Source organism: Lathyrus oleraceus, chromosome 6, assembly GCF_024323335.1.
Source record: "Lathyrus oleraceus cultivar Zhongwan6 chromosome 6, CAAS_Psat_ZW6_1.0, whole genome shotgun sequence".
Classification (NCBI taxonomy): domain Eukaryota; kingdom Viridiplantae; phylum Streptophyta; class Magnoliopsida; order Fabales; family Fabaceae; genus Lathyrus; species Lathyrus oleraceus.
In genome coordinates this window covers 455037664-455109752 of record NC_066584.1, presented here as the reverse complement: position 1 = coordinate 455109752, position 72089 = coordinate 455037664, and the positions used below count along the sequence as shown (strand labels likewise).

The 72089-nt window shown below is 37.1% G+C and overlaps 3 protein-coding genes and 2 long non-coding RNA genes across 6 annotated transcripts; 3 read left to right on the top strand and 2 right to left on the bottom strand.

The window, feature by feature from the left end:
* Positions 1 to 26949: 26949 nt before the first annotated feature.
* LOC127097121 (uncharacterized) lies at positions 26950 to 31122 on the top strand. 2 transcript variants are annotated; one of them, XM_051035631.1, is made up of 9 exons: positions 26950 to 27141; positions 28295 to 28417; positions 28600 to 28716; positions 28801 to 28994; positions 29070 to 29175; positions 29275 to 29422; positions 29518 to 29654; positions 30399 to 30565; positions 30655 to 31122. In XM_051035631.1, the coding sequence occupies exons 2-9, from the start codon at positions 28381 to 28383 to the stop codon at positions 30946 to 30948; spliced, it is 1200 nt and encodes a 399-aa protein (XP_050891588.1). In that variant the 5' UTR covers positions 26950 to 27141; positions 28295 to 28380; the 3' UTR covers positions 30949 to 31122. The 2 variants fall into 2 exon arrangements, with proteins under 2 accessions (XP_050891588.1, XP_050891589.1); XM_051035632.1 differs by having other exon boundaries at positions 26958 to 27141; positions 28364 to 28417.
* A 6356-nt stretch (positions 31123 to 37478) lies between these two features.
* Positions 37479 to 40343, top strand: LOC127097117 (cysteine-rich receptor-like protein kinase 25). Its single transcript, XM_051035630.1, has 7 exons — positions 37479 to 38437; positions 38539 to 38685; positions 38776 to 38891; positions 39010 to 39220; positions 39324 to 39561; positions 39658 to 39808; positions 39902 to 40343. The coding sequence occupies exons 1-7, from the start codon at positions 37624 to 37626 to the stop codon at positions 40241 to 40243; spliced, it is 2019 nt and encodes a 672-aa protein (XP_050891587.1). The 5' UTR covers positions 37479 to 37623; the 3' UTR covers positions 40244 to 40343.
* Positions 40344 to 41461: 1118 nt separating this feature from the next.
* Positions 41462 to 52505, bottom strand: LOC127097116 (ARM REPEAT PROTEIN INTERACTING WITH ABF2). Its single transcript, XM_051035629.1, has 19 exons — positions 52041 to 52505; positions 51750 to 51907; positions 49247 to 49419; positions 49039 to 49159; positions 48890 to 48964; positions 48696 to 48790; positions 48488 to 48563; positions 47636 to 47743; positions 47042 to 47170; positions 46340 to 46408; positions 46141 to 46200; positions 45887 to 46010; positions 45636 to 45775; positions 43600 to 43663; positions 43398 to 43477; positions 42963 to 43027; positions 42748 to 42865; positions 42501 to 42625; positions 41462 to 41956 (listed from the first exon to the last, which is right to left on the bottom strand). Exons 1-19 carry the CDS (start codon positions 52285 to 52287, stop codon positions 41869 to 41871), a joined length of 2115 nt encoding a protein of 704 aa, XP_050891586.1. The 5' UTR covers positions 52288 to 52505; the 3' UTR covers positions 41462 to 41868.
* Positions 52506 to 56227: 3722 nt separating this feature from the next.
* On the bottom strand, positions 56228 to 57846 carry LOC127097120 (uncharacterized). Its single transcript, XR_007792924.1, has 3 exons — positions 57718 to 57846; positions 57503 to 57563; positions 56228 to 56822 (listed from the first exon to the last, which is right to left on the bottom strand). It is a non-coding gene; the product is annotated as an uncharacterized LOC127097120 (long non-coding RNA).
* LOC127097118 (uncharacterized) lies at positions 57041 to 59751 on the top strand. The gene is made up of 2 exons (XR_007792923.1): positions 57041 to 57807; positions 59459 to 59751. It is a non-coding gene; the product is annotated as an uncharacterized LOC127097118 (long non-coding RNA).
* Positions 59752 to 72089: the final 12338 nt, after the last annotated feature.

The window sequence follows — 72089 nt, the reverse complement described above, 5'->3', positions numbered from 1 at the left end:
CAGTACCACATACCCTCCGATTTTCCTTGGGGCATGCCTCCTAATTATATGCCAGAAGGGTATCGTCCATAGACTACCGAAGCTCCAGTTGTTACCGTTGTGATGATTGTGCCACATCCTGTGGTACACACTACTCCTTACAATGAAGAACATATCTTCCACACCGCTCCAAGTGAAGGTGTTAGAATGGATTAGAGAATGGACGAGTTTCAAGATCAATTCTTGGAAATGTGAAAGGAAATCAAAGCCCTCAGAGGAAAAGACTTATTTGGCAAGAATGCTTTTGATCTTTGCTTAGTTCCCAATGTTAAGATTCCACGCAAGTTCAAGGTGTCGGACTTTGAGAAGTACAAAGGAAACTCTTGCCCTCAAAGCCATCTGGTAATGTATGCTCGCAAGATGTCGACCCATACATATAATAATCAACTATTAATCCATTACTTTCAGGATAGCTTAACTGTTGTCGCCCTCAAATGGTACATGAGTTTAAACAGTGCACAAATTCGTACTTTCAATGACGTCGGAGAAGCTTTTATCAGATAATATAAATATAATATAAACATGGCACCAAACAGGGACAAACTCCGAGCCTTGTCTCAGAAGGACAAGGAGAGTTTTAAGGAGTATGCTCAGAGATGACGTGAGGTAGCCACCCAGATTTGTCCTCCGCTTGAGGAAAAAGAGATGATAAAGATTTTCCTAAAGACTTTGAGTTTGTTTTACTATGACCGTATGATCGCAAGCGCACCAAATGACTTCACTGAAATGGTGAACATGGGGATGTGGCTTGAAGAGGCAGTCCGTGAGGGACGTTTAACTAAAGAAGTGGGTTTTTTTTAGTAATTTTAAGAAGTTTGGAAGTGGGTTCATTAAGAAAAAGGAATAGGACGTTAGTGTCGTTTTGCATGGTAGACAAAGAAGAAGGTATCAACCATAACATGTCGCAGCTGTTTCTCCAATCATCAATCCACCAGTGGTAGCTCCAGCCTATCAACCATAATTTCGTCAATAACCTACTCAACAGCCTCAACAACAAGCTCTCCCACAGTTCAACAACAACAATTGTGTCCAAAGAACACCCCATTTTAATCTTATTCCAATGTCATATGCAGAGTTGTTCCCAACTTTGTTAGCCAAAAACCACATTCAGACTCGATCTCCACCCGCTGTCCCAAAAGAAATCCCCTATTGCTACAAAGCTGATCAATTTTGTGCGTACCTCAAGGAGTGTCTGGTCACAGTATAGAGAATTGTTATGGCTTAAAGTTTGATGTTAAAAGGCTAATTAGAGGTGGCATTTTGTCCTTCAAAGATGTTAATCTGAATGTGCAGGCTAAGCCCTTACCTCAACATGGGAGAGTTTCAGTAAACATGGTGCATGGTTGTCCAGGAAAATTTGCAGTCTTCGAGGTTAGGTTTATCAGAGAATCCTTAGTTAGAATGCATGCTAGTTTGATAAGGATTGCCTTCGTTGATCATAAACACAATTAAACTGCTTGTAGAATTTGCTCCGTAAATCTACGTGCATGTCCTCTTGTACGCCAAAATATTTAGAAGTTGTTGGATCAAAGGACTATCACGATCACCTATGATAGGAACTATGATGATGATAAAGTTAATATTATAGTACCTCAGTTCAATGCTCCCAAGCCTGTGGAGATCATTTACGACAGGCGAAAGACTTATGCTTCTCCTTTGGTTATCAATTTGCCCGGTCTAGTTCCTTATAAATTTGACAAGGTTATACCATACAAGTATAATTCCATCATGATTGTAGATGGAGTGGAGGTTCCTTTGCATTTAGTTGTTAATATTGTTCATATGAGCAGAGTCACAAGAAGTGGGTATGTGTTTGCCTCTACACCTCCCAGAAGAACAAAAGATGTCATTGTAGGGAAAAAGCAGGTTGAGATTCCAGTTGAGCAGGTTGGTCAGTCTAGTGGTACGAATCAGAAGGTGGATAATGATGAAGTGCTAAAATTGATAAAGAAAAACGAGTATAACATGGTGAAGCAACTGTTGCACACACCATCAAAGATATTCATGTTTTCCTTGTTAATGAGCTCTGAGGCTCATCGAGAAGCTTCACAAAAGGTTTTAGAACAAGCGTATGTAGATCATGATGTGACTGTGGGTCACTTTGACGGTATTGTAGCTAACATAATTACCTGCAACAATCTGAGTTTTTGTAATGAAGAGCTCCATAAAGAGGGTAGAAATCACAATATGGCTACATATTTCAATTAACTATGTGAGTGACGCTCTTTCCAGTGGGCTAGTAGATACTAGATTGTCACTGAATGTGATGCCTAAATCAACACTTTTCATATTATCTTTTCAAGGTGCTCCAATGAGGGGGTAGTGGGATTATTGTGAAGGCTTTTGATGGTTCCCACAAAATTGTTATTGGAGAGGTAGACTTACTTATGACTATTGGTCCTCACTTTTCTCAGATCACGTTCCAGGTTATGGACATTGAAGTAACATACAATTGTTTATTAGGTCGCCCGTGGATCCATGAGGTAGGGGCAATCACCTCTACTCTTCACCAGAAGCTCAAATTTGTAAAGAATGGAAAATTGGTGACGGTATGTGGAGAATAGGCTTTGATTATGAGCTACCTTTCATTATTCTCTTATGTTAAACTTGAAGATGTTATTGGAACCCAGTTTCAAGCCTTGTCTATTTCTGATTAAGATATTAAGAGAAGTGGACCATCCATTTGTTCTATCAAAGATGCGTAGAAGGTGGTCAAGAGTGGTGCAACTGATGGTTAGAGAGAGGTTGTGATTTTTTCAGAGAACAAGTCCCGAGAAGGTCTTGGTTTTTCTTTCTCGTCAGTAAACGTTGTCAAAAAGGACGCAGTCATATGCCTTATTCAAGAAGTTTTCTGCAACAGAGGTTTCATTCATCCCACTCCGCCTGAAGTTAATGCTATTATAGAAGACGATCCTGAAAAGGATTCACCAGACCTCGTTGTGCATGGAGTGGTTTGTCAAAACTGGACTGTTGTTGATGTCCCGCCCATTATTCACATTTCTAAGTAATGTTTTGTTGTCTTTGTTAGAACAAGATTTGGTTCTGCATCTATACCTTGAGTTTTGATGATAACAATAGTGTATTTGTGTAGGTGTTTAATTGGCTGCATTATATGGTAAAACACTAATGTCTTGACTGATGTCATGACATGTAGGTGTGACTACATTGTAGTTACGGCAGGACTAGCTAACACAGGTTTATTGAATGTCAAACTGGATGCTGTGACATTCATACCTGTCAACAGATACTAAGGAATAGAACAACAGGTGTTCTGTTAGAACTTAGTATTTATTTCCAGTCTGGTTATCAAGGAAAGACCAGACCTGGCATAAGGCCTACTGACTGAATGTCAAACTGGATGTTATGACATTCATCATTGACAGCAGCTACTGAACATTAGACAGAGTGGTGTTCTGCTATACTTCAGCATGTAACTTAGTTTGTTCTTCAAGAGAATAACAGAACTAACTTAAGGCCAATTGTGTAAATGTTAAGTTGGACACTTTGACATTTATTAATGTAAGCTTTCACTGTAGTATGGTCATTTTGATCATGTACAGGTCAGCAAAATTGTACAGTCTGTTTTCTGGAAAAACAGACTCAGCATATGGACCTTGATGTCAAGCTGAATGTCGTGACATTCATGCCTGACAGCATATGCTATATTGTAGGTTGTTCAGTTTTCTGTTTCAGCTTTTTCTCAGGCTATTCTTCAGGAAGTCAACAGCTTAGAGAAAAACCAGGAAATCAACAACCAATCTACATTCATTGAACCTAACAAATAGCCTATTTGTTAGTAACCTAAATGTTGAATTTATGGGAACTTGTGTGACCTTAAATTCAGGAGAATACAGGTGCAAAAGCCCAGGATACTGCAATATAAAAGGAAGGCGTTCCTTCATTCAGTTTCAGGGATTTTGAGGCGTGAAGATTAAGTGTGTCCATCATACTTCACTGCTGTATTTTTGTGAGTCTTGTATTAGACGTATCTTGTAAGCCAAGCCATTATCAAGTAGATGATAGCTTTGGCATAGGGTGTTCATTGAGTTGTAAGTGTTGTGTCACTCAAAGCTTTTAAGCGTGAGTGCTGTGTATCTTGATTAAAGCTGTGAAGCACAATCAAGAGTTGTTTGAAGTGTGACTTCAACTTGTCTTTAATATTGTTTAAAGATAGTAATCACTGAGGTGATTGAGGGGGAGTGAGTAGGAACTCTGATCTTAGATTAAGATTGAAATTGCATTGGGTAGGGATTAAGTGATAAGTTGTAAACGGGTGAGTTTAACTTTGAATTGATACTACTAATAGTGGATTTCCTCCCTGGCTTGGTAGCCCCCAAATGTAGGTCATGTTGGACTGAACTGGGTGAACAATTACTTGTGTTATTTACTGCACTTACTGTTAAGTTCTGCATAATCCCTATCTGTGCAGAATTGGATGTCATAACAACCAGTGTGACATCCAAAGTCTGATAACTAGAATTTCAATTGGCATCAGAGCAGGCACCCTGCCTGTGAATTTCTGGGTGAGATCTAGGGAAGTTACTTTCTAGTACCATGGACAAGGATTTAGGACACTCAAACAGACCACCTATGTTGGATGGCTCTAATTATGATGACTGGAAGCCTCGTATGATAGCCTTCTTAAGGTCTCTAGACAGCAAAGTCTGGAGAGCTGTCAACAAAGGATGGGAACATCCAATGAGGACAGGTGAAGATGGAGTCAGTGTGCAGATTCCTGAAGAGGAGTGGGACAAGGAGCAAGAGGAATTAGCTCTTGGAAATTCCAAGGCCTTGAATGCATTGTTCAATGGAATCAGCAAGAACATCTTCAGGCTGGTACACCACTGTGAACTAGCTAAGGAAGTTTGGGATACCCTCAAGGTAACTCATGAAGGTACTTCCAAGGTGAAAATGTCCAAACTTCAGATGCTGACCACCAAGTTTGAAAATCTGAGGATGAAAGAGGATGAGACTATTCATGACTTTCACATGAATATTCTTGAAATTGCAAACACCTCTGGTGGACTAGGTGAGAAAATGGCTGAAGAGAAACTTGTAAGAAAGATTCTCAGGTCCTTGCCTAAGAGATTTGCTATGAAGGTCACAGCCATAGAGGAGGCGCAGGACATCTGCAACATGAAGGTGGATGAACTCATTGGTTCCCTCCAAACCTTTGAAATGGGCTTGGGTGAGTATGCTGAGAAGAAGAACAAAAGCATAGCTTTTGTATCTAATGCTGAAGAGGAGTCAGAAGCAGGATGTACTGGAGGTGATGAAAGTATATCAGAAGCCTTAGCCATGCTTGGGAGACAGTTCAACAAGCTCATAAAGAAATTTGATCAACAGGGTAGACCTAATGTCAAGAACATCCCGTCTGACATAAATAAAAGATCAACTTCTGAAGAAAAGGTCACCCAAGGCAAGGGAATCCAATGCCATGAATGTGAAGGATATGGTCATATTAAGGCTGACTGCCCTACCTTTCCCATGAGGCAAAGGAAAGGGCTATCTGTCACCTGGTCAAAAGAAGACACTGAGAGTGAATCTGAAGGAGAATCGGCTAAACATGTCACTGCACTGACCAGTGTTTGTGCCTCTGAGGATAACTCTAGTGGAGATGAGCTCACCTTGGATGAGCTTGCTGTCTCATATAAAGAATTATGTGTTAAAAGTGCAGAAGTTTGCATCCAAGGAGAAAAGCATAAGAAACTCATCAAAGAGCTAGAAGCTGAGAAACTAGAGCAGCTGAAAGTCATAGAGGGTCTGAAGGGTGAGATTTCTTCGCTGATCTCTAAGCTAGACCAAATGACCAAATCCATCAAAATGTTGAATAAGGGATCTGACACCTTGGAAGAGATCCTGAAGACAGGACAGAAGTCTGGAACCACATCTGGTTTAGGCTTTGGGAAAAGATCCTCAACTGAACGCAAACGCCCAAAGGCTAAAGTTCAGAAACCCAAAGGGAAGTCACATCCAAAGTCACAACATCGAGGAACCAGAATGAACAATCATCAGAAGAAGAAATTCAAGAGATGGAAATGTCATTACTGTGGTAGATTCGGTCACATAAAACCATTCTGCTATAGGCTGCATGGGTACCCAAACCAGACCCCTCAAGGTAGGCCTAAGAAAAAGGTGTGTATGCATAATGTCCCCATCAAGAAACAAACATGGGCGGCTAAGCAGACACCTCAGGTCAATCCTAAGCAGCTGGCATCTAAGATTCACTTCTCGCCTGAGAATCAACAGTGTGTTGCTAACCTTGCTCACACTTCTTCAAGGGGACATATCAGACAAGATTGGTACCTTGATAGTGGTTGCTCAAGGCATATGACTGGGATGAACAACCTAGTGGTGAATCTACATCCTGCTAACACCAAGTTTGTGACATTGGGTGATGGAACTAAAAGAGAAGTCATGGGTGTTGGGAAGCTGGACTGTCCAGAAACTCCAAAATTGAGTGATGTATTGTTAGTAAAAGGACTAACTGTGAACCTCATAAGCATCAGCCAGCTGTGTGACCAAGGATACAAGGTGGAATTTACCAAGGGAGGATGTGTGGTGTTGAATGGGTGCAATCAAGAAGTGATGAGAGGAGATAGATCCAAAGATAATTGCTATTTATGGAAATCTAAAGACTCTCTCAACCTTCCCAAATGTCCTTTGGCCAAGGGAGATCAGGAAGGGAAGTTGGGACATGGAAGACTTGATCCCCTTCAGGTAAAAGGAGTGAAGAAGAGCAGTTCCAAGGGAGCTATGAGAAGAGTCTCATATCTGTCTTTAGGTAAAAGGACAGACTGTGGAAAGTGTCTGATCAAAAGTAATGAGCCCTTGGTTCCCATTGGTCATCATGCTACTGATATGACAGCAAGGGACAGACAGAGGTGTGTATTATTGACGTCTACAGAAACTCAGTACCTAGCTTGTGGTAGCAAGTGGTCATCTCTAGTATGGAGGAACCTGATGCAGACGGAGTACAATGTCACCCGGAATGTCATGACATTGTACATTACTAAGTGTGAAACTAGTAAGGGCAAAAAGGGAATGCGTGCGTCTGAAAAGTTATAGCAACTAATGAAGTTAGTTAGCTACTGTTTAATAAGTCAAATTATTAAACAACAAATAGTGAGCTCTGAGTGGTCAAAATATAATAGACCTTACTCTTGCATAAAGCGCTTCATATTCAGTCGCTTCATTCTCCACTCGTGCAAACCCTCGTCCAAAGAAACGGTTCATCTTCCCTCCAAGATTTTCAGCATGACTCGTCAATCCGATACCTCCTCCTACACCACCATGTCTGATTCTCTCAGCACCGAGTCTTACCACCCTACCCGGGAGGATCCAGTTGTTGACGCAGCAACTTCGTCCCATGCAAGAAGACCTAAGGAAACGGTCACCGGGTTTTCATCAGAAATCGCTCTTGATGAACACACAAGGGAAGGGTCAAGGTATGTACATAACTCCATTGCAACTATCGTCACTCAGATACTATCTGGTAATCGAAATGTTCCTGGGGTTTCTGTTCCCTTGAACACAATCATTCCTGATAGTGCTGCATGTCAAGATAAAGCTGTAGTGTTGAGGAAAAATGTCACTGACAATGTTGAGCAACCAGATGCTCATGAGGGGTCAAAGATTGACAAACCCTCAGGCAAAGTGAGAGGTGAGAAGGCCAATGTTACTCAAAGTGTTGAGGACAACCCTAGAGCTGAAACGATTAACGTGGAAGAGCTCTCGGACAATGAACCTCTGGCTTCAGTTGTCCCTAGGATAGCCAAGAGAGTTAGGTCTAGAAGGGAAAATAAGACTGTGGAGCAGAAGTCCCCCTCCAAGGAAGTTGGTGAAACAAATCCTCACAAGCAACCAGAGTCAGAGAGTGCACACAAGAGGAAAGGTTATGGACCTACAAAAGCTTGGAGCAAAGAGGTGCCTAAGAAGTTGAAGACCAAGGCTGTGGTGGTTGAGTCTGAATCTGATGTCCCATGCGATGTCACAACATCCATGTCCAGGAAGAAGCCTTCTTCCAGCAGGCTGGCAACCAGTGTCCCAGAAGTTCCCATTGACAATGTGTCGTTCCACTTTGCCTCTAGTGTTAACAGGTGGAAGTATGTATACCACAAGAGGCTGGCATTGGAGAGAGAACTGGCCCATAATGCATTGGAGTGTAAGGAAATTGTGGATCTCATCAAAGAAGCAGGACTGATGAGAACTGTGAGTAAACTCCCTAAATGCTATGAGACCTTAGTGAAGGAGTTCATTGTTAATCTGTCTGAGGAGTGTGCTGATGGGAAATCCAGAGAATTTAGAAAGGTCTATGTGCGTGGCAAGTGCGTGACTTTCTCCCCTTCAGGGATAAATCTGTATTTGGGAAGACCAGATGAAGTGCAGCCAGAACTTGAAGTGACTGACAACACTATCTGTCAAGTCATCACAGCAAAGCAAGTACAGAAATGGCCTCTCAAAGGGAAGCTGGTAGCCAGCCAACTAAGTGTTAAGTATGTAATACTTCACAAAGTTGGAGCAGCCAACTGGGTACCCACTAATCACAAGTCAACTGTGTCTGTGGCCTTAGGGAAGTTCATCTATGCAGTGGGAACCAAGACAAAGATAATGACTTTGTGAGGAGAAGAGAGAGTCCATTGGCTTTCAGCTACAAACTGTTCCTGGGCAAGCATGTCCCTGACATTGTCTTGACATCAGGAGAAACATCCAAAGCTGGCAACCAACCAGACAAAGCTGATGTTATTGCAGTTCTCAAAGAGACTTGCAAAGAACTGGAGGCTAGAAAGCATGCTCTGGAAAAGCTCATCTTGCAATTGGAGACTTCTGCTGAGGACACGGATGGAGCTGATAAGCAAAGCTCTGAGGAGGAGGAGGAGGCCAGCTCTGAAGAGGAGGCTGATGATGAGGCTGAGGATTAAATACCTGTCTTTCTGTGTTTTCTGTCATTACTATTTGTGGATCTGTAACTTAATGTGTTGCTTTGGCAACATTTTTGACAAAAAGGGGGAGTGACAAGTGATACCCCAAGACAACAAAAGTTTACAAAAGTTTACTTTGTTAAATTTGTTAAAACAGGTTCTCATTCTGACAGATTGAAGTTTTCCTCTACTGCAGCTTATGTGTGATGAAGTGTGCATTTAGCTTCTGTTTGTATGCTGCTATGTGTGTGTGAAGTTTTTATTTAACTTCTCTCCCCTGCAGTTATTGTGTGTGAAGTTTTTATTTAACTTCTGTATGTGTGTGCTGCTGTGTGAAGTTTTTATTTAACTTCTGTATGTGTGTGAGTGTGCTGCCACTCTGAGTGTATTAGCTAGTATTATTTCCTGCTAGGTGTGTGATTTCGCTGCCATGAACTCTGTTATGGGGATCAAAGTGTTTTAGCCAAAAATTTGCCAAAGGGGGAGTTTGTAGGTGTTTAATTGGCTGCATTATATGGTAAAACACTAATGTCTTGACTGATGTCATGACATGTAGGTGTGATTATATTGTAGTTACGGCAGGACTAGCTAACACAGGTTTATTGAATGTCAAACTGGATGCTGTGACATTCATACCTGTCAACAGATACTAAGGAATAGAACAGCAGGTGTTCTGTTAGAACTTAGTATTTATTTCCAGTCTGGTTATCAAGGAAAGACCAGACCTGGCATAAGGCCTACTGACTGAATGTCAAACTGGATGTTATGACATTCATCATTGACATCAGCTACTGAACATTAGACAGAGTGGTGTTCTGCTATACTTCAGCATGTAACTTAGTTTGTTCTTCAAGAGAACAACAGAACTAACTTAAGGCCAATTGTGTAAATGTTAAGTTGGACACTTTGACATTTATTAATGTAAGCTTTCACTGTAGTATGGTCATTTTGATCATGTACAGGTCAGCAAAATTGTACAGTCTGTTTTCTGGAAAAACAGACTCAGCATATGGACCTTGATGTCAAGCTGAATGTCGTGACATTCATGCCTGACAGCATATGCTATATTGTAGGTTGTTCAGTTTTCTGTTTCAGCTTTTTCTCAGGCTATTCTTCAGGAAGTCAACAGCTTAGAGAAAAACCAGGAAATCAACAACCAATCTACATTCATTGAACCTAACAAATAGCCTATTTGTTAGTAACCTAAATGTTGAATTTATGGGAACTTGTGTGACCTTAAATTCAGGAGAATACAGGTGCAAAAGCCCAGGATACTGCAATATAAAAGGAAGGCGTTCCTTCATTCAGTTTCAGGGATTTTGAGGCGTGAAGATTAAGTGTGTCCACCATACTTCACTGCTGTATTTTTGTGAGTCTTGTATTAGACGTATCTTGTAAGCCAAGCCATTATCAAGTAGATGATATCTTTGGCATAGGGTGTTCATTGAGTTGTAAGTGTTGTGTCACTCAAAGCTTTTAAGCGTGAGTGCTGTGTATCTTGATTAAAGCTGTGAAGCACAATCAAGAGTTGTTTGAAGTGTGACTTCAACTTGTCTTTAATATTGTTTAAAGATAGTAATCACTGAGGTGATTGAGGGGGAGTGAGTAGGAACTCTGATCTTAGATTAAGATTGAAATTGCATTGGGTAGGGATTAAGTGATAAGTTGTAAACGGGTGAGTTTAGCTTTGAATTGATACTACTAATAGTGGATTTCCTCCCTGGCTTGGTAGCCCCCAAATGTAGGTCATGTTGGACTGAACTGGGTGAACAATTACTTGTGTTATTTACTGCACTTACTGTTAAGTTCTGCATAATCCCTGTCTGTGCAGAATTGGATGTCATAACAACCAGTGTGACATCCAAAGTCTGATAACTAGAATTTCAATTGGCATCAGAGCAGGCACCCTGCCTGTGAATTTCTGGGTGAGATCTAGGGAAGTTACTTTCTAGTACCATGGACAAGGATTTAGGACACTCAAACAGACCACCTATGTTGGATGGCTCTAATTATGATGACTGGAAGCCTCGTATGATAGCCTTCTTAAGGTCTCTAGACAGCAAAGTCTGGAGAGCTGTCAACAAAGGATGGGAACATCCAATGAGGACAGGTGAAGATGGAGTCAGTGTGCAGATTCCTGAAGAGGAGTGGGACAAGGATCAAGAGGAATTAGCTCTTGGAAATTCCAAGGCCTTGAATGCATTGTTCAATGGAATCAGCAAGAACATCTTCAGGCTGGTACACCACTATGAACTAGCTAAGGAAGTTTGGGATACCCTCAAGGTAACTCATGAAGGTACTTCCAAGGTGAAAATGTCCAAACTTCAGATGCTGACCACCAAGTTTGAAAATCTGAGGATGAAAGAGGATGAGACTATTCATGACTTTCACATGAATATTCTTGAAATTGCAAACACCTCTGGTGGACTAGGTGAGAAAATGGCTGAAGAGAAACTTGTAAGAAAGATTCTCAGGTCCTTGCCTAAGAGATTTGCTATGAAGGTCACAGCCATAGAGGAGGCGCAGGACATCTGCAACATGAAGGTGGATGAACTCATTGGTTCCCTCCAAACCTTTGAAATGGGCTTGGGTGAGTATGCTGAGAAGAAGAACAAAAGCATAGCTTTTGTATCTAATGCTGAAGAGGAGTCAGAAGCAGGATGTACTGGAGGTGATGAAAGTATATCAGAAGCCTTAGCCATGCTTGGGAGACAGTTCAACAAGCTCATAAAGAAATTTGATCAACAGGGTAGACCTAATGTCAAGAACATCCCGTCTGACATAAATAAAAGATCAACTTCTGAAGAAAAGGTCACCCAAGGCAAGGGAATCCAATGCCATGAATGTGAAGGATATGGTCATATTAAGGCTGACTGCCCTACCTTTCCCATGAGGCAAAGGAAAGGGCTATCTGTCACCTGGTCAAAAGAAGACACTGAGAGTGAATCTGAAGGAGAATCGGCTAAACATGTCACTGCACTGACCAGTGTTTGTGCCTCTGAGGATAACTCTAGTGGAGATGAGCTCACCTTGGATGAGCTTGCTGTCTCATATAAAGAATTATGTGTTAAAAGTGCAGAAGTTTGCATCCAAGGAGAAAAGCATAAGAAACTCATCAAAGAGCTAGAAGCTGAGAAACTAGAGCAGCTGAAAGTCATAGAGGGTCTGAAGGGTGAGATTTCTTCGCTGATCTCTAAGCTAGACCAAATGACCAAATCCATCAAAATGTTGAATAAGGGATCTGACACCTTGGAAGAGCTCCTGAAGACAGGACAGAAGTCTGGAACCACATCTGGTTTAGGCTTTGGGAAAAGATCCTCAACTGAACGCAAACGCCCAAAGGCTAAAGTTCAGAAACCCAAAGGGAAGTCACATCCAAAGTCACAACATCGAGGAACCAGAATGAACAATCATCAGAAGAAGAAATTCAAGAGATGGAAATGTCATTACTGTGGTAGATTCGGTCACATAAAACCATTCTGCTATAGGCTGCATGGGTACCCAAACCAGACCCCTCAAGGTAGGCCTAAGAAAAAGGTGTGTATGCATAATGTCCCCATCAAGAAACAAACATGGGCGGCTAAGCAGACACCTCAGGTCAATCCTAAGCAGCTGGCATCTAAGATTCACTTCTCGCCTGAGAATCAACAGTGTGTTGCTAACCTTGCTCACACTTCTTCAAGGGGACATATCAGACAAGATTGGTACCTTGATAGTGGCTGCTCAAGGCATATGACTGGGATGAACAACCTAGTGGTGAATCTACATCCTGCTAACACCAAGTTTGTGACATTGGGTGATGGAACTAAAAGAGAAGTCATGGGTGTTGGGAAGCTGGACTGTCCAGAAACTCCAAAATTGAGTGATGTATTGTTAGTAAAAGGACTAACTGTGAACCTCATAAGCATCAGCCAGCTGTGTGACCAAGGATACAAGGTGGAATTTACCAAGGGAGGATGTGTGGTGTTGAATGGGTGCAATCAAGAAGTGATGAGAGGAGATAGATCCAAAGATAATTGCTATTTATGGAAATCTAAAGACTCTCTCAACCTTCCCAAATGTCCTTTGGCCAAGGGAGATCAGGAAGGGAAGCTGGGACATGGAATACTTGATCCCCTTCAGGTAAAAGGAGTGAAGAAGAGCAGTTCCAAGGGAGCTATGAGAAGAGTCTCATATCTGTCTTTAGGTAAAAGGACAGACTGTGGAAAGTGTCTGATCAAAAGTAATGAGCCCTTGGTTCCCATTGGTCATCATGCTACTGATATGACAGCAAGGGACAGACAGAGGTGTGTATTATTGACGTCTGCAGAAACTCAGTACCTAGCTTGTGGTAGCAAGTGGTCATCTCTAGTATGGAGGAACCTGATGCAGACGGAGTACAATGTCACCCGGAATGTCATGACATTGTACATTACTAAGTGTGAAACTAGTAAGGGCAAAAAGGGAATGCGTGCGTCTGAAAAGTTATAGCAACTAATGAAGTTAGTTAGCTACTGTTTAATAAGTCAAATTATTAAACAACAAATAGTGAGCTCTGAGTGGTCAAAATATATAGACCTTACTCTTGCATAAAGCGCTTCATATTCAGTCGCTTCATTCTCCACTCGTGCAAACCCTCGTCCAAAGAAACGGTTCATCTTCCCTCCAAGATTTTCAGAATGGCTCGTCAATCCGATACCTCCTCCTACACCACCATGTCTGATTCTCTCAGCACCGAGTCTTACCACCCTACCCGGGAGGATCCAGTTGTTGACGCAGCAACTTCGTCCCATGCAAGAAGACCTAAGGAAACGGTCACCGGGTTTTCATCAGAAATCGCTCTTGATGAACACACAAGGGAAGGGTCAAGGTATGTACATAACTCCATTGCAACTATCGTCACTCAGATACTATCTGGTAATCGAAATGTTCCTGGGGTTTCTGTTCCCTTGAACACAATCATTCCTGATAGTGCTGCATGTCAAGATAAAGCTGTAGTGTTGAGGAAAAATGTCACTGACAATGTTGAGCAACCAGATGCTCATGAGGGGTCAAAGATTGACAAACCCTCAGGCAAAGTGAGAGGTGAGAAGGCCAATGTTACTCAAAGTGTTGAGGACAACCCTAGAGCTGAAACGATTAACGTGGAAGAGCTCTCGGACAATGAACCTCTGGCTTCAGTTGTCCCTAGGATAGCCAAGAGAGTTAGGTCTAGAAGGGAAAATAAGACTGTGGAGCAGAAGTCCCCCTCCAAGGAAGTTGGTGAAACAAATCCTCACAAGCAACCAGAGTCAGAGAGTGCACACAAGAGGAAAGGTTATGGACCTACAAAAGCTTGGAGCAAAGAGGTGCCTAAGAAGTTGAAGACCAAGGCTGTGGTGGTTGAGTCTGAATCTGATGTCCCATGCGATGTCACAACATCCATGTCCAGGAAGAAGCCTTCTTCCAGCAGGCTGGCAACCAGTGTCCCAGAAGTTCCCATTGACAATGTGTCGTTCCACTTTGCCTCCAGTGTTAACAGGTGGAAGTATGTATACCACAAGAGGCTGGCATTGGAGAGAGAACTGGCCCATAATGCATTGGAGTGTAAGGAAATTGTGGATCTCATCAAAGAAGCAGGACTGATGAGAACTGTGAGTAAACTCCCTAAATGCTATGAGACCTTAGTGAAGGAGTTCATTGTTAATCTGTCTGAGGAGTGTGCTGATGGGAAATCCAGAGAATTTAGAAAGGTCTATGTGCGTGGCAAGTGCGTGACTTTCTCCCCTTCAGGGATAAATCTGTATTTGGGAAGACCAGATGAAGTGCAGCCAGAACTTGAAGTGACTGACAACACTATCTTTCAAGTCATCATAGCAAAGCAAGTACAGAAATGGCCTCTCAAAGGGAAGCTGGTAGCCAGCCAACTAAGTGTTAAGTATGCAATACTTCACAAAGTTGGAGCAGCCAACTGGGTACCCACTAATCACAAGTCAACTGTGTTTGTGGCATTAGGGAAGTTCATCTATGCAATGGGAACCAAGACAAAGATAATGACTTTGTGAGGAGAAGAGAGAGTCCATTGGCTTTCAGCTACAAACTGTTCCTGGGCAAGCATGTCCCTGACATTGTCTTGACATCAGGAGAAACATCCAAAGCTGGCAACCAACCAGACAAAGCTGATGTTATTGCAGTTCTCAAAGAGACTTGCAAAGAACTGGAGGCTAGAAAGCATGCTCTGGAAAAGCTCATCTTGCAATTGGAGACTTCTGCTGAGGACACGGATGGAGGTGATAAGCAAAGCTCTGAGGAGGAGGAGGAGGCCAGCTCTGAAGAGGAGGCTGATGATGAGGCTGAGGATTAAATACCTGTCTTTCTGTGTTTTCTGTCATTACTATTTGTGGATCTGTAACTTAATGTGTTGCTTTGGCAACATTTTTGACAAAAAGGGGAGTGACAAGTGATACCCCAAGACAACAAAAGTTTACAAAAGTTTACTTTGTTAAATTTGTTAAAACAGGTTCTCATTCTGACAGATTGAAGTTTTCCTCTACTGCAGCTTATGTGTGATGAAGTGTGCATTTAGCTTCTGTTTGTATGCTGCTATGTGTGTGTGAAGTTTTTATTTAACTTCTCTCCCTTGCAGTTATTGTGTGTGAAGTTTTTATTTAACTTCTGTATGTGTGTGCTGCTGTGTGAAGTTTTTATTTAACTTCTGTATGTGTGTGAGTGTGCTGCCACTCTGAGTGTATTAGCTAGTATTATTTCCTGCTAGGTGTGTGATTCCGCTGCCATGAACTCTGTTATGGGGATCAAAGTGTTTTAGCCAAAAATTTGCCAAAGGGGGAGTTTGTAGGTGTTTAATTGGCTGCATTATATGGTAAAACACTAATGTCTTGACTGATGTCATGACATGTAGGTGTGACTACATTGTAGTTACGGCAGGACTAGCTAACACAGGTTTATTGAATGTCAAACTGGATGCTGTGACATTCATACCTGTCAACAGATACTAAGGAATAGAACAGCAGGTGTTCTGTTAGAACTTAGTATTTATTTCCAGTCTGGTTATCAAGGAAAGACCAGACCTGGCATAAGGCCTACTGACTGAATGTCAAACTGGATGTTATGACATTCATCATTGACAGCAACTACTGAACATTAGACAGAGTGGTGTTCTGCTATACTTCAGCATGTAACTTAGTTTGTTCTTCAAGAGAACAACAGAACTAACTTAAGGCCAATTGTGTAAATGTTAAGTTGGACACTTTGACATTTATTAATGTAAGCTTTCACTGTAGTATGGTCATTTTGATCATGTACAGGTCAGCAAAATTGTACAGTCTGTTTTCTGGAAAAACAGACTCAGCATATGGACCTTGATGTCAAGCTGAATGTCGTGACATTCATGCCTGACAGCATATGCTATATTGTAGGTTGTTCAGTTTTCTGTTTCAGCTTTTTCTCAGGCTATTCTTCAGGAAGTCAACAGCTTAGAGAAAAACCAGGAAATCAACAACCAATCTACATTCATTGAACCTAACAAATAGCCTATTTGTTAGTAACCTAAATGTTGAATTTATGGGAACTTGTGTGACCTTAAATTCAGGAGAATACAGGTGCAAAAGCCTAGGATACTGCAATATAAAAGGAAGGCGTTCCTTCATTCAGTTTCAGGGATTTTGAGGCGTGAAGATTAAGTGTGTCCATCATACTTCACTGCTGTATTTTTGTGAGTCTTGTATTAGACGTATCTTGTAAGCCAAGCCATTATCAAGTAGATGATAGCTTTGGCATAGGGTGTTCATTGAGTTGTAAGTGTTGTGTCACTCAAAGCTTTTAAGCGTGAGTGCTGTGTATCTTGATTAAAGCTGTGAAGCACAATCAAGAGTTGTTTGAAGTGTGACTTCAACTTGTCTTTAATATTGTTTAAAGATAGTAATCACTGAGGTGATTGAGGGGGAGTGAGTAGGAACTCTGATCTTAGATTAAGATTGAAATTGCATTGGGTAGGGATTAAGTGATAAGTTGTAAATGGGTGAGTTTAGCTTTGAATTGATACTACTAATAGTGGATTTCCTCCCTGGCTTGGTAGCCCCCAAATGTAGGTCATGTTGGACTGAACTGGGTGAACAATTACTTGTGTTATTTACTGCACTTACTGTTAAGTTCTGCATAATCCCTGTCTGTGCAGAATTGGATGTCATAACAACCAGTGTGACATCCAAAGTCTGATAACTAGAATTTCAATTTGTGTGAGAATAATTTTGGTACCCTAATGGTTTGTTATTGTGTAGCGTTAACACCTAGTTCTAATTCTGATCATATGATGTGCAACAGTAGTTTTTAAACTTTGCGTTCTATATCCACTTTTGCGCCTACCATTAAAAGTTCCGAAAGACATCAATATTGTTGTTGCAATGGTCTTTCTGCTTCTGTGTTATTTCACCCATCATAAGCTTCTGAGGAGACAATATGTTATTGCTGCAATATTCTCTCAGTTCTTGCTTCTGGACGTGACTCTGATTACAAAACTTCTGAAGAATGGCAAGCTTATGAAGTTGTGTTATATAACTGAAGATTCTGAAGATCTCAAGACAAATGATTGAAGTTATCAAGGTTCTAACTGAGGATTTTGAAGACTCTGAAGATACTGAAGACCTCAAGACAGACTACTGACCCCGTCAAGGTTCTGACCCCGTCAAGGTTCTGACCCAAGATTCTGAGGTTTCTGAATCCAGCTCTCTACTTCTTCACTTCATGCTTCAATCATCTTTCATCATAAGCCAATGAATTTCAAGATAAGATCAAAATGGGAACGTGATCAAATAATACATGGTACAAATCGAACAACCTTTCCACTATTTGATTTCGTGGGCAAGGACAATACTATACATTACATCTGTCACTGAATTTATGGGCGAAAGGGCAGTACATAGTATCATTCCTTTCCCATCCAACAGTGGAGAGCCGCTCAAAGGAGCTTTCCCCATTTTCCCTCCAACAGTATCATGCTTACACTATATGAGCATGCATTGGAGACTTGAAGAAAACGCTGATTTGCACAAGTATTTTGACAAGCTATTTTTCTTTGTGAAATGATATCATTCTTTGTATACAGTTTTCTTTAAGTGTTTATTATTCATTTGTGTAAAATCTGCTTGTGTAGAAGCATCTTGTAACACACTAAATATTCTTCAAACTCTTTGTTTGAGTCCTAAAGGAGGTTATCCTTGAGAAGACAAAGAAAGTTGTTCTTCGTGAAGTCTTTAAGGAGACTAAGTTTTAGTTTGATCCTTGAAAAGACAAAGGAGACTATTCTTTGTGTTTATTGTAATCTGTTAATTATAGTGGATTAAGTTCTTGTGTATAAGGCAAAATCACCTTGGCGGGTGGACTGAATTAGCTTTGAGTTCAAGCGAACCAGGATAAAAATCATTGTGTTTTTATCTCTTTGTTATTAACTTGTTAGTGGTGTTTTTATTTTGGAAAATGTTTTTGCTTGTAAAACCCAATTCAAACCCCATTTTCTTGTGTTTCTCACATCTTTAATTGGCATTAGAGCTCAGATTTTGATCGTGATAAAAACTAAGTGAATTAATAAGTGATGTATTGAGCTATAAATATAAAACTAAGTGATTGTTTAGCAAAATCGTCGATGAACATTTGGTGAATTAATGAGTGATGTATTGAGCCAGCTGACATGTTCATAGTTGAGTCGAAAAGTAACCAAATTGAGATTTAGAGTACGTTTGGTAACTCTAAAATTCTCGAATCAAAATGAAAAAGTCATGAGCTGACTTTGTGGAGTTTTGATGTGAAATATTATCTATTGGAGGGTCTTGTGTGAATAAAGTTATAATAATGTATGTTATGTTGAGTTATAATTACACGGTGTGCTAAATTATGATGAGATATCATTATATGGCGTGATGCATTATTTTGAGGTATGTGGTTCGAAAAAGAACTATTGGTGATGATTTTTATAATACATTTTTGTGACATTTTTATGCATCATGTATATTAGAGATATGGATTGGTGATGATTAGTGACGGGATCAAATCAGTAATATAACTCTGACATCCAATTGGTGAGTAGGTTGGTACTACATGCATTTAGTGATGAGATGATGAGTGCATTGCATATATATTTGCATTTATGTTTGATGATGATTATGAGTGTAATATATACATATGTTGATGATTGGTAAGAGTTGTGAATGACATGAATGCGTAGTTTTTTTTTGTGTATTGTCCTTTATTATTTTTACACCCTTAACATTTTTGAATGTATTCTCACCCCATGTTGTTTTGTTTGTGGTATTTTGTACTCTTTCAGGATACAAATAATCAAGTAGAGGAGTAGCTACTGTTGAGTTAAAGGATGACGTTGAGGCCTCTTCAATTACTTTATTGTTTTTTGAGTTTTATAGTTTATCACTTTGATATATAACATTGTGGACAAGTTGTTTGTTACAGATTATGTTTTCTTTGAGATGTTTTAAATTATTTCATTATCCTTTTAGGTGTTGAGACTTTTTATGTCAAATGATGTTTTTATTCCGCTACTTTAATAAATATTTTGTCGAATAAAATGTTTGGTGAAGAATGTGTAATGCCCCATTTAAAAATTTTAATTGAATTATTTTTATAAATAAAGAGTTGGAGTTTTAGGGTGTTACAAATGACACTTAAGACTTACCCTGATTCTTTTAGTAACCGACAAAGTCTTTGGGGGCAACTGTTTTGGACCAGTCAAAAGTCCAATGAATCAAGGCCCAATCCGTCTCAAGCTCACTTTACTCGGACCAACATATAAAACAGTACATATGTTATAGCATACACAATATTGATCTCTAATTTCACTTTACTCATCTTAAATTTTAAACTTATTTGAACATTGGAGTGCTAACTATGCATGCCCATCGTCTTTCACTTCTCATCATTTTGGACTTTACTCATCTTAAATTTCACTTTACTAAATTTAAAGGAGATCAAAGTCATCGTTAAAGATCAATCACCTTTTACTTTTCATCATTGTTGATTCTTTCAAGAACTGAAACATATATTTTTGATTCTCGAACGAAATGAGAGTCTAAATTGTCATATTTGTTATGTGTATGATTTTTTAAATAAATATATCAAATAAAATTTTAAATATATGTTGTGTCATTAGCATTTATTTCAATTTTTGGTTTATTATTGATTTTTTATTTTAATGAATTTTTCTTTAAATATTTATGATCATGAAGAAATTAGACTATATTTTTATTTACTGTAAACAGTTTTATTGCTTTTGATTTTAATACATTTTTATTATAATTCGGTATACAGAATGTACGTATTTACTATAATTATTCTGTTGAAAGGATAAAATATGTTAGTGCAAAGATAACAGCGGTATAAGATTCAATATGCCAGCGTGTTATTGCAAAATTACATCTATGTAAAATTCAATTAATAATAGATTGACATTGGAATGGCCCTATATTATTGTTCATAATAAGTAACCGATTTTAATTTATAGAGTTTGGATCTCAATTAAATCAAATCAAATCAAATAATAAATATACTATTTAAATTTTAAAAATATTCTTATCATATATGGCGGGTAAATATCAATAATAATAATAACAATAATAATAATTAATTGATAGGTAAATTAACAATAATATTAAATTACTCAATTAATATTAATCAACTATATTAAATAGTTATTTTTAATTTAAAGTTATAATTTAATAACATATAATTATACAATCAAAACGATGTTATATATGTGTAACATCAAAGGTTGGATCCTTTTCAGCATTTTGCCACACACCTCTATCAAATTTATATACTCTTTTTTTTCCAGTTTATTAGGTTTGTAATTTTATAGTCATCTAAATTTGCAGTTGCATTAATTTTTGAATTTTTTTTTAGTGAAAATGAGTAGAAAGGTTGATTCTGTGAAAGACATCAATGACTCAAAAGAAACTTGGCGTCTTGTTGTTCGAATAATGGATGTTTGGAGTATTGTGAATAATAAGGGTATTGAACATTTAGAGATGATTGTTATGGATTCCTTGGTAAATTGCTTTTCTTTTTTTAAGTATAGATTTTTGTATGATAGTTAGTAATTACAACAAAATTCTTTTTTGTATAACATATAAAAAGAAGATTATTTTCATTTTGTTAGGGTGATCGGATTCAGGTCCTTATTCGTCATGACCATTTACTGAAATGGAAAGAGGTCATTAAGGAGAATATGACCTGCATTATAAACAATGACAGTGTCTATAACAATGATTTTCAGTGGAAGGTATGTGATCATTCAAAAAAATTTGTGTTTCTTGGTGGTACCACAATGAAGGCAATCGAACTTCAAAATATTCCACCTAAAGGATATTTCTTTAAAGATTTTGGTGAGATACTTCAAGGCAAATGCAAAACCGATAGACTGGAAGGTAATTTAAATTCTATTATAACTTATATAACTTATATAACTTATATATTTGCAAACACATTCAATAATGAACCTTACTTTAATGTAGATATTATTGGTGCTGTTAGTGAGATAAACCATATCCAATCCAACACTCCGGTGAAGAAAGTTGTTGTTTCTGTTGTGCTGAAAGATTTGAAGTAATGCGCATTGTTTTCATAACTTATGTGTTTGATAAATTTATATATTTTGCATCACTGAATCCCATCATATAATATTATTTATTTATATTGCAAAATAGGGGTAATTGCATAAATTGCAATTTATGGGAAATCTATGGATCAAAATTTTTGGCTTACTACAATGATCCTAAAAACAATGGAGCTATTGTAATTCTGCTCACTCATGCAATGGTAAAAGATGACCAAGGTATTACACTATCAGACTTTATAAATACATAGCTGATTTGTATTTTTCATTATACGTTCAATAATTTTTATATTAATTATACAATTTACAGTGTCAAATGCATGGAGTGGTTCCAAATTATTGATAAATGAAATCAATGAGTAGAAAGGTTGATTCTGTGAAAGACATCAATGACTCAAAAGAAACTTGGCGTCTTGCTGTTCGAATAATGGATGTTTGGAGTGTTGTGAATAATAAGGGTATTGAACATTTGGAGATGATTGTTATGGATTCCTTGGTAAATTGCTTTTCTTTTTTTAAGTATAGATTTTTGTATGATAGTTAGTAATTACAACAAAATGCTTTTTTGTATAACATATAAAAAGAAGATTATTTTCATTTTGTTAGGGTGATCGGATTCAGGTCCTTATTCGTCATGACCATTTACTGAAATGGAAAGAGGTCATTAAGGATAATATGACCTGCATTATAAACAATGGCAGTGTCTATAACAATGATTTTCAGTGAAAGGTATGTGATCATTAAAAAAAAATTGTGTTTCTTGGTGGTACCACAATGAAGGCAATCGAACTTCAAAATATTCCACCTAAAGGATATTTCTTTAAAGATTTTGGTGAGATACTTCAAGGCAAATGCAAAACCGATAGACTGGAAGGTAATTTAAATTCTATTATAACTTATATAACTTATATATTTGCAAACACATTCAATAATGAACCTTACTTTAATGTAGATATTATTGTGTTTGATAAATTTATATATTTTGCATCACTGAATCCCATCATATAATATTGTTTATTTATATTGCAAAATAGGGGTAATTGCATAAATTGCAATTTATGGGAAATCTATGGATCAAAATTTTTGGCTTACTACAATGATCCTAAAAACAATGGAGCTATTGTAATTCTGCTCACTCATGCAATGGTAAAAGATGGCCAAGGTATTACACTATCAGACTTTATAAATACATAGTTGATTTGTATTTTTCATTATACGTTCAATAATTTTTATATTAATTATACAATTTACAGTGTCAAATGCATGGAGTGGTTCCAAATTGTTGATAAATGAAGACATCCCTGAAATTCAAGATTTTATGTCTAAGTATGGATTTTATTTATTTATTTATATTCAGATTATTATACATAATTTTTAATTTCAAAAACAATCTTATTTCTATAGGTTGCCTACTAATGAATAGAAGGAGAAGCCTACTCAATCTGCAAAATCTCTTTCTAATTGGTCTGGTGGTTCTCAGTATTCGCCAGTAGAAAGGTTTGTTCATAATGCGAAATGTATGTCCTTAAGTCAGTTCTGCAAAATCAAACATGTAAGTTGAATACTATAGAGCCGAATTTATCTTTACTATTACAATTATATTGTTTGTTTTTTGAAATTAATATCATTTTTGATTTGCTTTTAGGAAACTTTATGTGTTATTGTAGCAACCACATTGAAATTTGTTGTCTCAAAGTATAAATGGTTTTATTATGGCTGCACAAGGTGTTCTTCGAAGGCACCTAATCCTGAAAAAGCTTATGAATGTTCATGTGGGCAAAAAGTCGAACAGCCTATACCAAGGTACATATAATCTAGATGAATTGCAAATAAATTTGGTAATGGATTTGTTATTAATCATATTATTTTCTTCGTTTAAAATACTATAGGTACAAGATTGAGATATATGTTAGCAATGGTGAATCAAAATATCGATTTGTATTCTGGGATTCCGAATGTGCTGCTATACTTGGAATGACTGTTGAATTTATGCATAACTCTATGGTGGAGGTACATTGTTATACATAAGTTAAAATGTTAATAGTTTATCGAGTTGTAAAGTTCAGATTATCACTCATGGTTGATATTTTATTTTTCCATTAGAATGGAGAAGATGATCCAATGGTTTATCCTGATGAGCTTGAAATGTTGTTGAATAAGAAAATGGCTTTTAAAGTTAAGGTGCAGTCAACGTTTTCCCAAGCGTCTGTTTGGAAGCTTTGTGATGATGAAGCCTTTGTTAAAGAGATTGAAAATGACTACATAGTAGAAGACGTATAATATTCACTTAATTCATGTATTATTTAAACATTTAACAAGTATAATAAATATTCGATGTTTCAATGTGCAGAATCAGTCTAAAACTGAATATGCAAAGTTGGTCCCTAACAAAGAAAATTTGGAAACTTCCGCAGTAAGTATCTTCATTTATTAATATAATAATTTTCTATGATAAATATTATATTATTATAATTCATTTTATATCTGACAATTAATTTTTTATATTGCAAGCAAACATTATCTACATCTGGTGAAAATGATCCAAAATCAATCATTCTAATGACTCCGGCTAAGGATGTTGTAATTGCTGACAAGGGTGAAGAAGTTGATTTTGAAGCGTCTGGCGCTACGCAATTATCAGGCACCAAACCATCCAAGAAATTAAAGATAGAACCATCTTCTTAATTAGAATTTTCGGAAATTTGATATTGAAATATATTTTATGAACTTTTTAGCACCAAAATGAGTTTAAGTATGAAGTTGTTAAGAACATGATATGTTTTGGTTGTAGGATGTGTTCTTACTTTTTTGAAGTGTTTATTTTGTGGGATTACAATTGACATTTATATTTCATGTATGGTTTAAAGGATGATAATGAGTATTTAATTCATGTGTGTGAAATTATTCAAAATCCTATGTTGTTATGTTGAACATTGTGTTTTGTGTGTTCTTTCAACTACAAAATTATATGAGTATCATATCTTCAAATGTTAATAAGTATTTTAGATTGATAACAAAATACGTTGTCATCTTATGAAATATGTGTATACGACTTAATTATAAATAGATTATTGCATGTCATGTTTGGTTTCAGCATGCCTAATGGTGTTAGAAATTAAAAAAACAATTACATAAAAATTTATTATGAAATCCTTCAAAACTAATTATAGAAAACACATAGAAACACATTTTTTTACAATTTTTTTCAAAGTCTAATACATATGTTAAAATTGCAGGTAGTTCAGAAATGTTGGAGCAATGTTTGAATCTTGCATTCAACTGAATTAAGGATTTATAAAAAAAACAAGGTATAATTATCATATACAGTGAATTGTCTTTTGATTGGTAATGGAAAATCTACATTGTTTGTTTGAAATGATTAAGTTAAGCATACAACTATACTTTTTACCAATCTCACGTCATCATATATAGTATTATAACTCAATATATTTAAATTATTTATTTGCCAAAATATAGTTGGGGGTTGAAATGAATAATTATGTCCACTGCCTCCTTTCTATTGGCTAGGTCAGTGGAGTATTAAAATAATCCAGCCGTAAGATAATTAATGTTATGCATGATTTGTAATAAATCAATAAGAATATCAATTCTTTATACATTTAGTTGTACAAGAAAATGATTGTAAATAATTAAAGTGGACTAAGAAAATGGGCCCCACTAAATCCCACTATATATTATATAAAATATAATTAAAAAATTGATTCAAATATATCAAAATACATTAAAAGAGAGTTTTTCATTGGGTAAGGTGATGTATGATATGAGTAATTTCCAATGGGTGAATTATTTTATGGATTTGGGATAAAAAGAGAATTTTGAAATCTTGAATTATGGTGTGGATTTGGAATAAGAGGTGGATTTCCAAAATATGGGGTGTTTTGTTGATTTGGGATACAAAGAGGACTTCCATCATTTTGCATAAAACTGGAGCATGCGTTATGTTGACTGAGGTTCATTTTCAAATGAAATGTGTACACAAAAAAATTAAAATTAAATAAAATAAGTTGGTCAAATTTAGACTAGATGTGAGTGAAAAATGTGATAAAATAAATTACCTATTTATACTACTAAAAAATATTACCGTTATTTTATTGTTGTTGCAATCTTATCATTCCAAAATGAAATCAATATCCTGAAATCAAATTAGTTATTATTGTAGTTTTTTAAGGTTGCATGCAGGTTTTGAATCATCACTTCCTAAAAGGTTGCGGGCAGGTTTTGTATAAACCCAGTTTTTTAAGGACCAAAGAATTGTACGAAGTTAAATCATTTTTGTTGCTGGACTTAATTCTCACAATTTTAAATGTGAACCTTTTGTTTCAATATCTTTTGTTGCATTAAACCTTACTGTATCAATTGCAATTAATTTCAACATTTGGTAGTATTCATTACTATATTTTAAAATAAATGAGGTTCTGGTATTTCTTTTACATGGTTTATGTATTTTGGTTAAATAATCATTTATTATGAAGGTTAATATTTGCGCTTTTATACCTTAAATTAGTAACAGATTGAAAAATTTCATCCATTACTAAATAAATATATTTTTATTTCTTATGTCCAAAATCTCAATGATAAATGGAATGTTTATTCATAACATTAACAATGGAATGTTTATTATATATCAATATATCAATAAATTGTAAAAATATTTTTGTATTATATTTTTTGATTATTTCCTTAATATAGTATACAAAAAAAATTAAGCAAATTATATTATTATAAATTAATAATGTTTTACTTTATTATGTCCCAAACTGGAAAAAGTTATTTGTGAAAATTTTTTGAACCCATTTATTAATCATTTAGCATCCATTACATTAAAAAAAACTCTTATGCAATAAATTTGTCTACGTTGATCCAACCATATATATATATATATATATATATTATATATATATATATATATATATATATATATATATATATATATATATATATATATATATATATATATATATATATATATATAAAAATATATTATATTTTAATTTTTTTAAAATAAATTCGCACGGGTCCTTTACTAGTTTACTAAAAAAATACTAAAAGATACTTTTAATCAAACTATACACACAATTTTTGTGTATAAATTGTGCATTGAAATTTGAAACTATGTTATTTAATTATTCATTTGTAAAAGTAGAGATTAATTGAAATACATTGTCAATCTAAAAGGGTTTTACACCGTCACTTATTTATAGACGTTGGATATTAAAAAAAGTTTGACTTTTATTTTAAAAATTTATAAAGTAATACAAACGAATGATAGTGATGAACCGACGAAGTAAAACTTTTTACACTGACAATGTATACTAATTAATCTCGTGAAAATAATATTAAAATAAAATTAACTAAAAGTTATTATAATAATTAATTAAAATATAGATACAGTTGTTACAAAACTAGACCGTCTTCCTCACGAACGCTCCGACCACCGTCTTCCTCACGAACGCTCCGACCTCCTCCTCTTCCTTCACTATCGAATTTCCTTCCTTCCTCTCACGCTTTAGATTCTGCCCATCAACTACTACAAGAAAACTGGGAATATGAAATCATTTCTTTAGGGTTTGTGATTTCTTCTCTATTTTATGGGTTTTATGTTTCTTTTCTTTACTCTTTAGGGTTTGTGAAATTATTTTATTATTAGGGAATATGAAATTATTACTGTTAAATTTGTTTTAGACAATGAATCTTTCATTTGTTTATTACCCTCAATTGGCTCCTTTTTAAGTGCTAAATTGCAACTAATGGTCCAATCTTATCTACACTTGTTCAATTAGCATGAAATTTGGCATCTAAGTTTCTTTTGGTTTTACAAATTTGTGGGAATAAGTTCTGGTTCAAAATCACACCTAGTTTGTGGTTTGAACATGTTAGCCTCTTGTTTGCCTTAATAGTTCTTTATTTGGAACTGGGGATTTTAGTTGAAATATATTCATCTTATTGATTTATACTTATTGGATTTATCCCATACTTTGCATCACGGTTACTTTTAATAGATTAAAACATTAGGAGGAAGTTTAGAGTGAAAAGCATTATGGATTTGTATTTGGTAATTATAGGTCAAGTGTGCTTTCTATAGAAATTTTAGCAATTTCGCCTTTCAAATTAGGGTATAAGAACTAAATTCTCTCCATTCTTGGCAATAAAGGGTTAGAGATGATTGAAATGAAACATCTTGGAACAAGTATCACATTGCCCAATATGATTAATGAAGAGGGAGGCCAAAGCTATATATTAGCTCAAGTTTTTCGATATAAGATGAACCAATCAAAAACACTTTAAGTTTGCTTCTGACTTTCTTCATTTCACTTATACTCTGGTTTATTGTGAGATGGAGTTCGGATATTTTCTTTGAAGAGTGTAGGTGTACTAGGGATCAAGGGGTGCTTGAGAGAAGTCTACGCCGTGTAAATTTTTATTGTAATTAGGTAACGGCTGTGGTTTTCTCTCTGACTTTGAAGTTTTCCACGTTAAATTCTTGTGTAGTTTTTCTCTCCAATTAAAATACTGCCTAGAGTTGTACTGTTTTTATTAATCATGTTATTATGTTGGCAATTATGAAGTATTTTATTATACTTTAACAGGGATTATGTGTCTTGTGTTTGACATCAACGTGTATCACGACTGTCTGTCAAATACTTTTAGAGAACAATTTGTAATTATTTTTTGAGCTTTTATGTTGACTCAAGAGTGACGCCCCACTCTATGATTGCAGGCATCCTCTGGTGAATTTCTGCAACTGTCGTTTTCATCTTAAAATTCCGATTTTTTCATAACATTGCAGAGGGAACAAAGTCAAAGATGAACATTGCTATAATTCATCCAGATCTTGGTATAGGTAATAAATGGTTACCCCGATTACTTCCTATTCTATTCAAACGAAAATAACAAATTTGGGTTTGATTTCCATTATTTGATTTTCTTTTAATTGATTCAATGAAACAATGTTGTACAATGTTCTTCAATAGTTTTTTTTTCATACTAATAGTTGATTCCCATGACCTTGTAATTGTTTTGTAGGTGGGGCTGAAAGATTAGTCGTGGATGCAGCTGTTGAACTTGCATCTCATGGTCATAAAGTTCATATTTTTACTGCACATCATGATAAAAATAGATGCTTTGAGGAAACCATTTCTGGTGAATCTTGTGTATCTCATTATTTTTTTTTAATTGAGAAATTACATTGCCATTAAGATATAGTTTGACTTGTACTGATTTCAGGTATCTTTCCAGTTACTGTTTATGGTTCCTTTCTTCCCCGTCATATATTCTACCGTCTTCATGCATTGTGTGCATATCTCCGGTGCCTTTTTGTTGCTTTCTGTGTTCTTTTCATGTGGCCCTCGTTTGATGTAATTCTGGCTGATCAGGTCTCCGTGGTTATCCCCATCTTGAAACTTAAAAGGTCGACAAAGGTAGCAAAATATGTGTGTGTGTACATTTAAGTTTTGTATCTTCAATTTATCTCAGTTAATTCATTTTCTTGGTAGGTTGTATTCTACTGTCATTTTCCAGACTTGTTACTGGCTCAACATTCAACTTTCCTCAGGAGGATGTACAGGAAACCAATAGACTATGCAGAAGAAATAACAACTGGTTTGACCTTGTATCCCTGTTCTATTTTTCTTTTAAGCACTATTATCTTCTCATGTATATACTGAATCATGCATCTTATTAAGCATTGCCAAATTGCAGGAATGGCCGATTTGATACTCGTTAACAGCAAATTCACTGCATCTACTTTTGCAAATACTTTTAAGCATCTAAATGCTAAAGGAATTCGACCAGCTGTCCTATACCCAGCAGTCAACGTGGATCAATTCAATGAACCCACTTCCTCTAAGTAAATGACTTGCATGTAGCTTATTATTAAAACCTTGTTTATAAAATTCGTTTATAGAATCAAAATTTTGTGTTTTGTTAATGCTTCTGTTGCAGGCCAAATTTTCTTTCCATTAACCGCTTTGAAAGGAAGAAGAACATACAATTAGCAATATCAGCTTTTGCTATGCTTTACTCGCCCAACGGAGCTTTAAAAAATCGAGATAATACCAGTGCTTCTTTGACTGTTGCAGGTGAGCATGTTTTTCTGTTGGCTTTGACTGCGCATGATAAATTGTCATGGAAGTATCTATCTCGATGTTTGTGCGTCAGACTGATTTGGCACACTGGTGTCTTCAAGATATATTAATGTCAACAAAAGTCATATTTGGTTTGTAGTTAAGTTTAACAATTCTTCTCTACTCTTCCTCTCATTTCAAGAGACTCTGATGTTTTGCAAAATCTTCTCTATCATGAAACTTTTCGGTAAATTATCTCTTGTGCCTCTTTTTAGTGCGATCATTTCTCAATCAGATGCGTTAGCTGTGGCCTGTTCACAAAAGGATCAAATATTCTGTGTTGTAAGATAACGATATTTTATCACGGTCACAGGTCTTTAATGATGTTCACGATCAGTTATGACGAGTTTAAGTTTTGGAGTCCGTTGATCTATTTATCCAAAAATTAAATTAGGTTAAGATTCGGTGGTAGTTGACCTCACCTAGTGGATAAGACTTGGTCTTTCATATTTGTCTGTGTGTGCAAACCTGTAAAGATCATTAAATTTTTTATTTTCTATCTGCTTGGTGCCTTATGTTAGTTATATTTAAAGGTCTTCTGACATTATGCATTTATTTATAAATAAATGTACTATTTTCTTGCAGAATAGGTCAGTCCCGTGTTTGAACCACCGATACTTTTCTCATTTATTCCATTTTGACGTATTTGTGTACGTGTGCAATTTTAGAGTTCAAAATCTTTTGTCGTAAAATTTTCAGGTGGCTTTGATAAACGGTTGAAGGAGAATGTGGAGTACCTAGAAGAGCTTAAAGATTTAGCTGAAAAGGAAGGGGTCTCTGATAAAATAAATTTCATCACATCTTGCTCGACAGGTGAAAGGAATGCTCTTCTTTCAGAATGCCTGTGTGTCCTTTACACGCCAGAGGTATGTGGAATCTTGTTAATTATGATTGTTGAAAATCGATAAAATTTGAATGCAGAAACATAATATTTATATAATGCTATTTGATACAGAATGAGCACTTTGGCATTGTTCCTTTGGAAGCAATGGCAGCTTATAAACCTGTAATTGCATGTAATAGTGGTGGTCCTGTGGAGTCAATCAAGAATGGTGTAACCGGCTTCCTTTGCAATCCTTCACCGCAAGAGTTTTCCTCAGCAATGGCTAACTTCATAAATGATCCCCCGGGAGCAGAAGAAATGGGCAAAGAAGCTAGGAGGCATGTTGTCGAGTCATTCTCTACAAAGACATTTGGCAAGCATTTAAATAGATATCTTGTTGACATTCACCGGGGAAAGGAGGATTGAGCTTAACATCAGATACCATGTTTTTTTGCCTCAAACTGTTAACTTTGTACTTTTATTGTGTATAGACATGCATACACAATTTAAATCTTAATAACAGAGATGACGACATCTTCAAATGTTGTAAGGTTTTCACTTTTAGATATTTGCTGATAATATAAAAGGAATTTTAATGTATATAGAGAATTTTTATGTGCTAAACCTACAGCTACCCTAGACTTTTTTGTTGTAAAACATGTAGCATCCTCCATTTGTAACTGCAGAAACTATAACATCTAACCTAGCTGCATTGAAACTAATAAAATATTATGGCGAAAGTCGATGTATGGACCATGTTCCGCCTAGTGGGATATTTCTTGGTTGTTGTATAAACTTTGGAACCAATAATTTTATTGCGTTGAAGGACCTTCCAATCTTAAGTCAGTCAATTCAATCAATAAAGTGTCGAGGAGGAGATAAGGTAGCAGACTATGATGATGGATGACCCTTTCTTCGAGGAAGATTCATGATTAACAAGGTGTGGAAAAATGTAATACGAGCCTTTCTAGGAAGATTCATGATTAACAAGCTGTGGAAAAACTGTAATATGAGGTGAAAAAAAAATGGAGAATTGAATGTATGTCATTTTCTCTCCTAATAAGGGTTTGCAGTGTCTTTCAGTACTATTAGTAGGGGGTGGTAAAACGGACACGACCCGTTGAACATGTCTGTTTTATCTATACTTTTTGCGAGGCAGGTCAAGAGTCTGTCGAGCATGCCTGTTATGTCTGCACTTTTTTGTGGGATAGGTCAAGATTTTAGATTCATACTTTTTAACGTGTCCGTCCTATTTTTTTAGACTTTTGCAGCCACGCACTTTTATATACAATTTTGTAATTTTTAAGACCTAAAAGATTCAATGCTCGCGGACCCGCCTTGTTTTGCTCTCACTTTTATGCGAACGGAACAAAGTTTTTGTCCCGTCCCACCCTATCCCGGTTTTTTTGCAGACTTTAGGGTGTGAATTTAAACTGGACGCTGATAGGATCACTCTAGTAATCTAGCAGAAATAGTAATAAAACAGTAATAATGATGCTGAAAAGATGTCTGTATTACTATAAAAGGAGCTAGAGTTCATATGGGATCTAGCTCATTACAGGATTCAGCAAGAAAAATAAAGAAGAAAGCTAGAAAAATGGAAAATGGAATAGGCTCTTCGAGAGGCCTTGTCTCTCCTAGTTAGGAATTTATCCAAATCAAGCATACTGACATGAGAACATTCTCTCTGCATATATTGAGAGATCTGATTTCTCTTTCCTATCTGCCAGCTGGCAGATCCCATGTGCACTCCCATGTGCACTCTAACAGAATTAGCTAGCTGTAGGAATTAGGGTATATTCTCTCCACCTCTCCTCCCACGTTTTCTGCTATACACCTTACCATATCTAACAATACCCCCTCCTTCAATATTATCCTTGTCCTCAAGGATAAATTCTGGAAACTCCTGTTTCATTTTTTCTACCAGTTCCCATGAATTTTCAAACTCTGGTAACTGCTTCCACTTGATCAGCACTTCAAACTCTCCACTTTCATTTCTCCTGGTCTCCCTAACTTCCTCGGGCACTGGTTCTAGGTGCCACTCTTCATTCATACAAGAGGGTAATGGTTGGGGTTCCACATTAGGTGTCACTGCCTTCTTCAGTAATGAGACATGAAAAACTGGGTGCACCCTTGTGTCCTCTGGCAGTTTCAGCTTGTAAGCTACTGCTCCCAGTTTTTGTAGAATTTCATAAGGACCATAGAATCTGGGGCTTAACTTCTGGTTGACTCTGTTGGCCAGTTTCTTTAACTTATAGGGCTGAATTTTCAAAAACACCATATCTCCTACCTCATACTCCACCTCTCTTCTGTGCTTATTTGCCTGATTTCTCATGACATCTTGAGCTTTTAGCAACTGTTCCTGCAACTCTCTGATCATAACATTTCTTTCAGCTGTCAACTTATTTACCTCATTTACTGCTGAAACTTGGGCATCTCCCCTTACTAACACTGGTGGAGTCCTCCCATATAAGGCCTCAAAAGGTGTGGTTTTCAAGGATGCGTGGTAATTTGTATTATACCAATATTCTGCCCAGGCCAGCCATTTAGGCCATTGTTTTGGTTTGAGTCCAGTCACACACCTTAAATAGGTTTCTAAACACCTATTGACCACCTCAGTTTGCCCATCAGACTGAGGATGGTAAGCACTGCTGTATTTTAATCTAGTACCTGCTTGTTTAAACAACTCAGACCAGAAATTGCTTAGAAACACCTTGTCCCTGTCAGACACTATAGAACTAGGGAATCCATGCAGCCTTACTATCTCCTGAATGAACAGTTCAGCAATGTTTTTAGCAGTGTATGGATGACTTACAGGGAGAAAGTGAGCATACTTTGTCAACCTATCTACTACCACCATCACAGTGTCCACTCCTTGGACCTTGGGCAACCCTCCTATGAAATCCATGGAAATGTCACTCCATGTCTGTGTTGGTATAGGTAGAGGTTGTAATAACCCTCCTGGACTCAAAGTTTGATACTTGTTTCTTTGGCAAACTTCACAAGCCTTGACATACTCTTGTATTCTTTTTCTCATCCCCTCCCAATACACCACACCAGCAATTTTTTTGTAAGTCCTGAGGTACCCTGAATGCCCTCCAACAGCTGTGTCATGAAACTCATGCAGAATCCAAGAAATTCTGGGTGAATTTTTTGGAATTACAATTCTGCCTTCATGATACAGTCTCCCTCCTTTAAGCTGGAACCCCTCTTGGCTGCAAGGATCAGCTAATAAGGCCTGCACCACCAATTTCAACCTATCATCACTTTGTACTTCCTCCTCTAAACCTTCCCAAGCCTCACATTGAATAGTAGTGATGTGCACATACTGCATCTGTCTTGACAAAGAATCAGCTGCATTGTTCTCCTTTCCTGGCTTGTATTTTACTTCGAAATCAAAACCTAACAGTTTTGAAATCCACTTCTGTTGTTCTTCTCCCATTGTTTTCTGTTCAGTGAGGAACTTTAAACTTTTCTGGTCTGTATGAACTTTGAAATGTCTCCCTAGTAAATAGGGTCTCCACTTTTGAATTGAGACTACAATAGCCATGAGCTCCCTCTCATAAACTGACTTCTGCTGAGCTCTGTCAGACAAGGTCTGACTCATATATGAAATAGGCCTCCCTTCTTGCATCAAGACAGCACCTATCCCCTTACCTGATGCATCAGTTTCCAAGATAAACTCCTTGTCAAAGTCTGGCATAGCTAGTACTGGTATGGTAGTCATTGCTTCTTTAAGCTTCTCAAAAGCTTCTTGAGCCTCCCTACTCCATAAAAAACTATCCTTCTTGAGTAATTGGGTTAGAGGCCAAGCAATTTTTCCATAATTCTTCACAAATTTCCTGTAATATCCAGTGATGCCCAGAAATCCTCTCAACCCTTTTAGCTCTTTAGGAATGGGCCATTTCATCATGTCCTTAATTTTCTTAGGATCAGCTGCTACACCTCTTCCAGAAATGATGTGCCCAAGATACTCAACCTCCCCCTGTGCAAAATAACACTTCTTCTTATTTGAAAACAACTTGTGGTCTCTTAGTACTTTCAGAATTTCTGTCAAATGTTGCTTGTGCTCCTCCCTCCCTTTACTATAAACCAGTATGTCATCAAAGAAAACTAAGCAAAATTTTCTTAAATAAGGCCTCAACACTTCATTCATTAATGCTTGAAAAGTTGAGGGAGCATTGGTTAGTCCAAAAGGCATAACCAAATACTCATAGTGACCCTCATGAGTCCTGAAAGCTGTCTTGGCTACATCATCTTCCCTCATCCTGATTTGGTGGTAACCAGATTTTAAATCTAGTTTAGAAAATATCACTGCCCCTCCTAACTCATCCAATAACTCTTCAATCACTGGTATAGGAAATTTATTTGGTATGGTGACCTTGTTTAAGGCCCTGTAATCAGTGCAAAATCTCCAGCCTCCATCTTTTTTCTTGACCAATAAAACTGGGCTTGAAAAAGGGCTGGTACTATGTCTTATGATCCCTGCCTGCAACATTTCCTTCACAATCTTCTCTATCTCATTCTTTTGGTAAAAGGGATATCTATAAGGTCTGATGTTAGGAATATCAACACCTAATTTGAGGGGTATAGCATGATCCTGTTCTCTGGGGGTGGTAATCCTGTTGGTAAATTAAACGCATCCTCAAATTGTTTGAGTAGCTCTTCCCATTCCACCAGTTTAGCTGTGACATCAACTGGTGTGGTTTCACTTGAATGCAGGTAGAACCCTACTCCATCATCTGTCAGAGCTTTTAACATAGCTTTCCATGAAGCTTGTCTAGTACACAAGGCAGGGTCACCTTGTATGTTGTACCTCTGATCTCCTTTCTCCCATTTCAGACACAATTCACCAAAATTTTCTTCAATGTCTCCTAAACTGGCCAGCCAATCCATACCTAGTACCATGTCAGTCCCACCTAAATCCATCAAAAAGAAATGTTGTTGAAATTCAATGTCTTGCAGCTGGAATTTCAACCCTGCACAGACCCCTTGATTTCTTACTTTTTCACCATTTCCTACTTCAATCACATAAACTGGAGTTTCACTCACATCCAACCCTAGGGTTGACACCAACTTAGAATCAATAAAGTTACTTGTTGCTCCTGAATCAATCAAAGTCAACACCCTCTTTTCATTCACAGTCACCCAAACCTTAAATGATTTGTTTGAAGTAAATCCCTCCTTACTTTGCAAAGACAATTGCAAAGTTTTCAATTCTTCTTTCTCTGCCTCCTCACTTTCTGATTCCTTGTCTGGTTCTGCTTCTTCAGCTTCCCCCCCACTACTTTCTTCACAAAGTTTCAAGACCATATTCTTGGATTTGCAAGTATGGTCCTTGTTCCACTTATCTCCACATTTGAAACATAACCCCTTTTTACTCCTCTCTTCCAGCTCTGCAGGATCTAATCTTCTTCCCCTAGTTCTGTCATGGTATCCTGTTCCCCCTATTTCACTCTCCTTCTTAGGGTTACTCATATCTCCAAGATCTTTGAACTTATAAGTCCCCCCTCTATCTTTCCAGCCAGTACTCCTTCTTCCTGCCACCTCATTCTTTTCTTCAATCAACAATGCTCGATCCATTATCTCTGCCAAATCCTGACTATCATATAACTTCAATTCAGCCTGGATTTCTTCTTTCAAACCATTTAAGAAAATGGAGTCCAACATCCCTCTTTCTTCTCTTCTTAAAGGAGCTACCAATAATTCAAACTTATCCCTGTATTCCTTCACCGTCGTCTTCTGTTTGTGGCTCAACAAGGGTCCTAATGGGTTATTCAGCAACCCCGGTTGAAACCTACGAATCACAGCTAATTTGAACTCCTCCCAAGTCCTCAATGGTGCTTGTTCTTCCCACCATTGAAACCAGTTTAGAGCTCGATCTTCCATCGCCAAAACCACAGCGTCCACCTTCTCTTGTGTACGAATTTCGTAAATGCGAAAATATCGCTCAACTCGCACCAACCACCCATACGCGTCTTCTTCTTTAAACACCGGAATCTCCAATCGTCTTCTCCCTCCAAAGATTCCTCCTCTCCTATCGTCGTTCCCGTGACGGTGTCGTGGTCTCGATCTTATTGACGCTGAACTAAGATCGCTACCCTCGTCATCGTCTCCATCCCCGTCTCCATTACGCCGGTGACGTCGTGGTCGTCTCTCCTGCACGATCTGTCGTATTTGATCAACCGTGATTTGTGGTCTCGCTTGTTGATCTAATACTAGCTGACGAATCTGTTCCATGGATGCTTCCATGTTACCCATCCACTGCTCAATCAATTCTACACGTTTTTCCATGATGCTTCTCGTAATTACCATACACAAGGTAAACGAAACCAAGGCTCTAGATACCAAAATGATAGGATCACTCTAGTAATCTAGCAGAAATAGTAATAAAACAGTAATAATGATGCTGAAAAGATGTCTGTATTACTATAAAAGGAGCTAGAGTTCATATGGGATCTAGCTCATTACAGGATTCAGCAAGAAAAATAAAGAAGAAAGCTAGAAAAAGGGAAAATGGAATAGGCTCTTCGAGAGGCCTTGTCTCTCCTAGGTAGGAATTTATCCAAATCAAGCATACTGACATGAGAACATTCTCTCTACATATATTGAGAGATCTGATTTCTCTTTCCTATCTGCCAGCTGGCAGATCCCATGTGCACTCCCATGTGCACTCTAACAGAATTAGCTAGCTGTAGGAATTAGGGAATATTCTCTCCACCTCTCCTCCCACGTTTTCTGCTATACACCTTACCATATCTAACAGACGCACATGCCTCTTTGCCACCCTTAATAGCAGTTAGAGAATTGTATTCCAAGATGTCCTTTTAACACATACACTCGCCACAAAGACTTTTGCGTCAACTCTTATGAAAAAGTCAATCTATCAATTCAATTCCAACTTAACATTTTGTGGCAGTTATTAGCCATAGCCCATGACTTACGTTAGAATTTCTTTCTATGTATTACACATAGTCCACAGATTCAATCAATCATTCACACCAACACACACGCAACAATAACATTACAAAACAAGGAAAATCAAACAACACTAGAGGACTGTGTAACTCAATTGAATAAAACATTATTCATGAAAAACAAATGCAGCACTTCAAAATCTCTGCCACTGCATATGTTTTCCTTTCCTTTGCTCTAATTATAGCTACAACAACAACTCAAGCAGCTACAGATCTATCTTTCATTCAGAATTACTGTCCAAATACAACCACTTTTTCTCCAAACACAACCTATCAAACTAACCTCAACAAGCTTCTTTCTCTGCTTACATCAAATTCCACCAACAAAAATGGCTTCTACTACACCACCGTCGGCCAAAACAACCCCGGAAACACCGTATACGGTGCCTTCCTCTGCCGTGGAGATCTCACAACAAAAGAATGCCAAGACTGTGTTTCTGTAGCATCCAATCAAATCCTTCAAAAGTGTCCTACAGAAAAAGAATCTGTTATTTGGTTAGCTGAATGCATGTTACGTTACTCAAACCTTGCTTTCTTCGACGTAGCTGCAGAAGTTCCTGTAATTCCTCTCTGGAACACTGCAAGTGTGACGGAGGAAAGCCGGTTCATGCAACTATTAGCTGATACAATGAACGCTGCAGCAGCAGAGGCGGTGAATGGTGGAGGTGACAAAAAGTTTGGAACTAAAAAAGCAATTTTTACTAGCTTTCAAACTTTGCATACACTTGCACAGTGTACACCGGATTTGTCAAAGTCAGGATGTGAAAAATGCCTTACAATAGCAACTACTGCATTACCCTCTTGCTGTAATGGACAACAAGGTGCAAGAGTGCTTACTCCTAGCTGTAATATTAGGTACGAACTTTATCCGTTTTATCACGAGTCGAATGTTCCTGCTCCTGCAGAACCAAGGCCAAATCCACAAGGCACTGTCGAAGGTACTAAGGGCTCGTTTGATTTAGTTTTGCAAAACTGTTTTTTAGTTTTTAAAATTTATGATTAGCTGGTGATTAAGTTATGGTTGATTCAATGTATGCAGGAAAAAAATCACGGAACTCGGTTGTGATCATTGCTGCAATAGTATCTCCGGTTGTGAGTATCTTATTGCTTACACTGTTAGTCTTATGGATCATATCTGAAAAGAAAAGAAGAAAATTCAATCCAGTGCCTGTGCCTGAAGAAAGCGGTATGGCTAAAAAAGTAACTGTTTTGTATCTTCTAATTAGTTCCCTTTTATGCAGTATTTTTGAGTCTGCTAACATATTTTATTCCGCAGTTGAAATCTCCAGAGTAGAATTCTTGCAATTTGATTTTGATACTATTGTAGCGGCCACAAACAACTTCCGCGATGACAATAAATTGGGGGAAGGAGGATTTGGCGAGGTTTACAAGGTATTGTAGGCTTGTAGGCTTGTAACGCATGTATTTGATCGAAGTATAGTACATATACACTTTTTTGGCTTATATTTAAGACCGGGGGAGTACTAGTTTGGAGTCTGGTTTCTTTCAGGGTATGTTATTTAATGGACAAGAGATTGCTGTGAAAAGGCTATCAAGAAGTTCTGGTCAAGGCATAGACGAATTCAAGAACGAGGTAGTTTTGGTAGCAAAACTACAACACCGAAATCTTGTTAGGATTCTTGGTTTTTGCTTGGACGGGGAAGAAAAGATGCTTGTTTATGAATTCATGCCGAACAAAAGTCTAGACTATTTTCTATTTGGTGTGTGAATCGAGATATTTTTGGTGATCTTATTGATTAAATGCATTCTATGCAGTGAAGTATGTATTAACATGTTTGCTTTCGTTCGTTTTATAATACACAGATCCTGAAAAAGCACGTCAGATGAATTGGCCAAGACGATACAAGATAATAGAGGGAATTGCGCGAGGAATACTTTATCTTCATGAAGATTCTCGACTTAGAATCATACATCGTGATCTTAAAGCTAGTAATATATTATTAGATGAGAATATGGATCCTAAAATTGCTGATTTTGGGATGGCAAGAATTTTCGGCGTTGATCAAACCCGAGGAATCACAAATAGAGTTGTTGGAACATTGTAAACTTCATTTCCATACACTATTTTTTAAATAATATGTTTTATCAGTTGAAACTCATGTTGCTCAAACTCCATATAAATTTGTTGTGTTTATAGCGGTTACATGTCTCCGGAATATGCAATGCACGGAGAGTTTTCTATCAAAACAGACGTGTATAGCTTTGGAGTCCTTGTTCTCGAGATAATTACTGGAAAGAAGATCACGTCCTTCCGCGAATCAGGCTACGCTGAGGACCTCTTGAGCTACGTGAGTTAACTCGATCCATCTCAGCGTTTTTCAGTATCAGTTAACGAATAATGAATGAACAAAAAGTTGGATAACGAAATGTACTATTTATAGGTTTGGAAAAAATGGAATGATGGAACACCAATGGAGTTACTTGACATGACATTGAGAGATTCATACTCAAGAGTTGAAGTAACAAGATGCATCCATGTTGGGTTAAGTTGTGTTCAAGAAGATCCAGATCAAAGACCATCTATGCAGACAATAGTTTTACTGCTAAGTAGCCATTCTGTTACTCTTGAACAACCTCAACGACCAGCAGGTTATATCAGTAGCAAATCTGATCAAAGCATTTCGAGAAATGAATTTGAGAATTCAGAAAAGTCTACAACTACAAGCAAATCAGCTACACTTTCTGTTGATGAAGCATCCATTACTCAGGTGTACCCTAGATAGAAGTGCTTCTATGAGTATAGTGTATATTGACCGTTTTTATATTCTAAAATTCGAACATGTAATATGTTTTGGATTCTAAAGTTTGAAGAAGTTTTTAAAAGTTTTGTCTCAATTAAATTTTTTTCCTAATTTTCTTTGATGTTGTGGAGCTTACATTTTGTTGTTGCGGTTGATTGAAAATGTTCAACGGAAGTTTGTTCATGTTGGGTGCTCCAAACGAGGCTCAAAGTTGATTTTATGGTTAAAAAAATTGATTATGTGATGGAATGAATGGAATATGAGACTAAGGAGTTAGACGAGTTTCTAGAATTGAAGAGAATCCTGCTAAAGAGGACGTTTTTGACGATGGGAGAAAAACTAGAGAAGTGTTGTCATTAAAGATGTGAATAGTTTATCGGAGATCGTTGATGGTGCTTCGAGTGCTGAGTTGTCTTTGAACCAGCCATTGAATAAGCAGCAGAAAGGTTACTATCGCGATTGCTCAGAGTAGTAGCAGAAAAAGGTTGTGATGCTGCAACCAAAAAAAATCGAGAGAATCTAAAAGGAATTCGATAGAATCAAGACAATTCACACATATAACTCCACTATTTCATACTAGAATAGAAAATCAAAATACAATTGTTATATACTATTACACTATTACACAAAAACCCTTTCATGTGGTGATGACAGTTCTCCGATAAAAAAAAATTAACATTCCAACACTTAAGATATGAGATTGAGTTGGAGACGGTTGTAACTATTTTTGTGTTGCTCAGCATGGAGTGGAGGAGTCGTTGGATGTAGATTAACAATCTTGATGGGAAGATAGTAGTGCTCATATGCGGTGCTTATGGATGCAGATCCACCAATTCGTCAGTGATTGATGCGTCTCAGAGCACATTTAATCTTATGAAGGAGGGCTAATATTCCAGCAGGGAGAATATTCAAGTAATCAATGTTACGTTACACATGAATCTCCATTGTGAAAAACACTTAAATATGCTATTCCCAGGTTGGATTGGGCATTATTATTTTATAGTTTTCGTTATGAAACTAAACTTCAGAATAAATGAATCCTTCATAAGGAAATTTTCAGTGTATGAAACTAAACTTGGCAATTTGATTTGATTATTTTCAATTCGATACTAAATAGTAAATTGAATTTTGAAATAAAAGTTCGGACCATACGAGTATTTAAATAAAGTATTTGCCACAATAGCTTACAACAGTTCCATGTCAGATAACAGGATTTAACGGTCTGGCATAAATTACCCAGCAGTTTAATTTTTTGTATCTAATTGTGATATATACATTGGGGAACAATATAACAATATTTTACATTTATCATCATAAACACAACATTCCTAATTCCCTGAATGTACAAATCACATGAGAAATAGAACCCTCACAGTATTGCATAAGAAAAAACAACGTTCGTGAAGGCTATTTGCTATATCTATGATATGCTAGGGAGAGAAAGGGGTTTACACCGCATCAATGAAAAGGATAAAAAAGAAAGATATTCCTTTTAATGAACATATATACCATAAGGGAGAGACCCTTTTCCAGGTTCAACACAAGCAATAACATCTACATTCTGTACATCACAATTGGTTAGAGGTCAAGAATAGAATGTCTGCACATTACTGTCTTTGAGAGTTTGCATTTGTAAGAGCGTTAACAAAGTAATTGCGGATCTCTGGAATTGTACGCTGAATCAGAAGAGAGTGCCTGCAGAAAATTTGTGCGACACACAATCAAGAAGCCGAAGAATTAAGACAGGGACGATGCTACGGTAAATGTGAATTTCAATCATCATAAAATTTTAAGCATGAGACCATTCTAAACAAACTGGGCACTAAGCAACCTGGTGAAACTGAACTATTCAGTTTATTTCAAACCTCAGGTTGGTATCTTCAGCCATAAAATCTATGGCTAATACAGTTTAGTATCCCTCCGAATGAACTTTGTCTAAAGCAAAGCAAAGCAAAACTAAGAGCATAACATAACAAGCCGAGATGAAAAGAAAAGAAAAGGAAGTGATGCCAGCTATAAATTGAGCCCACGTCACAATATGCCCCTCCTTGCTCAAAAAAAGCTAGAAAAAACATTTCAGTACATAGTACTTCACATATCAACAACCATTTAGATAAAGAACATAGTCACCGAAACTACAACAAACATGAAGACGGAGCAAGACTAAACAATGTACTAGTACCAAGTAGTTAGTTCAATATAAATGTCCAACATAGAATTGAGGGAATCAGATCAATACCCTGGCCTTGTGCTCAACTTATCAAAGTGCTTCAAGATAAAAAGAATGCATGCATGCCTCAATGATATTGCATTGAAGGCTTCTGAAAGTTCATACATACTCGACACGTTCTCTAGTAATATATCCTGCAACAAGAACATCAGATCATGAGGCACTCATGTTGCACACACAAAGATTCATCTGGCGAGAGTTATTTCTAGGAGAAATAGAGTAAATATTGTCCATACAACCAATTTTCCTAGCTCACCTGTGCAATTGTATACTCACAGAGTCTCTTTAGTCCTTCTAAAAGATATTGATCAGCTGCTCGAAGAAGGTCTTGAGCAATATCTGGAGTGACATCAACTGATCCAGTATATATAAATCTGGACAAAGATCAAATAAACTTAAAGACACATCCACAAATTATTAGAAGCTTTCACATTAAAATTTTATAAATCATGACTGCAGAATTTATTGGACCTCATCATCAACTCAAAAACCTCCCATCTAATATTTGGGATCTCTATGTCCCTTGCATCCTTCTCCTGTCATGGAAATGCAATAAAATACATTTGTACATCAGAGACATTTCAATCGGTTTCTGCTTTGAATTAAAATACAAATTTTGATGGTTATACACTTCAATTCAAATTCACCATTCAACTCAGCTATGTTTCCAGTAAAAGTTATCAAGAGGTTGAAAGAGCATGAAAATAAAAAAAAATTAAAAAACATTGGATGAAATAATGTAGCTCAATAAAACAAGTAAAGTCAATAAAGCAGTCTTTCTTCATTAAGACTACACTTTTTGTAATAAGAAAAGAAAAATTGCTTCTTGTGGTATCTTATTTCTTGGGGGAGCTTCTTTAGGGAAGGAAAAATATGATTCGGTGTGGGAGCTCTGTACATACTCACCCTATAACCACCATCAAACATTGCACGAAATGCATCTGAAGATGCAAGTAGACAAATTCTATGAGCATAAAATCGTTTGCCTGTAAAAAAGAACAGAGATTACGCGATGAACTGTAAATGACAACTGAAGCTACAAATATCTAAGAAGGTAGCCATGCAACAGTTTTAAGAGTGAAACAATGTGAACGAAAGGGATCATCACCTTCAACCAAAAATGTAACATCGGACAGTGTGGCATTGTTTACAAACTTCTCTCCTAAGTAGACCTGCAAGAAGAATAGTCTATAATCATAAATATTCCAGCCTTTAGGAACACCTCACTCCATAATTACATAGACAAGATAGAATGAAGAGGGAGCTCAGCACCCAGATTCTTATGCAGGTGGAAGGCATCGAAAACAGCAAGAGATTGATATTTACTTCTGGTTATTAAACCATCAGATGCTCATTTTAAATGGACCATATATTATTAACAAGGCACCATCACTTGTATTCACATACTTTTAAAATGCCAACACAGCAGTCCGAAAATGTCATATGTATAATGTAAGTCCATTAAGAAGTCCTTGTACTACCCACTGACTACTATACGTGGCATGTGAACAATATAAGAAAAACATACATACCAAAGTATTTTAAACAAAGGGTAGGATTTGTGTATGCAATAAAAAATAAAATAAAACCTCACTCCTAACTTCTTGAATGTGTGTTGAAAGGTCATATCAGTGAAAAAAGGATTGATATAAAAAAAAGGATACATCATTTTCCCATGTCAGAGATCAAAAAGAAAAAAGAAAAAATTAACTATTTTGAATACATAAAGGCTAAAGCCAGAGTTATCGATAGCGGGCGCTATCCCGGGATAGCGTCCCGGAGCGGTGACCCTCCGCTATGGAGGAGCGGTTCTCATCCTAGTTTGAGATAGCGGACCCTATTTGAGGTTTAGCGGATAGTGGGAGCGGAGTGCTTCCTGGCCCGAGCGGATTTCATCAGTTTCGAAAGCGAAAACCCAGATCTACCCTTAATAAAAAAGAACACAGAACACAAAACAGAGTAATCGGTCTTTTTCTCACACGCTTTCGCTTGACATTTTTCAAGTTTTCTTCTCTTCTTCTTTCCTTTCTTCTTTCTTTTCTCTTCTTTCCTTTCTACTTCTTTTCTCTTCTTTACTTTCTTCTTCTTTCTTCCTCTGTCTGTTTTTTTTCAAAGTCTTCTTGCTCTTTTACTTAGGCTATTTCTGTCATTAGGTTTAATGTCCGGATTTCTAACTGATATTTGCTAATTAGAATAAATAAGGGTAATGCTAAGGGCACAAGTTAAGAACTAAACATAGAAATATTTTTTTGAAAATTGTTTTTTGATTTTACAAAAAGCTTGTAATTAATTCTTTAACTACTTTTTCCAATACAAATTTTCTATTCACAAAACAAATTTTCTATTTGTGAATTTCTTAACATGTGCCTCTAGGGCACAAGTTAGTATTATCCTTAGAATAATCCTAATTGCTATTCATTAGGATAATAAAGTGCATTAATGTATATATTAATGTAGTAGATTTCCTAGGCTGGGATTGATAAAATTAATTATTATAATAAACTGCATAAATGTTTATATGGCAGTTGACTATTTATCCACTGTTTTTTTTGAAGTAATAGTATTTTAATAAGTTTATTCCTCTTCTTCCTCTTTTACTTTTACTTACTCTGTTTCTACTTTTTTTTTTCTTTTATGGATATTGTGTTATGTGTTTTATCCGCTATCTCACTATTCCATTTTTGGGGTTGCCGTTACGTTCTGCTATCTGGGATTGATAACTTTGGCTAAAGCCTATTCACATCATAAAGAATGCCTTTGTATTTTAATACTCCCTCCGGTCTCAAATATAAACAACAATAAAAATTTCAATAGTCTTAAATATAAGCAAAAGCCATCTATAATTATTACATTCAATGTCACTATTCCAAATATACCCCTACTTTTTTTTACATTTTATCTTTGTAACGATTTCCAAAGCAAAAAAATATGAGTAAAATTAGAAAGAGCACAAGAATTAAATGCATTCAGACATTTTTCTTAAAGGGTGAGCTTTTTTTTTAAATTCTCTTATATATGAGCTTTTTTTTAAATTCTCTTATATATGAGCTTTTTTTGTTAATTCTCTTATATATGAGCTTCAGGGGAGTAAGTCTAAACAGAGATTTTGAGGATTGAGGAAAATCCAAATGGATTTAAGCCTACCTGTGGTGTTGGAGAAGGAGGAGGAGCGTCTACAGGAGACAGAGTTGATGCTTTATCGGCCAACTTGCATAAAGCCACGGCACCATCAAGCTGCTGCTTGGTGCTAGATGAGCAAAGAAGCCCAATAAGCAACTCAAGACCTACATGGACAGACACTTAACTTTGAAATAGAAGAACAAAAAGGAGTTTATACAACATGAAACAACAATGATCAAACCCGTTAAAGTATTTTGCTGTGAAGATGCATTTACCATGGTGTTCAATAAAAATTCTTCTTTGATCGTCTGCAGAACAAAGATGCGCAAGAACTAAAGCAATTCGCCTTTGAAAACCCCTTTCTGAAACACGCATGAGATATAATAGATGGCTCAGCACCTATAAGAAGAAAATTGATGGATTACAAATTTGAAAGCAAGAACATATAGAACTGATAATTGAAACACTAGTTGCACGTTCATCATTTCCCATGCTAGTTACAACAAAATGTAGAAATATGACGCCATACACGACCGTGAATCTTCTCCTCTAATCTTTTCAATGTCTTGGAAACACAATCTTTAGTCGCCTGCAATAGAAACCATATCCATATAGGTCAATATACACCCAGGAAGAATCTATTTTCCTCCATTCGGCAATTCCCTTTTATACAGAAATCCAAGGATAGAAAATCAAAGCTAAAAGTAGGTATTAAAGAGAAAACTCACTTGAACAATAAACTCTCCTTCCTGTAGTCTTTGAACTCCACCTACCCTAATGAAATCAGACACATTATCCTGTAGGGAAAAATAAAATAAAAAAGAGAATAATTAATTGCTTATGTTTTTGAAATAACCACTATTTAAATTAGAGGATATGTAAACCATAGCATTCAAGTGGGGTGGTTGAAACGGAGGTCTTTGAGTCTGTATGTGATGAAGAGATACTGCTCATGTAAAAGATAAAACAGATGTGCGACGCAGACTGTTGGGTGGTAAAATGCCAACATGGAAATAAACTCAAAGTATCAAGGATGAGAATGTTGTGTTGGATGAGTGGAAATAATAATACTAGACAAAAGGATTGGGAATGATTACATTAGAGACAGGGAGTTGGGGTAGCACCTATTCATAGAAAAGATAGACTTAGGTGGTCTAAATATGTGTGGAGGAGTCCTGCAGATTTAGTAGAGAGGGGACTAGATATGATGGAGAATGGCTCAATCGCTAGAGATAGATGAAAGCCAAGAAAAACTATGGGCAAAACATCTAAGAAAGATTGAGGTCAATGGTTTGGGTATTAACACAAATTGTGATATAATGTTATGGTTTGATCCATGTAGCCAGTCCCACCTAGTGAAACGAGGCATGGTTGTTGATGTTGTAAAACTGAAGATGTCCACTTTATTTGAATTTTCAGTTATATCATACCTCATTCTCTGCAAGGCCATAAAGAGCAAAAGCAGCATTATGTTGCAAAGACCCATTTTTTGAGTCAAGAAGCTTGAGCAGTGGCACTAAGCCACCACTGTGTGCAATACCAGCTTGGTTATGTGTGTCCTGAAATTGGAGGAGGGGAAAAACCCAATCATACCAAAAGGAATGTTTATATGTTAAAAAGAACCGGCCTATATATGGAAACATTGTACTGTATATAAAATGTTGTAATATATTACTGAGATGAGTTATTGTAGAGAATAATATTGTGATATATTGTTACGAATACAGGGGATCCTTATATAGGAGAAAAAACAATCAATCAATTCCATAATTTCAGGAAAGATAGATGGAAAATAAAATAAACATAAATTTAGAATAATATGAAAAGGAAATAATATATTATATTTCAACAGTATGTTCTATGAGCCCACTAGATACATTGATTAACGGGAAGATGGAGATGTATAAGATGTGTTGCAAATACAAAAAACTATTACAAAAGGAAAGAAAAAAATAAGATGTTTCCAGGAATCTAATGGCAAATCAGTTGAATTATAAATAAGGAAAAGAAGAAAAGAAAATAACCTGGGCCAATCTCCCTAGTGCAAAGGCAGACATTTCTCTGAGTTGTACATCAGAAGACGAAAGCATCTCTATCAAAGGTCGGACAGCACCTCTCTGTACAATGTGAACCTAAACAGACCAAGTGGAATGAATGGGAAGAAGTGTGAGCAAGAACATATAATATATGGTGCAACATCATAGCCACAGGAGTAGCACTAGCGCCAATATAATCAATTACTACCCTATTTTTTATTGTCACTTTGCAAAAGATAATTGGACCAAATTATAAGTCACTTTACAATACCAATGAAACATTAATGTCTTTGTTCCTATCATACCATTTACTATTTATTACTTCCTCTTTTTTTCAATTCTTTTAATTTTTCTTTCTTATATCATTAATGAAGAATAATTTTGTAAGATCTATCGTAATTTATTTCCCATACAAATTTAACTACATTTTTTATTAAGTCTGAAATTGGCAAAGTGACCAAAAAAATGGAGGTACTATTCTACAACCAATGGAGTCTTTATTATAACAAGATGTACATAATACAACACAACCAAACTTGGAATTGTAGTTGTTGAACAATTGCCCCCAACTAAAACTTAGTCGTTTTATTCCAAATATAGAAGTTCAATAGTTGATTATGTCTTTTCTATCTCTCATAAGTCTTAACTACTCAAGCAACAAGCATAAAAATGGAATTATGAATTCCTCCCAGCTTAATTATCTCATTTTCCTTTTAGTACAAGTAAAAAATATACAATAAAGGAAAAAGAGCTAAACTTGAAAGTTTGAATTGGAGTTTTTGAAAAATTACTTTAAACTAAGTTTTTGACTATCCTTTCAGTTGTGAAGTTTATATTTACCTTGCAGTCTGAATCAGTTGCTGCAAACTGTCCAAGTAACAATGCCGCTTCCCTCTGACTTTCAGAGCAGCAGGAGCTATTGAAAGTTATAAGAATACATTAATTGAAACATGCCTATTTAACTATATACTGTAGAAATTATAGTCAAGAAACAAAAATATTGGAGTCCAGAGACCTGCAAAATTAGAGTCCAGAGATGATAATATACCTAAGTAATCCAATAACTGGTTGTAGAGCACCAGCAAAAAGAACCTCTTTCTTTATAGTAGGAGAAGAGTGAACTAGATTTCCAATCACACCAACCTGTAATACAATCCAATTAATTGCATGTGGTGGATGAGAAATACAGCTCATAATTATTGCAAAACCTATAATTTATAATTGAAGTTGCCTTATTCATACCGCTTCATAATGAATAGCAGCATCTTCAGAACGCAACATTAGAATCAGAGTCGGAAGAGCATTGCACTCAACAATCTGGCAATCATGATGTTGTGTTACTAGTTGTATCATATTCAAAACTCAACTTTCAAAAAATGACCACCACCTACCTGATTCTTATTTTCATCATTTTTAAAAGCTAGGGTTCTCAGAGCACCAGCAGCAGCTCTTTGCACCTTTGTATCGGCAAACTCGAGCAAATGAATAAGTGGTGGAATTCCACCTTCCATCCTACACATAAAGTCCACATATAATACTAAGAAATAAAAGAAAATCCAAATTGAGTCTACATATATGGTAGTGAATGAAGAAGCAAACCTGACACAGGTTTTAATGTTGCTATTCTCATGTGCAAGATTAGTAATAGCATCTGCAGCCCTACGAATGAGACTATTAATGGCACGAGAAGTTAAGCCTTGGTTATGCCTCTTCAAAAGATCAACAAGGTAAGTTAAGGCACCACTGTCAACAATTAGCTGCTGATGTTCTGGCTGTAGAAAGCATTTCAAATAAGATAGTAATTGAGCAATTATACCTTCTTTTAGAGATAAATAAATTTGTCCAAAAGAAAAGTGTGGCTAAGAGTTATATATACATGATATATGTCATATATATTATGCAAAATCTGGTGAAAAAAGTGACACGGTACTCGTCATGGAAAGTGTCGGCACATGAATTTATAAAGGAAATTATAACAGGATACATATATGAATGTTTAGAACTCCAAAACCCATAGCAAGAGACACACTCACCAGAGTCCCAGAATAAATTGAAATGCTGGTTCTTTGTTAGAACCAACGGAGACAGCTCCCTTCTCCCAATCTATTATCTACTATTTTAAACCTATTGTTGGAATTTCCGCCTTAATTGCGGTCCGCCCCTAAATTATGACTGGATATGGTTGTTTCCTTCAAGGTTGCCAAGATCTCGATCTTAGAATTTTACAATTTTGCGATCTCACTCACCCTAACGAAAGTAGAATTGTGCATTGTAGCCAAACATTGAAAAAAAGTCGTAAAAACATTGATTTAGTGTGATCTTGACCAATTCCGGCCACGATCAGCCGATTTTTGGCCACCACCATCAATGTAGTCAAGCACGAGATCTTAAGTAGGAGCGTACGGCTTGTGAAAGATCGTAAAACTCGGATCATTAGCATGGCATGCGAAATTCTACCAAAGGGAAAAATGGTAATTTCATATATATATTTATACACACACATTAACTAAAACATGAAAATTATAATTTACGCCCAAAAAAAAGGCCCAACACGTTTTTTTTTACGATCTTGCTTCAAAAATCTCGATCTTGACCACACCGGCACCGAAAACGATCTTTCTCTAATCGTAACACTCTTAGGCATCCTTGGCAAGTAAGATCTTACGATCTTACGATCCAGCACTCGATCTTGACTACACTTACCACCATTACAAGCCGAGAAGATGATAAGATGCCAATGCGCAACAATTATGGTTCGTCGGAGGCTATTATCCCACGAATACACTTGCCTACCAAATCATCATGTAAAAATCTCCAAATATATAGAGTATTACTTATTGTAGTAATATTTTACGATTTTTTTTACGATCTTATGTTTAACGATTTTGCTATCCCCTCTCGATCTTACAAAAATAATTGGGTAGGATCTTCCGATCTTATGTTTTACGATCTTATCATCCCCTCCCGATCTTGATAACCTTGGTTTCCTTGGCTCTTCTATGTGATTTAGTGTGTTTGGCTTCACACAGTAGTAACAAAATTGATTTTACTTCACATAAGATGTGAGTTTAGTTAAAATAGTTACTATCGGGAAAAAATGATTATCCCTCTAAACCAGTTTGACTAGAAGTAATAAATAAATCCAAATATTTATCATTTTACTTCAAACTATATTATAACCAAAATAAATTTTATAAAACTACCTTGTCATTTAAAATTATGTTTACCCAAGTACATCCAGTTTCGATCCCTCGTCTTTGGAATGGGGCGAAGCAACGGTAAGGTCAAAACAAATTAAACAAAAAGTACTGACATTGGGTGCTGATATAAAACATCAACATTTCCACGTAATTGTGTATTAAAAATAAAAATAAAAAAAGAACCAGATTAAAATTGACAGTGACACACTCAAAATTCCACATAATTCGTATACTACAGTTTATAGTGTTTAATATATGAAAATAAAACAGAAAGGAACAGTGTGTTATGCTCTTCTCAGCTAAACTCTTAACATATCAAAACATACAACTTTATTTAACTGTGTCTGGTTGTGCTCTAATCTTTAAATCAGTGTTGTCGATGGCGGATGGCAATCCATGGCGGAGAGTTAAAATCCCGCCATGAGAGTTAAAATCCCGCCATACCACTATAAGGCGCCATTGTAGTGGATTATGGTGGGAAAAACCCGCAATATCGGCCGATATTTACCATTGTAGCGAGCCCAAAAACAGCTATGTCAGCGGCCATGGCGCCGCTATTTGATAGCTTTAAATGCACGTAAAAAGAAATGGAATCAATATGATATATTTCCTCCGTCTAATTATGCCAACTCCTGTCCTGTTCTATTCTAAGTTTCTCATTTCTAACATGTCACCTACAAATGGCTTAACAATTCACTTGTATACTTTAGCCAAAATACTAATACTTATCGAAACAAAAAGCATTATTATCACTCAACTCAATAAGTAGATTCAATATGAAATAAGTCTTCAACTGATTCATTTCCCTTAGTCATACAAATTGTCAATATATGCTTCAAAACAGTTAAATATGGAATTTCAGAAAAAAGAACAAAAAAACAGTTGCATACAAATCAAATTACCTTGACGGCAAGAAGTCCTAGCGCGAAAGCACTTCCTTTCTCAACTTCGTGCTCAAACGGCAACGCCTTCTTATCGCAATCCTCCACAGGCGGCGCCTGAAGATGCTTAACCAAAGCCGGAATAGCACCTCCTTCCACAATAACATTCACGACTTCCTCTGCAAACACAACCACGAATAGATTCATACATGCACGTGCGAGCGATAAACAGGAACAGAGAATAACACCACACTTCCATATCAATTCAAGCGAACGAAGTAACACGTGGCGAGATCGGAGACATCGATTTACCATTCTTCGCGAGATCAGCGAGCGCATGAGTGGCTCGCTTTGCCGCTGCTCGGTCGGATTCGTTCCACGTGAATGTCGACTCGAGGATGTTGACCTGATTTTCCACTTCAGTTAGAACTGCCGCACGCTCGTCGGAGGTAGGCGGCGCCGCCGAGATCTGTGGTTCGTCCTGCGATTCTTCGTCTAGCTTCCGTTTTTGCCCCTTCCTCTCGTAGAGGCAGTGACCTTGGCGTCGCTGAAACTCCATGGACAAGAGAAGAAGAGGCGAGTTTTTTACAGTGTGTGTTGTTGGCGCTCTGGTTAACAGAAAGGAGAGGGAGAGAGAGAGAATAGATAGAAAATGGCGAAAAATGGAAATTCGGATTTGAATGGATGACAGATGGGAGGGGTATTTCGGGCAAGGTACATGTAAACGGAAAATAATAACTTGTTTTAATCAAATCAAAATTTATTAAATCAAACTCATTTGGAGTAATAAATAGAGAAAAACTTACCTTCTCGTAAGTTTTACTTCTACTATTCTATCCAATATAAAATAATTGTATGGTTTGTCAATACTGCCCTTTTTTGTTTAGATTTTTTAAACTACTATAAGAATTATTTATTAATTAACAAATTTGGATTAAATTCATTTCTCTAACGCTTCTTTTACCCACGTGTAATAATATCATTGGTCTAATTGATCACCTATACCTAAATACACAAACCCGCCCCTAAAGATGGTAATGAGTAGGGTTTGAATAGGGTACTATAGTACTCGTTCCTATACCCGCAGTTGGAAAAAATACACGTACTCGAGTCCATATCCGGTTGGGTACCAACATTGACACTCGCACCTGTACTTTATGGGTATGTAAGTGTTCATACCCGTACTATTACCCGCATTTCTAATAAAAATAAATATATCAAGTATAAAAGATCCTATTATTTTATGTTTTTAAAAACATTAAAAAGTTTTTTAAAATTTTTTTTGTTGAATTATGAAATAAAATCACTTATATTAAATATGAAGTAGTTTAAACGTGATATATTTTTAAAAATTGATAGACATTTATTTTGATACAATAATATACATTAAAATATATAAATATATTAGGCGGGTATGGGGCGGGGTGGATACTAAGGTACCCATACCAGCACTCATCCCCACTTATTTAAGTGGGTAATTACCCGAGTCTATGCCCATATCCATTTTTACGGGTTTTTACCCTACCCGTTGTGGGCATTTTTGTGGGTACCCACTAGGGATGGACCAAATTGCCATCCATACCCGCCCCTAAAAGTATTGCATCAATTTGCATCATTACACCTATACTACAACATATTTTCATCTTCTCACTTTCTCTTCCAAGAAACATGTTTTTCTCCTTATTTCAGTATTTGCAACTCATCTCTTCGGAACGCATTTCATACAAAGGTTAGATCTAATGTTCTATGTTCTATTAAGAATGTTTAATCTTTGTCTTGGTGTCGCGCTGCGAAAAATACCTGAGCGCATCGCACGCTCGAAGATACAATAGAGTCGCCACCGAATTTTATTTATTCCCGAATGAAAGTAAAAATATCGATAAAATCAAGGGGAAAAGAAATGAGTAAGAAAGTCGGATATGCAAGGGGAAGATATTAGTATCTCTCACATTCGTTGTACTCAACGAGAACCATTTTGATTGTTCTTTGCTCGAATGGATGTTATTATCTAAAGCTTACTTATGAATGCTAAAAGGGGGGAAATTAGTAATTAGTGTGCTCGCCAAGGATTTGAACCTTCGTGTCTACGTATTCTCATAGTGCAATGAGAAAATCAAAAATCCGAAGTTCGTGGTAGAAAATACGGATGTGTTGATTGTTTTTATGGAACAAATATAATTGTATCCTAAAAGTGTGTTGGCATTAGCTAAATTGATTTTAGTTCGGATACTCCAAATTTTTAGTCTGACTGTTAAGGAATGGATTATAAAAGTTCTTTTATGAAAAGAAAAGTTGTTTTTGAAAAATGTTTAAGTGATAAAAGAAAAAGAAATAGTTGATTAACTTGAATAAACAGAGAAAACAACTTGCATTGCAAAGAGTTGTGAAGTGAAAAATATTGTTTTGGACCAATGATTGTGTTGTTGGATCCATAGGATAAGTATGTCTAAACTAAAGAATGTGGCATTAACCAATAAATGGTATGACCAAAAAGAAAAATAGGGTGTTTGCCTAAGCACTAGGTCTGACAAGACAAACAATGCATGAGAAAAGGGTTAGCCTAAACACAGGGTCTGATAAGGCAAACAAGAAAGAAAAGGGGTTTGTCTAAGCATAAGGTCTGACAAGACAAACATGCATGAAGAGAGCGTTTGCCTAAGCACTAGGTCTGACAATGCAAACAATACATGAGAAAGAGGTTGGCCTAAGCGCGAGGTCTGACAAGGCAACCAAAAATAAAAGGGTTTGTCTAAGTACAAGGCCTAATAAGACAAACATGCATGAAGAAAGTGTTTGCCTAAGTACGAGGTTTGGCAAAGCAAACAAAAAGAAAAAGGTTCTTGGTTCAGAAACGGGTATTTGACAATGAGGTACTTGACCCAAAGAATATATGGAAGTCCAAAGAGTATTGTATTTGGTCCAAAGATAAAGTGTATGGTTGATGAAGATTCTTGCAATGTTAAGATGTTGAAGATGAAGGAGAATAGAGACCCAAAACGCAATGGAAATTAAAAAAACTTCACCTTTAGTGATCCTTACGAATGGGCATGATCAGTGATAGAATCGTTACCTCTTGTGGCGATTGAAACCTTTGATGCAGATCTAAGGAGTGATCACGAACGTTGAATGGCGACAATGGCTCTATTCACTCCACACGAATGGATTCCTTCAATCTTAGTGCTAGCTGCTACGAATGAAGGCTACGAATGAAGGCTTCAATCTTAGTGCTAGCTGCTACGAATGAAGGCTTTAAGTAAGAGAGAGAGAGAGAGAGAGAGAGAGACGGGAACAAGATTTCAACTGCACAAATGCTTCTGCACAAGGGTTCTATTTATAGAACCACTTGTGTGGGCTGGAAGCTAAAAAACTCACTTAAGTGTATGTGACTCATATCTTATGATATGCCAAAATCACTTAAGTGTGTGGTACCTTACCATATTCCGTATTATACTTAAGTACACCGTACCTTACGATGTTCTAAAACTCACTTAAGTGCACTGTACCTTACGATGTTCCTTAGTTACTCTATCTCTCATCAATTTGTCCTTTTGTGTGTGACCCTGTAGGTTTTCGCGACATTAGCAATTATATTAAATCACATATTTAACATAATAAACAGTGAGCGGTATCTAGCAACACATCACTGATACCCAAGACACGAAAATGTCATGTGATCTGACAAATCCTTTTGTGATAATACTTATGTGTATAATTATCGTTTTGCCCTTATGTCTATATTGAACACAATGCATAGACCGCGTCATCCTTGTCCAGTTCAATATTGGGCCCTTAGACATTTATCTTGTTACGCAGGATGGGCAAATTCCATCTAGGTCACCCATGTCCCTCAGCATGTTTCGTGGAGTACCCACCAACTGTCTTTATGATCATCTAGTTACGGACAATGTTTGATCAGCAATAAGGCACTCGACTTTACATCCAGGGTCCATAGTGGTTTCAGGTCGAAGGATGGTATACACCATTATCACCATGAGAATAACTTATGACACTTTGCATAACATTCTATATAGTATTCTCATAGCAAGTCAATCCAGTATAAATATTACTCTTAATATTCATACCTATGTGTAAGACTTGCTAACTCCTTATCCATGATCCATGAGATGTGGTCATCAGTCTATATACATAATAGTCTTAATGCTTTAATGTTATCCCATTTTACAACAAATCTCGGCTACAGATACTTTAAGAATAGTGTCCTTATGTTTAATGGGATCTCATGATTAAGTCACACTTGATACATTAAACGGACTAACTACTCTAGGGACTTTATTAAACAAACATAATAATAAATAAAAAGCCTTTTATTATTAATAAATAATTCGATACAAGTACCAAAAGTATTGGCCTATAGGGCTTACACCAACAGAAGAAGACTTGACAATTATTTGATTCGTTGCACTAAAGTTTATGAGTAAAGGTGAATACTCTGAACAATTAGGTCATTCGTCTCATATCCAAAGATATTCAAAATGAGGATATAAATTCTCTTTCTCATTCCTTCTCTACTGCTTAAGGTTCGTGGCGTGTAATCCCATCATAATTGGCAAGTGTTGAAGAAAGATCTTTTTGTTGCTCATGATGATAAAGTGTTGCTTGTGGGGAAAAAGACTTGACAATTATTTGATTTGAATTTCACTAAAGTCTATGAGTATAGGTGAATACTCTAAGCAACTGGGTCATTCTTCTTGTACCCAAGATATTCAGAATGAGGGTAGAAATTCTCCATCTCATTCCTTCTCTACTACTTAAGGCTCGTGGCGTGCGACCCTCGTCATAATTGACAAGTGATAAAGATGAACCTTTGTTGTGCTTGAACAATAGTCTGGTGCAATGTTCTGTCTGATTTGTATTGACTTGAATGTAAAGTCTTGAGTTGTTGGTTTTGAAAGATCCAATGCAGTTCCAATACAGGGAACTAGTCTTATCAAGTGATGAATATGCTTCTGATCACTTGACTAGACTGAGGGAACAGGCACATGTCAAACGATTTAGTTGATCAAATAAAATTTGATGAACTTAATCAATCTGGGGTAAGGTCTAGTTGTAAAACAATCATATGGATTTTAAAGCCTAAAACATGAAGGAATCAAAGTATTAACAAGCTTCAATTTTCTAAAATTAAAATAGAATCTAAGGGAACATGGTTAACTTTTCTAAAATATACTTAGAAAATTAATTCTAAAAATTAGTAATTAAATTCTAAACGATGCAATATGGTTATTTTTATTATTATTATTATATATTTTTTCAAGGCATGTATTTAATGAAAAAAAGAAACAAAACCTAAAAATTTATATATTAACATGATTTTCCAAAGCATTCTTCATACAAAATAACATGTGAATAAAGTATTAAGAGGTATAAAAAAAACTAAAGTGATATTAAAAAACAAAACAAAAATCTAAAGAAAAAGAAGAAAATAGAGGAGTCGGGGGTGCAGGCATGTACTACAGGGTGCATTGGAGAATTCATAATGGGTTTTGAAGACACAAGTCTAAAACATGTTGAAGCTTGGCTCATTAGGGGGTGTAACACGTAAAAGGAGGGTGTATGGCTCAATTGTGTGGGCTTGAGGCCCACTGAGCCTAAGTGAGACAAATGAGAGGGAGAGACGTTCGTTTTAATTAGCTCGTTTCGTTCTCACTTCATTCAAACACACGAACAAGCTTACAAGAAATTTGCTGCGCTAGAAATCGCCTCTGGCGGAGGAGGAGATCCAAGCCTTATAAACCATACACTAAAATACTCACATCAGTTCGTCGTTCAACAATCTGCAAGCCAGTTCCCCTGATTTTTCACCAAATTCTCAAACTGAATCAAAAATAGCATGAACTCTAGGTTATTGAAACGAAAATTAAACACTAACTAGGAGGTAACCGGAGTCCAAACCCTGGGGGTTTGATTCCACGATCAATAAACTACATCGTGGCGATCGAAATTGTCCAAGAAGCGAAGATAAGCCTACCTTCGAGGCGGAGATGTGTCCTGATGATTGTTGAAATCGAAGACAAGGATGCAGAGGCAACAATTCCAATAATTCCAATAATTCCAATAGGTAATTGCTCTGAACTCTGATTTTTCTTCAGCTACCTAATTTTTCTTCTCCTCCAAGTAGTCTGTAGGCAATGCTTATTATTGTACCTTTGTGTGTGGTTGTTCTTGCTGCTTGCAGAAACTCTGAGAGATTGATAGGGGCAAAAGAATTCAATGAGAGTGAGAGATGAGTGCATAGTGAGATTTCTGTGAGGTTCTTGGCTGAATGTGTTTTGTGAAATGATTGATAATTGTGATTGTTATTAAATTGGAGAATAGTCTGATTCAATTGTGATGAGTTTCTATAAAAAAATATTCCCCTGAATATGAAGGTGGTGGATTGATTATATAGGAGTTTAGTTTGTAACTGGTTCGGGTAGAGCGGATAGGGGCGTTAGGGCAGTTAACGGTGTTAAATTATCCCAGTTTAAGGTTGGTTAGAAGTTAGCACTTCTGTTAAGAACTTCTTTTAGATGAAGTTGAACTAGTTAGTTTTGAATTAGTCTGTTATGAAATAGAATATGCAGTTAGTTGTAACTAATGAGTAAAAACTGTTAGTACAATTGAATGTTAGTTAATTGGATTTCAATTAGTTAGTTGAAATGTCAGTTCAGTTAGTGTTATGGATTGGAATTGAATAGTCAGCTATGCTAGTTTAGTTAGATGCTTCTGAGGTTGATGAAAATGAAATTGATAGTTGTTGATTGTTAAAGTTATTGTAGCCATATCAGCGACGTCGAGTTATGTTGACATAGTAAAGTTAGTGCTTTAATAATGTGTCTGCGCTTGTGATTAGTTAGCATTGAATGTTTCTTTCAAATGAGAAGAGATGGTTAAGTTTAGTTAATGAAATTGAGTTGTTGTTAGAAGTTATTACTATGATGTGAGAAGTTAGTTGAAATGATTTGGAATCGAAATTCCAGAGCTAGGAAAACTGTTAGATGAATTAGTGAAGAATGTTAAAATTGAATGGAATTGAAGTTAAAGTGTTTGAATAAGAATAGTTAGAATAGTTAACATTCTATTAATGTTAGTTGTAGCTTAGTTTGTGAATTTAGTTACTATTACTCTATTAAAAGGCTATTAAATCTGTAACTAATGAGTTCATTTTGATAGTTAGTGAATGAATCAATTAAAGGCTATGGATTAACTTTTATTTACGCAGTAGGTTGATTGTTTTTTGTTGGTTAAATTATGTTATTGTTACAATCTGTTAAAAGGTTTATAGTTAATTATTAGTAGCTTGTTAGAAATTGTTAAGTGTTTGTTATGAGTTAATGGAATGATGTTGTGTGAATGTTAGAAGGTTAGTTTAGAGCATGGATTATGTTATGGTTTTCAATAAAATGTAACTAAATTGGTTAGTTGTGATTGTTAGTATGTTAGGAAATCAGTCATTTATTATGAAATTAAACTGTCATGTAGGGTTGTATTTCCATGAAACTAGGATTGTTACGAGATTGGTAGCTTGAATGAACAAAAGGTTGTATCCATTAGCATGTAATGTTAGTAATTTGACATGTATGAATTAATTCAAATTTTTTCATGGATGCGTTATTGATTGAACTAATCTAAGAACTAGACTGAATTGTTAGACTTGGGAATTGTTGGGTTTAGTATGGATATGTATGAATTATATGAGATCTAATTGTGCATTGTGTGATATTTTGTAGGGCCGGTGTATGTGACAAGATGACTTGGCATTTGGATCATGAAGGTATGGGCAAAGACTTGAACATGAGCAATACTTGGTGACTTGGAAATCAAAGTGAAGATGAAGAAATGCATAGGGTTTAGGGATTAGAACTAGGTAGTTGACTTTGGTCAATTATTTGACTAAAAAGTCAACAGTTGACCAAGTCAAATGTAGGTCAATTTACTTTTTTTTAAGGAATTTGTAATTTCGCTCTTATGTTATGTAAAATGGATATTCTTTTGGCAATGAAAAGGCTTTTGTATTGACTTATGCAACTTGCGCTTCAATAAGTGAACTTTCCCTCCCAAAAAGATGAATTTGAATTTGAACTTACTCTTGAATGGACTTAAATAAACCTTGGGCTTTGAATGAAACTTGGACATAAATCCCAATCAGGAAAACTAAATGGAATGATGCACAAACCAATAAGATCAGTTGAATTCAAACTACTAGGGTTGACCTACGTTGTAATTCAAAACCAAACCAATAATGCCCTGATGCAAACCACATTATCCATGTGTTCCAAAATCCAGGAATTAGGATTTCATGATCAAATCAAATACCATGATGCAATCCCCATGAACTAAGAATTAGGGTTTCACAGACATTGATTCATATAGAGTGAACCAGTCATCATTGTTGTGCCCATAATCCATAATGTTAAGACGAAACACAATGACTATAAGCTTGCAAATCATAATTTAGTGCCTTGTATCTTAAACAATAAGAAACCTTTGAATCAATGATTTTATTTGAAATATGTAGTTGATAATGAATGTGTTATGGTGAATGGTTAAGGCATGGGGATATGCAGATGCAATAAGCAATAAGCCAGACAAAATTAAAAAAGAAGGGTAAATTTTGGGGTATGACAGTTGTCCCTATTTAATCTTTTTGAACCTGAATGCACGAATTACGATAGCTTTTCGGGAATTTAAGGTTGAAGATGATTAAATACAAGAATATCCAAAAATTTGTCCGTTGAGGAATGGAGATAAGGAATGGAAAACAAACTTTTGTAGGCTCATCTGCTGGGGATTTACTGAAATATTTTGTTGGGGAAAAAAAATCAGTCGCAAGAGAAATGTTTGGTGATATATGCAATGTATGATTGATTTTTCGTTATGCATGAAATTACGTATGATATGCAATAATGGGGGTCCTTTGGTGGAAGTAGTGACCGATATTGACAGAGGTGGACCCTGGTTTTATTTTTTTGATATAGTGTTGATTTTTGATTATCCGACATCTGATAACTAAATCGAGGAACTTGCAAGTTGATTAAGAAAGTTCCAGGGTGCCCTTATTGCTAAATGTTTTGATTTGATCCTTTCTGGGAGGAATGTCAAATAAAAATAATATTATCATCAACTGTTGGTTAGAAACGACATAATTGTTGGAAATAAATCATCAACATGGAGGTTGGAAACAAATCATCAACATGAAGGGTGGAAAAAGATCAACAATCCGGAGGTTGTAAAAATATCAAAAACCCGAAGTTTGGAAAAAAGGTCAACAACCTGAAGGTTGGAAAAGTATAAATAACCATGGAGGTTGGTAAAAGACCGATAAACCCAAAGGTTGGAAAATATCAACAACACGAATGTTAGAAACATATCATCAACCATGGAGGTTTGAAAAGGATTACCAACCATAGAGGTTGGTAAAAAGTATCATCAACCATAAAGGTTGGAAATAGATCATCAGCCATGGAGGTTGGAAAAAGATCATCAACCATGGAGGTTGGGAAAAAGGATCACCAATCATGGAGGTTGGAAAAAAGGAGAACCAACCATGGAGGTTGGAAAAAGGTCAACAACCTGAAAGTTGATAATGAATGACAATGTTATGGTGGTGAGACAACAAAAAGGATAGTTTTCCATGTAGTAGCTGAGAGGTATCCTGAACGAGGATTCACGGGAGAAGAATCTGCCAAAAGAAAAAAAAATAAAAAATAAAACCTTATTAGGATGTCAACAAGAAGTTCCAAGGAGAAATACCACTGTTTTAATTGAATATTAATGTGTCGGGAGTATACCATTCACAAGGAAGATGTTTATGGTGATAGGGTTCTTTGTACAAGATACCGAGTTTGGCTTATGCTTTGTATGCATGCTTGAGTTTATATGGCATAATGATCCATCTTGATAGATATGATACACATTTTGAAGATGCAATGTTATGTAATGATGATCATTATATGCAAAATGCCAGTTGTTGGCCTTTGTGGGTTGCCAAGCAAGTTGGGCTTTAAGAGGTGTAAAGCGAAATTGGGCTTTGGAGAGATGCCAATAAGGACTGGGCTTTGAGAGGTGCCAAGATAAATTGGGATTTAGAGATATGCTAAGCAAGTCGGGCTTCAAAAGATGTCAAATAGGTTGGGCTTTAAAAGATGTCAAACTGGTTGGAATTTAAGAGATGTGCTAAGCAAGTTGGGCTTTACGGAGGTGCCAAGCCAGGTTGGGCTTTGTGGGATGCCAAACAGTTTAGGATTTAGGAGAGTTTCCAAGCAAGTTGAGCTTTAAAAGATACCAAACAGGTTGGGCTTTAAAGAGGTGCCAAGCAAGTTGGGCTTTTAAAAGATTCCAATCAGGTTAGGCTTTAAGAGGGGCCAAACAGGTTGAGCTTTAGGGGTGCCAATAAATATTGGGCTTTAGCTTTTTCTCTTTTTATTTTGCAAGGCTTCATGACATGTCAGATGAATGCGATGATATGCATGAGTGAAGCGACATGATTAATGCATGGTGATGATTTGTGTAATGATTTGCCAAATGCTCATGTAGTGAGAGGTGGTGGTTTGAGGCTATGATAAGGGTGATGAATACGTGTTTCTCCGATGTAAAACCCTACTTCCCGATTCAAATAAATAAATAAAATATAAATAATTAAATCAAGTAGGATGTCACATCCAGATAATTTGAAGTTTAAAAGTTTACTTAAACTTATATAAATCACATTGTTACAGCGGAATTAAAAACAATTTTGGTTCGACATCCAAAGCCTCACCCAAACATCCAAACAATAGTAGTTTAAAACAAAAATCCTTATTATTTAAAGATACATAACATGAAAAACACATAGGTAAAATAGCCTCATAGACTAAACAACCCCGATTTACGTATCAGAGCGACTCCACTCGAATACCCGATTGATAGCAACATATCATGCACCGTCAACTACTCAGGTACCTGATCTTCTGTACTCCTTTGGAGTACAGATGCAAAAAACAAAAAAAGGGTGAGAAATACATTAATATAATTAATTGGTGCATAACATGCTAATGATAGTATTCATGCGTAATGCACCACAATCCTTCATAATCCACATTCTCACCATAATTAAACATCACATAATATAATGAAAATGCAATGAGACTCCATAAATCAACCTAATGCATGTGATACCACTTGTTTATCAAAGGTTCATCATATGAACCTGATTCCCCCTTTGGAATCCCTGACTTCCCCTTCGAAGTTCCAGATAAGTTTAACGTTCCCCTTCAAACTTAAACTTATCTCCACCAACTCAACAATTTATGAATGCATGGCATGGCAAAAAATGCAACTGACACACTTGTCATTATTCATATCATGATCCACAATCTATCACACAACTACAGTCGTGCACAACATGATCCACCCTTATGGATTATCACAATCATAAGTGAATAAATAATTCAAATGATTCATCATGTCACAACAATTACAACAACACAAACGTTATCACATCGAACTGCATAATTTCCTATAAACATCAACATGATAGTTTCTAATCAAAACCATACATCATAACTCATATTATCATCAAAACACAATAATCAAACAGCCTTCAATTATACTAAAAGTTTACCACATCAATTTATCAATAACATAAACTCAATGTTTCGCTAAACGATTTATAACATCACTAATAAAACCATAATAGTATACATATAATCACAGTTTAATCATCCTAACTTTACCTACTACTGTGTAGTTCAATGTGTTATATTTTCAATACTTCAAACGGTATCTAAATCGGACTTACGAAATGAAAGTTATGACCAAAATTGTTGGGATATGTCAACAATTCATTAACTGAACATATAAATAAAACTTCACCCACACAGTAGGCATATTAATAATACTAAAACAACTCACTTATCACTATCATATTATAGCTCTGAGTGTTAGCTTTCTAATGCTTCAAACGATACTCAGTTTGGACTTACAGATCAAAAGTTATGACTGAAACCGTATTGGAACTCAAATTTGCCTGGTCGCGACGACCTCGGTGACACCCGCCACCACCATGACATTGCGTCCGCCACGGCCCCATGGCAAGCACCATGAACTTAAAAACCAGAAAAAATGTGTTTTTCACCATTGGAGCACTTTCGGAGCTCCGACTTCGATTTCGTAAAAAGTCCTAATCTTAGAATTTGAAACCCAACACTTATCGAATGATTAAAACATCAAATTTACGATTTATCACATATTGGAATCGATTAAATCATATATTTCATAACTTTATCAATCCCATAAACCTTAAATACTCTAATCAGTGGTAAACACATTCTAACTCATCAAAACATAATTTATGCATATATGATAGCAACGAAATTTGCATCAAATTCATCATACAACAACGATTATAACAACAACTTCAGAATCAAGCATTGTAACACCCAATTTTATTGGAGGTAAATGACTTCTCCTTTTACCCATCCTGTTTAAACACCCATTAAAGAAGTAATTTCCCCTCTTACCTTGGTTCTCCTTGCAACAAAAGGAAATATGAATTTCTTGGTGTTCTTCCCTCTCCCCTAGCTCTAAGTTTTCGATGCTACTTTTGTCTCTTTTGCTCCAACTCCCAAAAACACGTACTATAACCTTTATCCCCTCAGAATTCTCTTTTTTTTTAACCCAAAAACATAATTCCTTCATTAGGCTATCCCCATCTTAACATTAATATTTTTCCATAATGCTTACCTTATTCTGACTTACTCAACATAAGCCCAATATTATCCTCAAATTCTCTACACACTCCATTTTTCTTATTATTTTATTAAATAATCAATTAAATCATAATTATTTCAACTATCTATAATAACTCTACACCATTTAATCCTATGGTCACAACCCCTCAATTATTCTCCCATCTTCAGGATACATACCCCACCAATGCCCAACCATAAAATAATGATAAAAATACATAATTCTAACAAAATACATAATTAAATCAAAATGACTTACATAAAATAAATTACTAAAATTGGTGTGTTACAACTCTCCCCCACCTAAAGAATTTTCACCCTAAAAAATTACCTAAAGTGAATAGATTCGGATACGAATCCCTCATCTGGCTCTCAAGCACCCAAGTTATTATCCCACCAGCTGGTCCTCCTCACACTACCTTCACCAAGGCAATCTCTTTACCACGCAGATGCTTCACTTCCCGATCCTTTATCCGTATGGGTGATGCCTTAACAGTCAGGTTATCTCTCACCTGCACATCATCCACTTGGATCACATAAGACAAATCTATAATGTATCTCCTCAACTAAGACACATGAAACACATTATGGAGAATAACAAGCTGCGGTGTAAAGACAATCTGATAGGCCACCTCCTTTATCCTCTGTAGAATCTGGTAAGGACCAACAAAATGTGACGTGATTTTTCGAGACTTAAAAGCTCGACCAACACTAGTTACATACCAACACAAAGGTGTCTTATACCTTTTACCATACAATTCCTCAAATGACACCATTCCCATACTCGAATTCAAACTCTGGTTATATGTAAACTCAATCAACGGTAAATGATATCCCAAGCACCTATTTGTTCAAGTACACAATACCTCAATAAGTCCTCTAGTAACTGAATAGTCCTCTCAGTCTGACCATCTGTCTATGGATGATAAGTGGAACTCAACTTCAGCTTAGTTCCAAATGCAAATTGCAAACTCTCTCAGAATCTTGATGTAAATCTCGGATCTCTATCCAGCACAATACTTAAAGGTATACCATGTAGCCTCATAAAGTCCACAGAGATGTTATCCCATTTCCACTCTAGAATATTAAGAGGTTGTATCAGACCTAACGGCTTTTGATGTTCAATCTTCGACTTTTGGCAAGTCACACACGAATACACAAACTCAACAACACCTTCCTGTCGCAACCTGAAAAATTACAGTGTGCGAAAAAAATAACCGGCGAAGAAAATGACAGAAGAGTCGCCACCGTGCGTTATTTATCCCAAAGGAGGGAAAGGAAACGCTCGAAGTAAACCTAAAAAGAGGAAAGGAAAAGACAAGGTCTCGCAACCAAATCTTGGGTTCGGGAGTCGGTTATGCGAAGGGAAGGTATTAGCACCCCTACGCATCCGTAGTACTCTACGGGATCCACTTTTGTAGTTCTTGTCTAAAGGGTGTGAGTTTATCTTGTGCTGCTTACTAAAAAAGGGGTTAAATGAAAATGACTCGCGCGGATGTCGCATCCACTGCATACGTATCTCATTTGAATATGAGAATCAGAGTCTTCGTAGCTCGGCTGACCTATGGGTTGGGGGATGTGTGCTCGCTAAGACATCGCATCTTATGCCTACGTATCTCATCTGGAATGAGAATCAGAGCAAGTCGTAGTTCGGCTAACTACGGGGTTATGGATTGAGTTTTGGACGAACGACGTTACTACGCAATCTACCGGATGCTCGACCTTTGGAGACTTACTCACCTGTAGTAGAAGGAGTAAACCTTTGCTCCTTCAAGATTAACGTTTTGACTGACGAATAGACCCATGTTGGAAGTATCTCAAGTCTTTCCCTTGTGTTGACTGATCATCTAAATAGAGCCCACAAAGTGTCCTGGATGATGTTCAAGCTTCTTGGATCCGATTCCGATTGCCATGATGAAATGCAAATGCTAAATGACCTAAAAATGAGTGCATGCATGAGGTGTAAAGCGTATGCTTCTAGGAAAAATGAAGGGTAAATTTTGGGGTATTACAACTGCCCCTATTCAATCAACTGGAGACCTGGAAAGAAGATAGCAGCTGTTTCGTGCTTTCGAGGTATCAAGGGATTAAATACAATAAAAGCCCGAAAATTTGTACTGAAGTGAAGTGAAGTAACAATGCCTATCAGAATCGGCAAATAGGTGGTCTTGAAAGAAGAATCCGTCTAGTACGGTGAGAGTCAGTCTGAATACCGAAAAAGAATGTTAACCTGGATACCAAAATAAATGGTAACACAGAAATAACCATGGCCTGAATGCCACTCATCAGTCTGAATACTGGAAATGACTTCGATCTGAACATCAGGAGATATGAGATTATTAATATCGGTCTCAACACCGAGAGGTTGGCCTGACTGCCACAAGTTGCGTCGACCTGAACGTCAGAAACTTCTTCGATCTGAACATCGGAAAATTGGCCTGAACGCCACTTCGATCTGAATACCGGAAACTGGCCTGAATGCCACAAGTTGCATCGACCTGAACGTCGGAAACTTCTTCGATCTGAACATCAGAAAACTGGCCTGAACGCCACTTCGGTCTGAATACCGGAAACTGGCCTGAATGCCACTTCGGTCTGAATACCGGAAACTGGCCTGAATGCCACAAGTTGCATCGACCTGAATGTTGGAAACTTCTTTGATCTGAACATCGGAAAACTGGCCTGAACGCCACTTCGGTCTGAATACCGGAAACTGGCCTGAATGCCACAAGTTGCATCGACCTGAATGTCGGAAACTTCTTCGATCTGAACATCGGAAAATTGGCCTGAATGCCACTTCGGTCTGAATACCGGAAAAACTTCATGTCTGTCAGCATCGGCAGAAATAGGGAAAGATAATAGAGGCGGCGCATGGGCCAATGACACTTGCTGGGGATAACAAAGATAAGTCATGAACAATCTTCAGTCTGAGTACTGGAAACAACTTTTGGCTTATCACTTGGGATACCGAGAATATTTTATGCTTACATGCGTATGTTTGAATTTTTCAATGGCGTAATGCTCCATGAAAATGGAAATGCTACGCGATTTGGGAGGATGCAATGCAGTATGATTCTACATGCAGGGATGCGAAATGCTGGGTAGAATGCCAAGATGAGGCAAGGGGATTTGCTGGGGAAATGATCACCATCTTCTGGACCCTGGCAAGGCTGCTGGAGATGCACAACGCAAAGAATTCTGTGGGGAAATGACCCGCCACACGGTGTTCTAGCAATGATGAAATACCGAGATTCTGACTGGGGAAAGAACGACACTGAAAACCTGCTGTTGGGGAAAACGATAGTGGTTCTGGAAACCACGATCTGCAAGAGATGACTCAACAGGGGAAGCAAACACCGATACGGTACCGAGGTTCTACTTCAAGGAAAGAAACCATGGATCTAGAATTGGGATTATCGATTTGGCCTCGAACTCTGAGGAGCAGTCGCTTCTGCTGGGAAGATACAGTCTGGCACTATCAACTCCGCTGGGGGTATATATCTGACACTGTCAACTCTACTGGGGAGTGTATAATCTGAAACCACCGCTTAGGGGAAGGTACAGTGGTGAGAACCTGCTGGGGATCGAAGAATCCAATGCTCTGATCAGCTCTGCAGGGATAAGATACCGAATTCGTTTGTTGGCGACTTCACTGGGGAAAACATTCACGATCATCTGCAGGGGATTTTAAGGAAATGCCCCGAGGGTACCTGTTCTGAATAGACGATCCAAAGCACTTAAAATTTACAGCAATTTTAAATGTTTATTAAGCATGTACCTGTAAAGCTCTTATGTGTTATGATGCAATGTTTATCAAAAAATTCGGACGTCATTTTTGCAAACAAAACAGAAAAATGAAAATGGAAACAGAGATATACTGAATAACATGATTTTATTGATTGAACGGCCTCTGAATATGCATTTACATCAGGAAGCAATCCCTGGAAAGAGGTAATCGCACAACAGATAAAAAAGACATTAATCTAATGGCAATGTGAAATGGATTTCTATTGGGTTCCAATTCTGCTATGACTTGCTCGTCTTCAAGATCCTCCAGATGATCAGCTTTCTGAAAAGAGTGATTGGGTTGTTTCCTATCCTTCAAAAGTTTCCAGTCATTGACACGAGATGAGATTCAGAACTATTCAGAACACAGTCATTCGCTTAATCCCTAACTTTTGCCTGGATCGCCCTTTTCGGGTTTTCAATCCACCGGGATACCCATTTTTGCCTAAGTTGCCTTTTCAGGTTTTCAACTTACCGGGTGTACAATCTTTTCACTTTTAATCCCTAATTTTTGCCCGAACCTTTTTCATTTTCTTGGTTCGCCGGGATGCCCATTTTTGCCTGGACTACTCTTTTTATTGTCCAGCGGGTCTATTTCATGCGAAGTATTTTTTAACTGCGTCTGAGTTCACCGGGGAAGTGAAGTTTTCACCATCCATAGTTGCAAGCATTAAGGCCCCACCATCAAAAACCTTGGTGACAATATACGGTTCATCATAGTTAGGAGTCCACTTGCCCCTGTGATCTGTCTGAGGAGGAAGGATCCTTTTCAACACCAAATCTCTGACCTGGAAGCATCGAGGATGCACTTTCTGATCAAAGGCTCTCTTCATCCGACTTTGATACAACTGCCCATGACAAATTGCTGCCATTCGCTTCTCTTTGATAAGACTCAACTCATTGAACCTTGTCCGAATCCATTCAGCTTCGTCTAACTTGACATCCAACATGACTCTTAGAGAAGGAATCTCCACTTCAACAGGTAGGACTGCTTCCATACCATACACAAGGGAGTAAGGGGTTGCCCCGGTCGATGTACGTACTGAAGTATGGTACCCATGCAAGGCGAAGGGTAGCATCTCATGCCAATCTCTGTACGTAACGACCATCTTCTGCACAATCTTCTTTATGTTCTTATTTGCCGCTTCAACAGCACCGTTCATCTTAGGGCGGTAAGGGGAAGAATTGTGATGTTGAATGTTGAAGTTCTGGCACAACTCCTTCATCATTTTGTTGTTGAGATTAGAACCATTATCAGTAATGATTCTTTCGGGAATCCCATAGCGATAAATGATTTCTTTCTTGATGAATCGGGCAACCACATGTCTGGTGACATTCGTGAACGATGCTGCTTCGACCCACTTGGTGAAATAGTCGATGGCAACAAGGAAGAAGTGGTTCCCATTGGAGGCAGTCGGCTCAATCTTTCCAATCATATCAATGCCCCACATAGCAAAAGGCCACGGCGAAGACATCACATTCAAAGGATTCGGCGGCACATGCACCTTATCAGCATAAATCTGGCATTTATGGCACTTCCGAGCATATTTGAAACAATCAGATTCCATGGTCATCCAGTAATAACCTGCTCTCAACAATTTCTTAGCCATAGTATGTCCGCCGGCATGAGTACCGAAGGAGCCTTCATGAACTTCCTGCATTAACATGTCTGCTTCGTGTCTGTCCACGCATATGAGCAAAACCATGTCAAAGTTCCTCTTATACAGAACATCGTCTTTGTTCAAGAAGAAACTGCCTGCCAATCTTCTCAAAGTCTTTCTATCATTGTTGGATTCCCCTGCAGGATACTCTTGATTCTTCAGAAAGCACTTGATGTCGTGATACCAGGGCTTGTCATCAACTAACAGTTCAACAGCAAACACATACGCGGCCCTATCAAGGTGCATCACGTCGATCTTGGGAGCATGGTTCCAACGGATCACCGTGATCATGGAGGATAGAGTAGCAAGAGCATCTGCCATCTGGTTCTCATCACGAGGTATATGGTACAACTTTACTGTTGTGAAGAAAGTCAACAGTCTTCTCGTGTAATCTCTGTAGGGGACCAGAGTAGGCTGGAGAGTGTTCCAATCACCATTCACTTGATTGATTACCAGAGCTGAATCTCCGAAGATGTCCAAAGTCTTGATTCTCAAATCAATGGCTTGCTTAATACCCAAGATACAGGCTTCATACTCAGCTTCATTATTGGTGCACTCGAAAGTCAGACGAGCGGTGAAAGACATGTGGGCACCTTTCGGAGTTGTAATGACAGCACCAATTCCACTTCCTCTGGTGTTGACGGCCCCATCAAACATTAAAGTCAACTTTTCATCTGGATCAGGTCCCTCTTCAACAACTGGCTCTTCACAGTCTTTCATCTTGAGGAACATGATGTCTTCATCTGGAAAATCAAACTTCATCGGCTCATAATCTTCAACCGGCTGTTGAGCAAGATAGTCTGATAGAATACTCCCCTTGATGGCTTTCTGGGAAGTATACTGGATGTCATACTCTGTCAGTACCATTTACCAACGAGCAACTCTTCCGGTGAGAGCTGGCTTCTCAAATATATACTTGATTGGATCCATTTTGGAGATCAGTAAGGTTGTGTGAGACAACATGTATTGTCTCAATCGCTTCGCAGCCCATGCAAGTGCACAACATGTTTTTTCAAGCATTGAGTATCTCGACTCGCAATCTGTGAATTTCTTACTCAGGTAGTAGATGGCATGCTCTTTCCTACCTGTCTCGTCGTGTTGACCGAGAACACAACCCATGGAATTGTCCAGTACTGTCAAATACATAATCAGCGGTCTCCCTGGGACCGGAGGCACAAGGATAAGAGGATTCTGCAAATACTCTTTTATCTTCTCGAACGCCCTTTGACAATCATCATTCCACCTGATAGCCTGATCTTTTCTCAACAATTTGAATATTGGCTCACACGTGGCTGTTAGGTGAGAGATGAACCTTGCAATGTAGTTCAACCTCCCTAAGAAACCACGGACTTGTTTCTCTGTTCTTGGCTCAGACATTTCCTGTATCGCTTTCACTTTGGTCGGATCCACCTCAATCCCTTTTTCACTAACAATAAAACCCAGTAGTTTTCCAGATCTCACCCCAAAAGTACACTTGTTCGGATTAAGCCTCAGCTCGAATTTCCTCAAACGCTCAAACAGTTTCTGCAAATTCACCAAATGTTCTTCTTCTGTCTGAGATTTGGCAATCATATCATCAACATAAACCTCGATTTCATGATGAATCATATCATGGAACAGAGTCACCATCGCTCGCTGATATGTTGCTCCGACATTTTTCAGACCAAACGGCATCACCTTGTAGCAGAAGGTGCCCCATGGGGTTATGAATGTTGTCTTCTCCATGTCTTCTGGTGCCATCTTAATTTGATTATAGCCAGAAGAGCCATCCATGAAGGAGAATACCGAGAACTGAGCCGTGTTATCCACCAAAACGTCAATGTGAGGTAAGGGGAAATCATCTTTGGGACTAGCCCTGTTCAGATCCCGGTAGTCAACACACATCCGTACCTTTCCATCCTTCTTAGGTACTGGAACGATATTTGCAACCCATGGCGGATAATTTGTGACTGCTAGAAACCCTGCATCCAACTGTTTTTACATTTCTTCCTTTATCTTGACAGCCATCTCTGGTCTTGTTCTTCTGAGCTTCTGCTTGACCGGAGGACAACCTTCTTTGAGCGGCAAGCGATGTACCACGATGTCTGTGTCAAGCCCTGGCATGTCTTGATAATGTCGTATCCGCGAAAAACAACCGGCGGGACTCAAACAAAAACACAACACAGAGCCGCCACTGCGCGTTATTT

Coding starts and splice junctions, on each gene's coding strand:
- LOC127097121 (XM_051035631.1), top strand. CDS start 28,381: ATGAACATTGCTATAATTCATCCAGATCTTGGTATAG. Junction 28,418..28,599: donor TCATCCAGATCTTGGTATAG/GTAATAAATGGT, acceptor ATTGTTTTGTAG/GTGGGGCTGAAAGATTAGTC. Junction 28,717..28,800: donor CTTTGAGGAAACCATTTCTG/GTGAATCTTGTG, acceptor TACTGATTTCAG/GTATCTTTCCAGTTACTGTT.
- LOC127097116 (XM_051035629.1), bottom strand. CDS start 52,287: ATGGAGTTTCAGCGACGCCAAGGTCACTGCCTCTACGAGAGGAAGGGG. Junction 47,171..47,635: donor CACTAGGGAGATTGGCCCAG/GTTATTTTCTTT, acceptor CTCCAATTTCAG/GACACACATAACCAAGCTGG. Junction 45,776..45,886: donor AATTTTTATTGAACACCATG/GTAAATGCATCT, acceptor CTGTCCATGTAG/GTCTTGAGTTGCTTATTGGG.
- LOC127097117 (XM_051035630.1), top strand. CDS start 37,624: ATGCAGCACTTCAAAATCTCTGCCACTGCATATGTTTTCCTTTCCTTT. Junction 38,686..38,775: donor GCCTGTGCCTGAAGAAAGCG/GTATGGCTAAAA, acceptor TTTATTCCGCAG/TTGAAATCTCCAGAGTAGAA. Junction 39,809..39,901: donor CTGAGGACCTCTTGAGCTAC/GTGAGTTAACTC, acceptor TACTATTTATAG/GTTTGGAAAAAATGGAATGA.